Here is a 72089-nt window from a genome sequence, read left to right on the forward strand (position 1 = left end):
AAGCCGCTTTCGCTGCCTGGATAAGACCGGAGGGGCCCTCCCATATGACCCTGCAAAGGTGTGAAAAATTATCCTTGTATGCTGCATGCTACAAAACATGGCAGTGCGGAAGAAGGTGCCTCTCATCCAGCATGATGATGACCGACCTCCGCCACCTGTGGAGGATCCCGGACTGGGCCAAGATGCCAGTGATGATGAAGATGAGGGTGACATCTGCACACAGCTCATCAACAACCTCTTATCCTGAATGTGAGTTTACAGGGTTGTTATGTCAATGTATGGAGTTAGCCTGAAATGTGTTGTGGCTGCTCGGTTGCTGTCTGAGAGTGTCTGTGTGCCACTTTACTGGATATGTGCAGTGATGTGTCCATTCAGGTGGTCTCTACTCCACAATAGGGTAGTACTGCTAACTTGTTTCTGTGTAGGTTTCTTGTGACATGTTTTGTGCATGTGTATTGCATCTCTCTCCTGTTCTGCTGTGCTTTTGACTGTATCTTGTGTCTGTCCTTCCCAGGGTACTTTGCCTGTTGTTTGGTCAACACTGACCCCCAAAACCCAGAATCCAACACCAGTGTGGGAGTAGTCAATTGCCATCAAGTGATGTGCCACACACCCCTGGACTTAATTCTCGGACACTCTGTGACCGTGTGTCCACCGTAATGTACATTTGCCTTGCAACTATTTTAGAATAAACATGTTGCTGATGTGTGATGAACCTGTGCTATGCTTTGTTAGGTGCGTTGTCTGTCTTCCCTCATCTGAGTGACATTTGCTTACCTCACCTGTGGACTTGTTACCACTGACTGTGGATAGGTGTTGTGTCTGCGCATACCAATGTGTTTCAGTTCAACATCATTGTGTGGGATGAGTAACATGGCCATGGTGAGTATGTGTTGTGTTGACATAGTGGTGTGTCTCCCTCACATGTGTCACATCACCATGACTCACCTAACGGTGGTCACATTGTTGTAGTATTTTGCATGCACTGTGTTGTTTAGCAGATCAACATCTCCATGACACATGACAAGTTGGAATCACAACAGAGGCAAGTATGGTGTACTGGTGAGTTTATTTTCGAACATGTGTGAGGAAAGTGCACAGGATGGTGGGTGCTGTACATTGGGTTTTGAATCCAAAGTTCACAGTTGAGTTGGGAGTGTTGATAGATGAAATGTCCAGAGTAAAGTCCACAGTCATCCGCTACATTGGACCAACATGAACCCTCCATGTCATGTGGGCGAGTTGTGTTCGATTGGACAAGGTGAACGGGTTGCACACAAAGAACATTGTCCAGAACAGGTTTAGAGGCCCTGGGGGATGTGCAGGGACATCTGCGTCTCACATGTCCTTCTCCGGATGACCTCTCTTCTTCTTGGGTGGGGGACCCTCAGGTGCAGGCCTCTGCGGTGCAGGGGACTCTCCGCCAGAGTCCTCCTCCCTCCCTGTGGCACTGGCAGATGGTGTGCCAACATATGTTGTGGCCACACAGGGAGGTGCGGACATGTTTGTGGTGATCTGGCGGAGGCATTGGAGTTTGTCCCGATGCACCGCAGTAAGGGCATCACACTTTGCCTCCATGCGGGCATGGTGGGCAGCCTGCTCCTGTTGTATGTCCTTGAGGATCCCCACTACCTGGCCAAATCCTCCGGTGCTATCCTGGTACGCATCTATGATGCGTGCCAGTTGGGGGTTATCATGCAGTCCAGACCCCTCTGCATGGCGCGCCCTCTGCCTCCCACCCCTCCCAGCACCCCTATCCACACGTGCAGGACCTGTGGAGGCACGCACAGGGGACACTGGGACCCCTTGGGTGGTGTTGCTGGTGGTTTTGGCTGCAGCTTCCGGGGGGTCCTGTGTCCCTGTGCTGTGGGTGTTCTGTGACCTTGGTCTGTTCGTGTTGGCGGGGGTGCCCTGTCTGTTTCCAGATGCTGGAGGCATGGGTATGGGGGGTGCAGATGTTGGTGCTGCTGGTGCTGCATGATGACTCACACCGGAGGTGCTAGGTTGTTCTCCATCATCCGAAGAGGACAGAGCCAGAGTCAAACCAGAGAGCTGAGTGTCCACCAGAGTCTGGGACTGGGAGTCCTCTTCATTTGGTGCTGTGTCCCCAGCACCACCTGTGTTTGGAAGTGACACACAATGTAAGTTATGTTTCTACAGGCATCAATGGTTCACAAACATGACATTTTCTACTGTACGAACGGATGCCTGCCTGTACACTGCTTTGTTTCGGGTTGTCAAGGACAGAGATTGATATTGTTGTTGTCCAGTTCCCAGCATGGCCTTGTGCTCCCCACAACAGACCCCATTGTCAGACATCTTGTCAGTCCCTTCCCACTCCCTGTGAGGCGAGCATGGTTCAGTGTGAGCGTGCTGGGCCATGTGGGTGGCTGGGGATTGTCTGTGACTGCAACTCCCATCATGCTCTTGGCTACACCCCCCTTCCCAGCATGCCCATACTTCCTTCCTCTTGATTCTGCTTCCCTGTGATGGAGTGTGACAGCAATGACAAGATGGCTGACTGTGAAATCCTGGTGTTTGTTTGGCTACAAGTCCAAAGAGTGCCCCTTTGACTTCACACAGCAGCACCCAGTACGGGGTATCTTTTGCTGATATTTCACTGAGGTGTGGGTCAATGCATTCTACCCGGTGAGTTGTGTGGAGTTTGTGTTGAGGGGGGGTTTCTCCACATGCTGGTAAGTATGGTCAGAGCTGTCAGTCCTCCATCCCACCCGGCCAGACATCCCACCATGAAACGTGCTTCCATTGGTGGGCTTGCAAGTTGTCTTTCAGGATGTCAGTCAGTGGTGGCATGTCAGTCAGTGGCGGCCTGCTTCTGATTTGCACACAACCCCTACAAGGGCCTTGTGCTCCCCACAGCAGGACCCTGTCAGTGTCAGCTATCTTGTCAGTCATTTTCCACTCCCTGTGATGTGGGCATGTTTCAGAGAGGTCTTAATGGGCCAATTTTGAGGGGGAGCATTATCTGTGACTACAAACCCCATCATGCTTTTGGAAACACTCACTTCACATGCATACCCACTATTCCTTCCTGTCAGTCAGCTGCACTGTGAGGTAGTGTGTTGGCAAACTGTCTGACAGTGTTTATTTGGCTTTGTGCCACTGGCTTGCTCTATTTGTTGTTAGGTTTGTACAAGTCACTATGAGATAGCAGGTATTGTGTTTGTCTGACTAGCATACACATCTTGGGATGATTATCTATTGGTTACTGTGGCTTTGCTTACGGTGCATGGTTTCACTGTCCCCTTGCCACACAATATTGAGTATGTTGGTTGTGTACTCACCAGGCTCTGGAATGTCTGTTAGACCATGGACGCTCTCTGGTGGTAGGATGTCCCACACCTTCTCCTCCCAGGTCCTTAAGTAGACTGGGTTGGCAGGAGGGTCACCGCCAGTGCGCTGACTCAAGGCGTGATCTTTCTCGATGAGTTTCTTGATCCTCCTGCGCACGTCATACCACCTGTTCTGGATATCGTCCTTTGTGCGCAACGTTGGTGCTTGTGCGTTCGCCTTGTCCACAATCCTCGCCCACATCTTTGTTTTCTGTGACATGGGTGTACCAAACAAATGTGGCTCTACTCTGATGATCCCGTCTACCAGCACTTCTAACTCATCATATGTGAACTTTGGATTCTTCTTTGGGGGCATGGTGATGGGTGGTGCTGGTGAGTGATGTGTGTGTGAGGGTGCAAGTGAGGGTGGGTTAGTGTTGGTTTAGCTACCTGTATGTGTGAGTGATTTTGGTGAGGTGCTATTGGTTTGTGAGTTGTGTGATGGGTGAGTTGTGAGTGTGTCTGTGGTTGCTGTGTGATGGTGTTTGCTGCTGGGTGTGTCTCCTATTTGCAAAGGACCATGGTAGTGATTGATGTCCTTTATATAGGTGCAGTTGTATGTATGTCTTTGTCCCAGTTTTTTTGGGGGGATATTTATTGGCTTTGTCATTGCTTGTTTGTTCCTTTTTTTGTTTTTTTTCCTTTGGGTTTTCTGGGCATGAAGGAGACGTTCTTCCGACCGAGACGGACGCTGATGTTGGCTCGTGCGGGCTTCTCCGCCTCGTTCACGCTGACTTTCTTCTGTGTTTCAATCCAATCCAAACCAGCTTTATTCGGCACATCGTCATAAAAGCACATAAAAATTATAACATTTACAATAAAAGTGTAATTCAATTATATATAAAAGCCTATTTGGACAATGGTTACACTTTATATGTCCCCATGGTTCATACTATCCTAAACAAAACTCTGTATTCACAGTTTGTCTGACTTAACACAATCATTTCATAGCGTAAAATAATTTATAAAAAAAGTTCATAAAATTCATAATAAACAGTATTAAAAAAGAATGTGATTAGACAAGTTAGCTTAAACCCAATGAATATAAAAAACACTGTTTGACAGGACATATTTTTAAAACTCATGATGATAAAAATATATTAACACAGTTTAACACAGTTTAGCAAGGCACATTTTTAAATACTAATGGACTTTGCCCTAATTGTCCACATCCATCCTAGGTATTTGGCAACTGCTACGAATATGGGGGATGAGATATTCGTATGCAATATTCTTTCAGCTGCCAGAGTACATCTTGTCCCCAAAAGCTTATTTACGGGCCTTGGCCAAACTCTACGAGGATTTTCGTATGCTGGGTAGGCAAATAACATATGCGCAACAGATTTGTTGGGGGCCGAGCAGCAAGGACACTTACTCTCACCAAGTTTAGTCCACCTCGAAGTAAAAGACCTTAGTGGCAACGAACCCGCTCTCAGCTGAAAATAAAGCTTCCTGTCTAAAGGTTTAGTGACAGTATCCCAATATGGTTCATAGGTGGAGATGGGTTTAAATTCCAAGAATTTACCTGTTAAGGAGGATGCTTCACTGGCACTAAAGACACTTATAGTAACCATCTCCCAATATTTCTCTTTTAAAACCTTATTAGTTGGAAAGCAGGCTGAAGTGGGTTCGTCCCAAAGTGTTGACATTCCAATTTTAACTAAGATTTTTTTCACACCACGCAACCAACTAATTTTATGAAAGGTATCAGCTTTTATAATATCCATTAAACCTTCAGCATAATCTTTCAATTCCGGTGTTGTCCACAATCTACGCCAGTATAACACAGTGCGTAGCTTTGCAATATCCTGGAGAGGTTTCCTCCCAAGATCATGGAACAGCGGACAGAGTGGTGTACTTTGTGGGAGATTGGTAATGCCTCTCAGGAACTTATTTTCAGATAAACTTCGTTTCGACAAGTTCTCTAACCCCCAAAGTTCTACGCCATACAATGCAGAGCTTACCACTTTAGCGTCGTAAACTTGGAGCACTGGTTTAATAGGTTTCGTCAAAGACCTAGGTGCCGATCACGATCCGGTAAAAAATTACCCCGTGCGACTCGTATCCGGTCTTTTTACCGTACGAATCGTACAAGTGCCGTACGAACTGGCAATCACGATTCGCATGGTAAAAAGTCCATACGAACCGCATTGGGAATCATTCCCCACACGTCCTCGGGTCGGAAAATGTGTCCGACACGTCCTCGGACGATTTACCTTACAAACGTGAAAAGTCAAGTCCGACCGAGGAATCACGATCCATCCCGTGCGTCCGAGGTTACAACCGTATGGAAAAAACACCGTCCGCACCGAACTCCTATAGCAACCATGGAGACATGTGCCCGCATACGCGCCCAACACTCCCCCCAGCCCCCGTACGTCCGACACGTACCCCCCGTGTATGTATACCCCCACCCGTCTAGGTACACCCCAGTACGTTCGAGTCCTACCCCCACCCCTGTACGTGTCGCACCACCGTGTACCCACACCCCAGTACGTTCCAGTCGTACCCCCACCCCTGTACGTGTCATACCCCCATGTACCTACACCCCAGTACGTTCCAGTCGTACCCCCACCCCAGTACGTGTCGTACCACCGTCTATGTACACCCCAGTACGTTCGAGTCCTACCCCCACCCCTGTACGTGTCGCACCACCGTCTATGTACACCCCAGTACGTTCGAGTCGTACCCCCACCCCAGTACGTGTCGTACCACCGTCTATGTACACCCCAGTACGTTCGAGTCCTACCCCCACCCCTGTACGTTCGAGTCGTACCCCCACCCCAGTACGTGTCGTACCACCGTCTATGTACACCCCAGTACGTTCGAGTCCTACCCCCACCCCTGTACGTGTCGCACCACCGTGTACCCAGTACGTTCCAGTCGTACCCCCACCCCTGTACGTGTCATACCCCCGTGTACCTACACCCCAGTTCGTTCCAGTCGTACCCCCACCCCAGTACGTGTCATACCCCCGTGTACCTACACCCCAGTACGTTCCAGTCATACCCCCACCCCAGTACGTGTCATACCCCCGTGTACCTACACCCCAGTACGTTCCAGTCGTACCCCCACCCCAGTACGTGTCGTACCACCGTCTATGTACACCCCAGTACGTTCGAGTCGTACCCCCACCCCAGTACGTGTCATACCCCCGTGTACCTACACCCCAGTACGTTCCAGTCATACCCCCACCCCAGTACGTGTCGTACCACTGTCTATGTACACCCCAGTACGTTCGAGTCCTACCCCCACCCCTGTACGTGTCGCACCACCGTGTACCCAGTACGTTCCAGTCGTACCCCCACCCCTGTACGTGTCATACCCCGTGTACCTACACCCCAGTACGTTCCAGTCGTACCCCCACCCCAGTACGTGTCATACCCCCGTGTACCTACACCCCAGTACGTTCCAGTCGTACCCCCACCCCAGTACGTGTCATACCCCGTGTACCTACACCCCAGTACGTTCCAGTCGTACCCCCACCCCAGTACGTGTCGCACCACCGTGTACCCAGTACGTTCCAGTCGTACCCCTACCCCAGTACGTGTCGTACCACCGTCTATGTACACCCCAGTACGTTCGAGTCGTACCCCCACCCCAGTACGTGTCGCACCACCGTGTACCCAGTACGTTCCAGTCGTACCCCCACCCCTGTACGTGTCATACCCCCGTGTACCTACACCCCAGTACGTTCCAGTCGTACCCCCATCCCAGTACGTGTCATACCACCGTCTATGTACACCCCAGTACGTTCGAGTCCTACCCCCACCCCTGTACGTTCGAGTCGTACCCCCACCCCAGTACGTGTCATACCCCCGTGTACCTACACCCCAGTACGTTCCAGTCGTACCCCCACCCCAGTACGTGTCATACCCCCGTGTACCTACACCCCAGTACGTTCCAGTCGTACCCCCACCCCAGTACGTGTCATACCCCCGTGTACCTACACCCCAGTACGTTCCAGTCGTACCCCCACCCCAGTACGTGTCGTACCACCGTCTATGTACACCCCAGTACGTTCGAGTCCTACCCCCACCCCTGTACGTTCGAGTCGTACCCCCACCCCAGTACGTGTCATACCCCCGTGTACCTACACCCCAGTACGTTCCAGTCCTACCCCCACCCCTGTACGTGTCGCACCACCGTGTACCCAGTACGTTCCAGTCGTACCCCCACCCCTGTACGTGTCATACCCCCGTGTACCTACACCCCAGTACGTTCCAGTCATACCCCCACCCCAGTACGTGTTGTACCACCGTCTATGTACACCCCAGTACGTTACGGTCCTACCCCCAACACAACCTCCTAAGTACGGAGCGCACCCCAGGCCCCAACATCACAACCGCATGTACGAGTCGTACCAACCCACACACAAGGACAGCACCGTACAACCAAATGGCCCATGTACACACCGTACACACGCTCAAAACGCACGTACACAACCAGGACAAAACAAAACAACACAAGAATACACTATTCGAATGGCACAAAGCCACTAAACATGGCCAACAAACACTACAAATACACCTTCACTGACCTGCAACTGCCAAAGACAAACAGAGGGCCAAAACACCACCACTACTTATAACACACCCACCCAAACTTCAAACACTGCCACACCCAGCCATGGACCAATAAAAAGGGCCCACACACACAAACCATGAGCCTTTGCAACAGTCTCACTGCTGCCAGACACCACAGAACCATACTACAAGCTACACCACACCTTACACTTGCACACCTTCACACAACCACCCTCACAAACACCCCCTCATCACATTCACACACACACACACACAACCATCCACACACCCCCCCCAACATCCACACCCCCCCCCCACCACCATCCCCACCCACACCCCTCACCATGCCCACTACCAAGAATCCAAAGTTCAGTAACCTTGTTGATCAAATCCTCAGAGTCGAGCCACAGATCTTTGGAACATTGGTCAGAAACACCAGCCTGGCAGCAAAAACAGCCATGTGGCAGACCATCGTCGATGCCGTGAATGCTGTTGCGGACACCAGAAGGACCAGGCAGGAATGCCAGAACAGGTGGTACGATCTGCGGAGGAGGGTCAGAGCCAAGAGGCAGGAGGAACACGACCAGGCCAACGCCACCGGAGGAGGGCCCTCCCGCAGACCCGTACAGTACCATCCCTGGGAGGAGAGGGTGATGGCCATACTGCCGGTGGAGGCAGTCGAAGGATTAGAAGGACTCCGAGACCCGGGTGAGTACACAAACAACGCACCTCACATGGGGGGAACGGCATCCACAACCAAAATCACTAACAGGCACGCAACCACCCCAAGCCATCGCATGACTCAACCACACTCCATGAGCACGCACATGCCACTGCTGCCACCATGCCCCATGCACCCAGCTGGACAATGTCAAGTCACAGGCCACAGAAGACAACAACACATGACACGGTAACCCGGATGGCGGGAGGCTGGGCCCCAAAAATCACATAGTGCGACTCCGAAGCAGACAACAATGCACTCTGCCCATATGGCCTAGGTCACAGCCAGACAAACAGTGTGTCCCAACACAGGAATGACTTGCCAGCAAATGGCGGACGCCTTGCATCAACACATGGGGGTGAAGGCACTGTTTTGCACATGACAGCAGCTAATGAACAGCCAACATTGTGAAAGAGTGGCAGCACACACCACCACAGCAGCAGCGCAGAGACACACATCACACCCAATGGGTGCCTGGAGATCAGAAACAAACTCACATCAACAATCCAAGGGCCATTCAAAGATCTGCTAACAGTCTGTGCCCAGGAAGCTGGGCTGAGGTGACAGAGGGTGACACACAGAGGGAGGGAGAGGGGGACAGAGAGGGAGGGAGAGGGGGACAGAGAGGGAGGGAGAGGGGGACAGAGAGGGAGGGAGACACAGGGAGACGGACAGAGGGAGGAGGCTGACACACAGAGGGAGGGAGAGGGTGACAGAGAGGGAGGGAGAGGGGGACAGAGAGGGAGGGAGAGGGGGACAGAGAGGGAGGGAGACACAGGGAGAGCAAATCAGCCGTGTGGTGTGTGGGAATGTCTGCTCGTCAGCAGGTAGACTGCGTGCATGTAGCCAAGGGTGGCCCGTGCCAGAACCCCCCCTCTTCTCCATGGCAAAACACAGGGCCATGTCACAACCTGTGCACGAGCACAATGACAGCTACCTGCATCACATAAGTGTGTGGAACAACTCCATGTGCACATGTACAGTGCTACACGGAAGGCGCCAATGCATGGCTCGCAACACCTGCCCACTCCACTGCTGACTGCAGTCACACTTGACGCAGCAAGTAAGACTGTGCCACACATAGTTAAAGGGGCCAAAGTGGTGCCCAAGGGACACACCCATGCACAAGTGCACTGTGAGTGGAATGCAAGACAGATCCTAATTCCAAGAGGAAATGTGCCAACTTTGAAAATGATGAAACATGGATGTTGCATGGACCAAAATTAACATTGTCTCTCTCACACACAGGTCAACGTCGTGGTGCACCCCCCAACACTGGGGGGGAAGACTCACAGGACCCGGATCTGCAGGAGCCCGATCCCACCGGCAGCGACCACTCTCACCACTCTGTGGACGACCCCGACCGACCTGGCCCCTCTGGTGTCCAACCACCTGCAGCACCTGCGTCAGGTACAACTGTGCCAACCACAACCCCCACTCCTGCCACATCCCAGGAGACACCTAGGATCCCTGCCCCAACACCACAATGCAGCCAGGCTCGCCAGGAGGGACACGGTGTCCCGGGCACCCAGGAGGAGGCAGGCGACAACGCCAATGCCACCCCTCAGGGGTCCCGGAGACCCGATGTGCCCACAAGGGCAGGCCAGGCGCAAGTGGGCAGGGGTGGTGGGAGTGGAGGACGGCGGAGGCGCGAGCCTGACCAGTTGGCTGGGGATCCGGTATTTTCCCATGTCCGTAACATCCTGGACTCATACCGGCAGGACACCACGTGCATGGCCCAGGTTGTGTCCGTCCTCGAGGGGATCAAGGCCCAGCAGGCCCAGCAACATGCGGAGCTACATGCCTGTCTACTGGTACACCAACGGAGGATGGAGGACAGACAGGCTGAGCAAGTGACGGCATTCATGGGGATTCACGCTACACTCCGTCGGATGGCCGACAACATGGCCGACCCTCCCTGTGCCAGAAGGCGGAGAACATCACCACCCACAGGAATCAGGAGGAGGAGGAGGAGGAAACATCCGACGGAGCATCCCAGATGTCGTCACGGCCTGCTGCTGAGGTTCCCCGCAGGAGGCCGGGTCGTCCACGGAAAGGACCGTGAGGGTCGGCGCTACATCACCATCTCCCAGGACACCTGGCCTGGCACCTGGCCCACTGGAGCAACAGCATCACAGCATCAAGAGACATTCTCTGCCACATGGCCCTGCTGGTCACTGGCTGACCAATGTTGACAAAGACTGTGGCATGGACTCTGAGGATATCCAATGGCAAGGACACCAACTCCCCTACTGAACTTTGGATTCCAAATTCCCGGAAAGACACTCACTTTGTTGCCCCCCCCCCCCCCCCCCAATAATAAATCACACTATGAAGAGTAGATGCCTGCTGGTAGCATTATTACCTAACATGTGTCTTGTAAAGTCAAAACATGCCTGAGTCATCTTTTGTCTTCAACCACCCACACCCTGGGGCCTGAGTCTGGCACAGGACACATGGGTCACAGTGTATTAGGCAAGACAGACATGGAGCACCATACACACCCGTGATGGGCCCAACCAGCTGAGGGGGTTACCGAACAACCGTGCTGACACACACATTGAGTACAGCAACAGTCATGCGCAGAGGTCAGGGATCCAGTCCAGTGTCCTGGGGGGCACCCAGGTATGTGTAGACAGGTGGCAGAAACATGTCCTGCAAGCTTGAGTCCGGTGGATGCAGAGAATGGGGGCCTGGCCAACGTTGGATGCATGGGGATGGCACATGTCACAATACCCACACAGTCATGGACATCATGCCCAATACACAGTCTCAGCCCACACAGACAGCTTGCATCTTGCCACTCGACACATTGACACATAGCCACAATCAGGGAATACCATGCCAGACAAGCAGGATGCACCGTGGCAACACACCAGCATTGACTGAGAAGAGGCACCTTGGAGGCATAGGGACACCTTTATTAGTCATGTATTCGGGATTGCAGAGGCAACTCGAAGTACACATGAACACATCATGTGGAGTAACATGTGGGTCCAACACTGGCACCCCCCTTCAGCAGCACACATGCGTGTTCGCCATGGAACTGGCACACAAGCGTCGGCTAACAGCTAAATACCCACAGCTGCACATGGAGAGCCTGCCATACACCATAGATCCGCGGATGTCGAAGTCCCACACCATGTCAAGCCAATGCTAACCGAATGTGTCCGAGGGCAGTGTCACACACATTGATGCCATCATCACAATTAGGGGTGGGCGGAATTTGCGGAATTGCGTTACGCAAATCTCCGCGAAACGGTAAAAAATCTCCGCGAACATGCAGAAATTTCGCGAGCACGCGGAATTGCTTGTTCGCGATGCTTTTTTCCTGTTCACAATTGCTGTTTGCGTGCTCGGGGAGAAATATCTCGTGAACACGCATTTTGAGAACGCGAACAAGCAAAAATTTCGCAAAATCGCGGAAAGCAGACTTTTGAGCAATTTCGCGTTCTCCGCGGAACGCGAAATTACGCAAATTTCGCAAATTCCGCGAGCGGAACGGAATTTACCACCCAGGCCTAATCACAATCCCCTATCCCATCACTGATGACTGTCAACCAGGCAGACCATCTATTCAGGTGTACACAGCTGCATGTCGTGTCCCATGGGGATGCGACATGGCTGCAGAGGAACCAAACACCGACAGGGGCAGTGTGCACACATCGTGAACAACTGCCACACCCAATACACCCCAGATGCATCCCTTACCCCATGGAGACTTCCAAACGTGTCCGTGCCTGTAACGCTGAGTCAGCCCACGATGTCATGTCCATGAGGAATAGCAGTGCCACAACAATGCAACCAGCAGACGGCATGCGCAGGTACCTGGGGAAGAGAGACACACAAGAAGTCAGCCACAAAAAGCACAGCCACTTGCATGTGCATTTACTCGACACATGTATGGATGACAACATGCTAGGTCACAATTATGACTGGGGAAGTACAACCATCACTGGCACCATCACTCCAGTGACACACCCACACACACCTCTGACTCACGTGCCATACATGCAGGTGGAGACACACATCACAACGCATGCCACATGGGGACCAATGCGTGCACACTCAGACACTGGTACTCACCACTATGCAAAGAAGTCGCGTATGAGCCGAGTCCGGATGTCCTCTTGCGGCTCCACATCCTCCACATCACTAGCCCCATTGCCAAGCCCTTCGTCCTCCACGGGTGGATGGTCCTCGTCATGTTGATTCAGGATGAGTGGCACTGCTCTTTCAACTGTCATGTTGTGCAGCATGCAGCAGACCATGAAGATCTTGCAGACCTTCGCCGGGGCATATGGGAGTGCGCCGCCGGTCTTGTGGAGGCACCTGAATCGGCTCTTCAGCATGCCAAACGTCCTCTCTATCACTCGCCTTGTCCGGCCATGGGCGGTGTTGTAGCGGAGCTGGGCCGGCGTGATGGGGTTGCGGAGAGGTGTGAGCAGCCAAGGCATGTTGGGATAGCCAGCGTCCCCTACATGGAAAGCACATGGTCATCGTTAGAAGTGGTGAAGCGGTCGTGCTGGTAGGCTATACTGAATACAGGACAGACAGACTGTACCCACCAACAACACATGCCCGTTCGTTGCGCAGCTGCATCATCATATCAGGCATCCCGCTACGCCTCATGATGTAGGCATCGTGTGCTGATCCTGGAAAACGAGCACAGACATGTGAAATCACCATGTTGGACAGACACACCACAAGGGCATTGATGGAGTGGTAGTGCTTCCGATTGCGGTACGCCACCTCCCGTGCGTGTGGTGGTACCAAAGCTACATGTGTCCCATCTATGGACCCAATGACATGGGGCATCCCTCCCAGGGCATAGAATCCACGCTTGACCTCAGTCATCTGTTCAGGGGTTGGGAACTTGATGAAGTCATCCAGGTGAATCAACATGGCCTCTAAGAAATCATGCAGCACACCACTGAACGTGCTCTGGGACATGCCACCAACATGAGCTATGGTATTTTGAAAGGTACCCGTGGCAAGAAAATGTAGGGCAGCCATTACCTTCAGCTGGGGTGTCAGTGCCGTGGGATGCCTGTGCTGCGGTTGCAGGTGTGGTGCCAGTCTCGCCGTCAACTCCAGAATCAACGGTTGGGTGAAGCGGTAGAGCCGGATGCTGTCATTCTCCTGCATGGCAGCCAAGTCTGGAATTCTTCGGGCAAGAGGCGGCGCTCTGCAGTAATTTGGAAGTGACAAGGAAGAGTGAGTGCACTACGACAACAACTCATGTGTACTGAGCACATGTTAATCTGTCAATACACACATGCTACATAGGGAGTCAGGTATGTGCTACATGGCCAGGACACGTATGGATGCAAGGTGACACTCCTTCAAAGACCCAGCTACACACGGAGATTGAGAACCTCCCCATGCCACACCATGGGAATAGCTGTGTCCCAGTGCAAGTGAACAGCCAGACGCAACACAGGAGTGACATACGCCCACACATCAGCAGCAGTAGGATGCCGATTGCAGAGATTGGTAGCGGAACACTGGAGCCACAGGTCACATGACATTACACTAGGCCAGCCCACACACCTTGCCATGAAGGTGCAGATGTCATGACTCACCACACATACCTTGTGAGGATGCTGACATGTCCTTGTCACGCTACTCCGTGTCCCATGCATACATGTGCACCTCACATCCGATACCACATGTGGCATGGTGTGCGGAACAGTGTGCAATGACAATCTACACACAGACACATGTTGGTTGCTGCAACGGCTGCAGCTTTTGAGGGTGCTCCAACATCAACCTGATGGGAAGCCCCCACACATACATGACATAGTCACATTGTGCACCGTGGGTAGTGACAAGTCAGGTGTCATAACCCCTGTACCGGGCATCAGGGGACACTTCCGTGTGTTGGTGTCCGTGCCATGCCAGTGACGCTCACCCCAAGTGCGCAGTACGACATGCACACATGTCAAAGGAGTCAAGGGCATGCCTGGCACACATCGCACCATCACACAGTACATCTGTAGACATCTCATCATACATCTGGTGCCTTCTCGACTCAGGAGTAATGTTCCACATCACAGGCCGTCACACCTGTGCCCCACACATGTAGTGATGCACAGACGATGCCTCGATGTCAATTAATGGACAAGTATGTCCATCCATGGACAAGTATGTCCGCCCTATCCCTACCTGTGTGCCGCCTGTCACCACTGTGATGTGTGAAAACCGCTGTACTGCTGCCAAGAGGGCCTGTGTACGTTCCCATATCACTATGGGAGTGCTGCCGTATGTGTACCCATCGTGATGGCGAGCGTACAGGCATGTGTACGGCCCGTACCACTACGAGTACGCATACGCGAGGCCACCCATACTGATAGGGAGCGTACAGGCGTGTGTACGGCCCGTACCACTACGAGTACGCATACGCGAGGCCACCCATACTGATAGGGAGCGTACAGGCGTGTGTACGGCCCGTACCACTACGAGTACGCATACGCGAGGCCACCCATACTGATAGGGAGCGTACAGGCGTGTGTACGGCCCGTACCACTATGGGTGGCCTCGCGTATGCGTACTCGTTGTGGTACGGGCCGTACACACGCCTGTACGCTCCCTATCAGTATGGGTGGCCTCGCGTATGCGTACTCGTAGTGGTATGGGCCGTACACACGCCTGTACGCTCCCTATCACTACGAGTACGCATACGCGAGGCCACCCATAGTGATAGTGAACGTAGTCACGCGTGTACGGGCCGTTGCAATGCCTTTGGGGTGCCCTAGGGCCCCGGAACGCACCGTACCTGTGTGTGAAGCTCAAAATTACATAGGGGACACATGAGGGACAAGTATTAATGCCTACATGCATGCTGGTTGTCATGGAGACCAAGTTCAAAATTCGATTTTCTTCTGGAAGGTGAACAGCAGAAGTCAGTTGGAATTAAAATACTTTGTTGCAATGTGTTTGTGGAGCTGACATCATGCAGGAGAATGAAACAGATAGAGTACACACAGACTGCTAGGTTTGAAGGGATTGGTGGAAACATAGGATGCAAATGTGAGTGACCAATCACTCTGTACTCCTGTGCATGAGACAGGGCAGAAAGGCACATATAAGGCAGCCAGGTCCCATGAGGGAGTACTTGCCTGCACATCTTTGAATTCGTCGACCCAGCTGCTGCTACTGATTCCCTGGAACCATGTCAACGGCTGTGGAGAGGTCACAGCCATTCACCCTGGAGGAGAACATGGCATTGCTGGATGTGATCCTCCCACAGTACCCCATGCTGTATGGGCGACCAGGGTATCAGGTGAGTGCATAGGCCATTGGCACAGACTGTCCCTATGTTGTGACTGTGACTTCTGGCATTATATCCTGGTGTGACACACATGCCATGTACTGTTGGGGGGGTCCCAGGGGGGGGATGCCTGATGTCTCCCAGCAGTGCCCTGAGACAGGAGGGGTGTGTGTGGAGTCCTCACAGCAGTGCCCTGAGACTGGAGGGGTGTGTGCCTATCACTAACAGCAGTGCCCTGAGACAGGAGGGGTGTGTGCCTATCACTAACAGCAGTGCCCTGAGACAGGAGGGGTGTGTGCCTATCACTAACAGCAGTGCCCTGAGACAGGAGGGGTGTGTGTGGAGTCCTCACAGCAGTGCCCTGAGACTGGAGGGGTGTGTGCCTATCACTAACAGCAGTGCCCTGAGACAGGAGGGGTGTGTGCCTATCACTAACAGCAGTGCCCTGAGACAGGAGGGGTGTGTGCCTATCACTAACAGCAGTGCCCTGAGACAGGAGGGGTGTGTGCCTATCACTAACAGCAGTGCCCTGAGACAGGAGGGGTGTGTGCCTATCACTAACAGTAGTGCCCTGAGACAGGAGGGGTGTGTGTGGAGTCCTCACAGCAGTGCCCTGAGACTGGAGGGGTGTGTGCCTATCACTAACAGCAGTGCCCTGAGACAGGAGGGGTGTGTGCCTATCACTAACAGCAGTGCCCTGAGACAGGAGGGGTGTGTGCCTATCACTAACAGCAGTGCCCTGAGACAGGAGGGGTGTGTGTGGAGTCCTCACAGCAGTGCCCTGAGACTGGAGGGGTGTGTGCCTATCACTAACAGCAGTGCCCTGAGACAGGAGGGGTGTGTGCCTATCACTAACAGCAGTGCCCTGAGACAGGAGGGGTGGGTGTGATGCACAGTGTGAGCCTTGATAATTGATTGTGACATTGCCATCATTCCACCTGTGTACCCACTATGGCACGTACTGCTTTTTCCCTCACCAGAGGATCATATCCCTATGACAAAGGTGCAATGCGTTGGCTGCATGACATGCCTTGTTGTTACCAGCTAATTTGTTATCAAATGTCTCTCTGTGACATGTGGCTGGTGTATTGATGTGGTGTCACTTGTTCTTCCTCACAGGTAGGCGCCACTGCCAAGGAGCAGATCTGGCTGACCGCCGTCAGTGCCGTGAGGGGTGTGGATGGTCGGAGGCGGAGCCTGTCCCAGGTGAGGAAACGCTGGCAGGATATCCGGTGCTGGACGCGGAGGATTGCACGGGTCCTGCTGGGGGACTCACCTGTGAGCCACAAGAACCGCGGCCGCCGCCGTCTGAACCACCTCCACAGGCGTGTGCTGCCGGTGGTCTTTCCAGACTTGGATAGGCGCTTACAGGCGATGCAGCAGCCGGAAGGGGGTAGGTACATGTGTGTTTGTTGTGTGTCACCGGCATTTGTAAGGGCACAGTAGCATGAATTCACTGCCAGGGTTTAAAGGTGCTGTGCAGATCCAGTTTGCCCCAGTATAGCGCTGCGCCCCTGCCACCCTTCCCCTCCTTGCAATGTGTTCCCTGGTCTGTGTGTAGTCACTCCTTCACAAGGTAATGTAGGCTGGCGCTTTGTCCACGAGAACTATGCCTGTAGCATCATGTGTGGGGGTGGTGTGTAACAGGTTTTGGGACCTTGGCTGTGCCCTGTCAAGTTCACTGCATGTGGGTTCCATGTCAGTTGGCACTGATGCTGAGTCCAGACATGGGAGTTGGTCTCTCATGTGTTATGCCTTACAGCGCGCATGTCCTATGTAGTGGCCTGTGACATGATGTGCATGAGTGTGCGATACGCATAGTGCAGGGATGGTGGCGTGTGTTGCAGTCATTACCATTCAGGAGCATGGAGTTGCGTGGCCACTACTGTCCCCTGGGGCACCTTTTCCTCAGTGTTGTATGTGTTATCACAAAACGTGGACACTCTCAGTGTCTACAGCGTAGGTTGTGCTCTGTGCCATTGTCCCCTGGCACCATGTATATAGACGTGCAAATTTGTACAGGTGTCCACTGTGCAGCCTGACCTGAATGTCCTTCTTCATACTCACAGTTGCCAGTGCCTGTGTGTCTTGTTATACTCATCTGAGGATGGGCACTGGTACCTCATTATTTGTACAGGCGCACCTTGGGTGTTTTGCGTCCAATCTTGCATTTTGCCTGCCCCTGTGTTTATCACCCAGACTATGAGATGTTGGTGCCACCTGTGTCTCAACAATTTGCCTCGTGTAGGGGGTGGTTGGGGCGGGCAAAGCCTATATGTCAAATCCTGATTTCTACTTGCTGGGTCTGGGCAGTGTGTGATGTTTGTCTGGACACACACGCAAGGTGCAGTGACCCAGTCATGTTGGGCATGTTTTCAGCATTACCTATGCAGCATGTGTCTCAAGTTCATGGATATGGTCCCTGGTCATCCGTATTTTCGCCAACGCTGTGTGGTGCAGATGCAGTGCTGGATTGTCCCCAGGGCCTGGGTGCTATGTCAGACTCCGTTTCCTGTATTTTGCTATTGTCTCATGCTCTCCATGGTATTTCAGTGGCATGGTGGCTCAACCAACTGTGTGTTTCATGCCCTACATCGGTACCTTGTTTAGTAGATGTTAGGGATCTTCCTTTTCAGGCTATGCAATGTTACCTATGTAGATTGGACTGATGTGACAGATGTGTACAGCTGTCTGATTAATTTCTGTCTCTCCACCCTGCCCACAGCATCGTCGGGGGACACAGAGGGAGACATGGACACAGACCAGGCGGAGGGACCGAGCACCAGTGCCAGCCGTGACATCGGGGCTGGCACATCGAGTGGGACAGAGGCGGAGGATAGTGCGGCCGAGGACCTGTCGACTGGCACATCAGAATACGAAGCTGACAGGTCCGAGGAGGATGTCTCCGAGTGGGCGGAGGCTGCACCAGCAGCTGACAGCGGAACAACACCTCGCACCGCCCCCTCAGTTCCCATCAGCCGTCTCCCACTTGCTCGTGTCCCTTCCCAGCGTGCCCGGTCACCGCATGTCTCCTTCATGCCAGGCACCGCACCCCCTGCCCCTGTCTCCACTGCTGCCGCCAATGCCGAGTCTGTGGACATCCAGCGGCAGCTGCAGGTTGGTCAGGCTGCGATCCTTAATGTCCTCCATGCCCACGGCCAAACCCTCACCAACATCGAGGCATACTTGGAGGGCATTCATTCATCGCAGGCTGACCAACGCAACTTGCTGAGGTCCATAGACTCCACACTGACTGCAGCAGTGGGTCTCCTGCATCGCGACCTCCCCCCACCTACCCCTGCCCCATCCACACTTCCCACTCCCATGCCTGTCCCACGTACACCCAGACGTCGGCATGCACCCACATCAACAGACACAGGCACCACACCAGCAGGGAAGGTCCACCGCACTCCTCCTGACACGCACACACAGGGTGAGGTAGGCACACCCACTGGGTCGGGGGGCAAACGTGTGACACGCAGCCATAGTGGGAGTCCGCATTCCACCCAGTCCACTCCCTCCAAATCCCCTCCCCTCAGCTCTCCTGGCCCCATCTCCCCCAAGGACTCCTTCATGGCCGCTCTGTCCCTGAGCCCCACAGTGACACCACCACGCAAGCGGTCAAGGAAGTCCTCGGTCAGGGTGGTTGATTCTCCCCCCCTGTCTACACCCTCCCCCGGTGGCGCTGCGACCCATCCCTCTGACCCCCCCCCTCCTTGGGGCCTGTTGATCCTTCGGGTGCAGGGGAATCCCTGGAGGACCTTGCAAAGGTGTGTAGTGCCATCCTGGCCTCCGCCTTTGGCCCTGCCCCACCCCCTGTGGTGGAGTCCTCCATCCCTGCACCCACAACGCCTCCCCTTTGCCCTGATGTCCCTGCGGTGCCTGTTGCTTCCCCCCCCCATGATGCCCTCACCCCTGTGGAAGACGAAGGCATGTAACTGTGCAGGCAAGGTAGGGGACACGCATCCCACTGTGTCCCCCATCCAGCTGAGACTAATTGACTGCCCTATGGCCTTTGTGAATATTGAACTGCCTGCGATCCACGGACATTGTGCTCATGCTGAATAAAGCTTCATTTTTTTTTCATTATAACACTACTGCTATGCTGGTATTGGTGTTGGTGGGGCTGCTACATGGTTTTGGGTGGTGTTTATGTGTTGGGTGTGTGGGATATGTAGTAGTGTGCTGCTCATTGGGGGGACCCTGGGATCTGTGTGCCATCACAAGGTGTTAGCTAACTTTCTTTGTTCATGTAAGCAGTTACTGCATGGTGCAATTGTCCCAGGGTGTATTCCTTCCTCTGTGTACCCTGATATCTTCCCTGCAGGGTGTTCCCAATGTTTAGCGCAGAGCTGTGTCTACATGAGCTGTGTGTGTGACGGAGCCCTTCTACTTTGGCCATGCATGCAGGGCCATGTCTCCACCTGCAACATTTGTGGCATCCTTGGTGATCACTGTACTTGTGTGTGGAGTCTGTTGACATGAGTTCATGGGGACATGTTCCCTTGTAGGCAGTATGCATGTGTGTACTTCCAGCCTCACACACATGTGTTACACCCCTCCTGTCTCAGGGCACTGCTGTGAGGACTCAACACCCACCCCTCCTGTCTCATGGTACTGCTGTGAGGACTCCACACCCACCCCTCCTGTCTCAGGGCACTGCTGTGAGGACTCCACACCCACCCCTCCTGTCTCAGGGCACTGGTGGGAGTGATAGGCACACACCCCTCCAGTCTCAGGGCACTGCTGGGAGTGATAGGCACACACCCCTCCTGTCTCAGGGCACTGCTGGGAGGACTCCACACCCACCCCTCCTGTCTCAGGGCACTGCTGTGAGGACTCCACACCCACCCCTCCTGTCTCAGGGCACTGCTGGGAGTGATAGGCACACACCCCTCCTGTCTCAGGGCACTGCTGGGAGGACTCCACACCCACCCCTCCTGTCTCAGGGCACTGCTGTGAGGACTCCACACCCACCCCTCCTGTCTCAGGGCACTGCTGGGAGTGATAGGCACACACCCCTCCAGTCTCAGGGCACTGCTGGGAGTGATAGGCACACACCCCTCCTGTCTCAGGGCACTGCTGGGAGGACTCCACACCCACCCCTCCTGTCTCAGGGCACTGCTGTGAGGACTCCACACCCACCCCTCCTGTCTCAGGGCACTGCTGGGAGTGATAGGCACACACCCCTCCTGTCTCAGGGCACTGCTGGGAGGACTCCACACCCACCCCTCCTGTCTCAGGGCACTGCTGGGAGGACTCTGCACACACACCTCCTATTTCTGGATATGTACGCTTGGAACATACACGGTGGGGGTAGGCTCCATGCATACGCGGGTGAGGGTACGAGTCGTACTTACACTGTTGGGGTGGGGGTAGGCTCCATGCATACGCGGGTGAGGGTACGAGCCGTACTTACACTGGTGTGGTGGGGGTACGGTCCGTATGTCCGCGGGTGAGGGTACGAGTCGTACTTACAATGTTGGGGTGGGGGTACGCTCCATGCATACGCGGGTGAGGGTACGAGTCGTACTTACACTGTTGGGGTGGGGGTAGGCTCCATGCATACGCGGGTGAGGGTGCGAGTCGTACTTACACTGTTGGGGTGGGGGTAGGCTCCATGCATACGCGGGTGAGGGTACGAGTCGTACTTACACTGGTGTGGTGGGGGTACGGTCCGTACGTCCGCGGGTGAGGGTACGAGTCGTACTTACAATGTTGGGGTGGGGGTAGGCTCCATGCATACGCGGGTGAGGGTACGAGTCGTACTTACACTGTTGGGGTGGGGGTAGGCTCCATGCATACGCGGGTGAGGGTACGAGTCGTACTTACAATGTTGGGGTGGGGGTACGCTCCATGCATACGCGGGTGAGGGTACGAGTCGTACTTACACTGTTGGGGTGGGGGTAGGCTCCATGCATACGCGGGTGAGGGTACGAGTCGTACTTACACTGTTGGGGTGGGGGTAGGCTCCATGCATACACGGGTGAGGGTACGAGTCGTACTTACACTGGTGTGGTGGGGGTACGGTCCGTACGTCCGCGGGTGAGGGTACGAGTCGTACTTACAATGTTGGGGTGGGGGTAGGCTCCATGGATACGCGGGTGAGGGTACGAGTCGCACTTACACTGTTGGGGTGGGGGTAGGCTCCATGCATACGCGGGTGAGGGTACGAGTCGTACTTACACTGGTGTGGTGGGGGTACGGTCCGTACGTCCGCGGGTGAGGGTACGAGTCGTACTTACTATGTTGGGGTGGGGGTAGGCTCCATGCATACGCGGGTGAGGGTACGAGTCGTACTTACACTGTTGGGGTGGGGGTAGGCTCCATGCATACGCGGGTGAGGGTACGAGTCGTACTTACACTGGTGTGGTGGGGGTACGGTCCGTACGTCCGCGGGTGAGGGTACGAGTCGTACTTACAATGTTGGGGTGGGGGTACGCTCCATGCATACGCGGGTGAGGGTACGAGTCGTACTTACAATGTTGGGGTGGGGGTACGCTCCATGCATACGCGGGTGAGGGTACGAGTCGTACTTACACTGTTGGGGTAGGCTCCATGCATACGCGGGTGAGGGTACGAGCCGTACTTACACTGGTGTGGTGGGGGTGCGGTCCGTACGTCCGCGGGTGAGGGTACGAGTCGTACTTACACTGGTGGGGTGGGTGTACGCTCCATACATACGCGGGTGGGGGTAGGGTCCGTACATATCCGTCCCCACGCTATGTGATGCTTGTGCGGGCCTTACCCAGGCCTTTGCCACGTGGGTACGATCCGTCCCGCCATTGTTGGGGTGACGTGGGTGTGGGCGTGGTACGTCTCGTACCCACGCTCTTGAGGCGTGGGTACGGGACGTACCGGTCTGGTTGTGTTGCCGGTTCGCGTGGTGACGGACTTCCGTTGTGGCGGTCGCTGGCTTAGCTGGACACGCCCCCACCCCCTCGTAGTGACCAGGGCATGGGTGTCAGGTATGTCCTGGGCATGTGTGGTGTGTGACTTTGGTGGGGGTTTTGTGGCCTGCCCTGGTCCTGCCACCCCCACCCCCCCCACTTTCCCCCCTCCCTTAGTTGTTCTGACCTTCTGCGGCGTCTGCGTCGGAACCTGTAGAGGAGGTGGACTGCTATGAGGGCCGGGATGACACTTAGGTTCGGGTCCATGTCTGTCCGTCGCGTACGGGTCCTCCTTGTTTGCGTCGTCCTGTGTGTCCGTCGCGTACTGGTCCTCCTTGATCGCGTCGTCCTGTGTGTCCGTCGCGTACTGGTACTCCTTGATCGCGTCGTCCTGTCGCGTACTGGTCCTCCTTGTTCGCGGCGTCCTGTCTGTCCGTCGCGTACTGGTGGTCCTTGTTCGCGTCGTCCTGATTTCCCGGCAGTTTTTGGCAGCCGGAAAATATTCACCGTGCGGGATGACGTCGGTGCGAATCGTGATTCCTGGTTCGTGAATGGCAGGCTGCGAGCGTCCCGACGTCAGGTCGGCCCTTTCCCGGATCGCATTGGTAGGTTTATTTTGTTCGGTCGGGCTTTTTTACGAATCGTACGGAAATGGTCTTCCGTGCGAATCGTAATTCCTTGTTTGTAAATTTTGACGACCGGGTACGCGTCGGACGGAGAATATGCTCCGTCCGACGGTTCGTACCCGGTTTTTACCGGATCGTGATAGGCACCCTATTGTGCTCAAGGCATAGAGCCCCTGACAACTGCCGATGTTTCAAAGTGGCCATGTCAATCTGGTGGTTCTACTTTAAATCATTCTGAATATTCACCCCTAGGTATCTAAAGTCCCTAACTTGTTCCAGGGGACGACTGTTCATTAAGATGCCACCTTTAACCCCTTGGGTGCGGGTTTATTTCCCGCGCTGTGCGGGAGAAATAAACGGTGGGCAGGATTACGACGGCTTCCGGCTGTCGTGCACACACGCCCACCGTGATGCATGACGGCCGGGAGACGTCGTGCGCATACAAGGGGTTAAAAACTTTATGTTGATTTAATATCATGAGTTTCGTTTTTGACACTTTGACTTCGAGTCCCCGAGCGGAGCAAAACTCTTCAAATACTCTCAGAGCTCTTTGGAGCCCACTCGGGGTCTTCGAAATTATCAGAGTGTCATTGGCAAACATTAAAATTGGGATTTTAATCCCTGCCAAAACCGGAGCATCTGTATTGACTCTTGCCGTACAATCAACTATCCCATTTATGAACACAGTAAATAATGTCGGGCCATGACACATCCCGGACGCACCCCACGCTCAACCAGGAAAGAATCAGTCACCTGGCCCTGTGAGGCCCAGCGTATTGTTGCATAGTTGCCCTCATGCAATCTCTTTAGGAGCGTCAAAAGTTCAGTGGCTAGACCTAAATCTTGAAGGGTCGTCCTTAGCCTAGAGCGTGGGACGAGATCGAAGGCCGATTTTAGGTCCAGAAAGGCAGCATACATGCTGCCTTTGCCCAAAACCACCACCTTTCAGTATAATAAAACAAAACAAAACACCTGATCAATAGTGCTTGTATTGGCGCGAAAACCAGCTTGCAGAGGTGATAATATACTGTGCTCGTCAACCCAGTCATGGATCTTATTAAGAATTAATCTCCCCAATATTTTTTGTAGTGAGTCAATCAAACTAATGGGACGATAGTTCCCCGGTAAGGATTTATCAACTTTCTTATACACTGGGATTATTTCAGCCTGTTGGACCTGGCCCTTTTTGCAGGGTCATCCCTAAACTTTTTGCCTTCCTCCTATATTTTTTCTGACCTGTTGTTGGCTGTTTTATGACTCTGGGCACCTTACCACTGCTGATCAGTGCTAAGATGCATATGCTCTCCCTTAGGAAAAGTGTATACATTGATTGGTGTCTATGTTTGGTTTATTTGGTTTACTATCAGCCCCTAGTAAAGTGCAGCAGGAGTGCCAGGGCTTGTAAATACAACTGCTGCTGGTGGGCTTGCAGCGCTGGTTGTGCCACCCACAGAAGCGGCCTAGTAAAATGTGTCTAGGGTCTGCCACTGCAGAACCTGCGCGCGGTCTGGTACTGTTGCGCTGATTGCGCAAGTGCACCTACTTGCCAGTCCCCAAACCTTCACTTAACTACATATTAGTCACCCCTCTGGTAGGCCCAAGGGCAGGGTGCATTGTAGGTATAAGGTAGGACATGCCCTGATGTGTGTGGCATGTCCTAATAGTGAATTACAGCCATTTTCGTTTTTCACTATTGAAGGCTACCTGCTCTCCATAGGCCAGAATGGGCTGCTGGAATTACTACACGCTGTAATCCCAGTGGACTCAGAGAACATGGTAGAAAGTCAAGTTTAGTATGCCTAAACTCAGAATAATAAAATACTTCTTTTACTAAAGTTTATTTTAATATCCTGTGTTTGTAAATACTACTTTTAGAAAGTTAGTATTTACTGACCTGGCCATTTCAGTCCACCTCTGCTGTGTGTGTGTGTTCTACCTAGTAACAGTAAAGGAGCAGGGCTGGGGAATTCCAGGAGACAGGCTGGCTGCCAGGTGGTGGGTAGAGAGAGTACACCAGGATGGGTGGGAGGAGTACACCTTTGACTCTGAATAGACCTGTGCTCTGCCACCACAATGCCGGCTCCGCCCCCTGTGGAGCGGCTGATGTCTCTGCCCTGCTTCTGAAAGGAAAGAGTCACCACAACAAAGTGCTCCAAAACTGGACTGAGCCAGGCCCAGGCCCCCTGGCGCCAAAGAACAAAAGAATTGTGCTAGAAAAGAAGGAGCCCTGCTCCTAAGAAATCAGATCCTGTTTACGCCAAGAAGAAACTCTGCCTGAAGAGAAGGACCTGGGAAAGCTGCATGGAGGACTACTGTCTCTGACCTGTGAGACTGGCCTGTGGTGGGTGCCTTGCTGCAAGAAGGAGAGGAGGAAAAGACTTGAGAAGAAAAGACTTTTACATCAACTTGTGATTTGAACAATCTCCAAGGGCTTGCTGGTGAACTTGCCCCCTGATCTGCGCCCCAGGAACAGTGGGCGCTACCTTTCCCCAAGAAGAGGAGAAGCTGGTGGAGGCGATCCTGTGACGCTGACCCCTGAGGACCTGTGTGCCCCTCATCTGAGCACCGCGACATCTGCCACCGGGGCTACTGCGAGCACCGCAAAGACCTGTCTACCTGGTCCAAGCACCGCAAGCATCTGCCCCCCGAGCCGTAGCTCGCACCACAAAGAAAAGACTGGTTAGGCTCTGAGCGCCGAGCCTCTGCGACCCCCCTGGCCGTGGAAGCCCCTGCAAGGACCTACGACGCACTGTGTGTCCTCCCCGTGAAGCCGCCAGCGCGACGCGCTGAAGAAATTGCCCCCGAGCTGCCCCTCCTGCTTCTAACCTCTGGTGCGTGTCCGGAAGCCTAGATGTGCCCCACGAAGCACCGCCATCCTCTGACCTCCAGGGACAACAACGCGACGTGGGACACCCCTCACCGACTTCTGGAGCCGCCAGGACCTTTGCCCTTCAAGAAATTTCAGGTACTGTGTGCAGCGCGCTTCTGTACGACCCGTCCGTTGCTTTGTTCGGACCGTACTGGCACTTTAGACCCGCTACGCTGTTCACGCGTGAAGCGTGAGCTTCGGCAACCCTCGTAGCGGCCGTGCGAAGCGATCCGGAAAGGTACGAATCGTCCCCCATTGAAAGTATAGTGCGTTGCTCACGCGAGAAGCGTGAGGTTTGGGAAGAGGCGTATCGAACGTGTACGACACGTACCTACGAGGGTACGGTCCGTACGGTTCACGTCCCGAGTACGCGTGCTCACGCGAGAAACGGCAAGAGACATCCAAAACTTAGTACGAAGCGTACCGAAGGCGCTACGAAGCGCACAGAACCCCAAAGAAGCTTGTTTTGAATAGAAAATTGCCATTTTAAGAACTGTGGACTGCCTAAAAGCATTTAAAGTAACTGGAACCTTATTTAAGTGAAAGAACTGTATTTTGACATCCTACTTGAAGAAATTTTTTATATAAAGAACTTTATTTTGATATAAATACAGCCTTGTGTCTTTGTGTGGTGGGGTGGTGATTATTGTGTAAGATATCTTGAACGCTTAACCTAATGCCCTCTGGAAATCAAGCCTGACAGCTCGCGTCACGTTACCTAGAGGGTGAGCAGGGGTTATTTTTAAAGACGTAATCCTATGCCCTGACTTAGAGGAAAGGGTCCCTGCTTGTCGCAAGTGCATACCTGCGCCAACCAGAGACCCCGGATTCTAACACAGCCCCTTTCCAGGAGTCCGGTATGGGAGCTCCTCTCGCAATTGCGTTAACCAGTAGTAAGATGTATTTTCCCCATCTGACTTTGTCGTATAAAAACACGTCAGCGGGGATACCATCTTGGCCGGGGGCTCTCCCTCCAACGACTGCACAAAGGGCTACCTCAACATCATTAATAGTGAAAGCCTCATCTACAAACAATACACAGTTTATCTCACCCACTGTAGACTCCAAAGAGCTACATGCGTATTGTGGTCCAAAGTGTGTTACCCACTCTTCCTGGGAAACGTGATTAATTGGGGAGTCAGGAATGCAATCTCTGTCCCACTTAATAATGGCCCAGAAGTTCTTGCTATCCTTCTTATTACTGGCCTCTTTCAGATCCTGCCATCTCTTTTCATCCCAGGAACATTTTGCTTTATCCATGGAGTTTTTGCATGTCTGTCGAGCAACACGTACTGTGGCTTGGTCCCCTCCTTTAACGGCCTTCCCTAGGAGGGCTCTTGTCTGCCGGCAGTCACTATTGTACCACCGACAGGTATTCTGACGAGTTGTCGTCTTTATCTTGTGTGCTTTAAAAAAATAAGATCTCAAGTGTAGAAAAAGGCTATCATGGTACTGGGTGACATTCTTCAGACTGATATTATTGGGATTTGTGCTATTCAGCATTACTAAAGCATGGTCAACCTCCTTAGCTATTTTGTCCAAGGCCTGTGGGTCTTCAACTACACTCGACCACTTAAGTCTTCTCATATTATTCGTAGGGAACACATCGTGGGAGTGTAATTCAGCCTCTCTGGCAATCGCTTGTTCAGGTAACCACCATTTAAAAGCAACACATAGAGGATTAGGATCACTTTCCAGTCGATCCCTCACTTCCATGTCGTCCACAATGTGCCAGAGATTCAGGCTGACGAGTATATAGTCAATCCAGCTTTTACTAAGCCCGTTGTAGAATGTATTAAGCCCTGACTTATCTAGAGGAGTCCTACCGTTTAATGCTCTAAGCCCTTTCTCTAAACAGACAGAGTTTATCTGAACTACCAGCTCAGTCCATTTCTTAAAGGAAGCAAGCTCTAGCTTTGGGACTCCCCACTCGGCATCTTCCTCTTCAGTGAGAGGCCATTCCTCCCCGACAAGTGGTTCAAATGTTGTATTAAAATCACCTACTATGACTATTTTACTTTCTGAGGAATGGAAATAGAGGAGTTCATCTAAAGCCGCTATAACTTGCGACCTACCCCCTCTTGTTCCCCTCGCATAGATATTAAAAATATCAACTTTACCTAAAGAACCCAAATTTAATCTTAATGCCTGGATATCATTGTTATTAGTAGGAAGTTCCTTAACCCCTTCAGCGCGGCGCGGATTACCGCGCTGTGCTGAAGGATCCGTGCGCGGGCGGGGCCATGACGGAGCGGTTCCATCATGCGCACAGCGCGACCGACGCGCATGACGGAACCGCTCCGTCATACGCATCGAAGGGGTTAATACTAATGTCTAAAGATTGCCGGACCCATATGGTTAGGCCACCCGAGGGGCGCCCCTTTGCCCCTTTGACTGCCGGTACATGATAAGTTAAAAAGCCTTCCCGATGTTGCGCAGTTAACAGCCACGTTTCTTGGAAGCAGCAGATATCAAAGAGGTCAATAAAGGCAACCCAGTCTGGAGAAAGTATTTTAGAGCCAATTCCTGCAATGTTCCATGATAACAGAGTGTCCCTTTTAGTGTCATTATTGTTGGGTATAGGGTCCAGGCAAAACTCTAGACGAGGGTTGCTGGACCTTTTACCAGCCACACTTACTAATGCATTTGGAATTAGAATTTGGACAACCTCAATCAACCCGCCTTGGGTACTACAGGACCACGTCAATTTGAGATCACTCTCCCCAGACGAGGATTGGTCTACTCCACAGTCAGCACATGTTACGAGTAGGGGTGGGCGGAATTTGCGTAATCGCGTTACGCAAATCTCCGCGAAACGGTAAAAAATCTCCGCGAACACGCAGAAATTTCGCGAACACGCGGAATTGCTTGTTCGCGATGCTTTTTTCCTGTTCACAATCGCTGTTTGCGTGCTCGGGGAGAAATATCTCGCAAACACGCATTTTGAGAACGCGAACAAGAAAAAATTTCGCGAAGTCGCGGAAAGCGGAATTTTGGGCAATTTCGCGTTCTCCGCAGAACGCGAAATTACCCAAATTCCGCAAATTCCGCGAACGGAACGGAATTTACCGCCCAGGCCTAGTTATGAGCACCCCAGGCAGTCAATCAATACATTCAAGAGTAGAACTGCCTATTATGCTTACCTGTCGTGTGTCATTACGTTCAAAAGTAGAATTACCTATTCTAGTTACCTGCCGTGCATGAAGATTATTAAAATTATCAGCAGGGGGAGAGTGCCTAAAATGAATAGTCGAATGGTCAGGGGAGCAGGTTCTAAATTTGAGTGTCAAAAGATTTTCAACTAAAGCTTCACTCTGCATAGTTAGCTCAATGCAATCCAGTGGATTAGTAGGAGAAATAAGCCTACTCACTTTCAGAATGTCCTCCCTTATTACTGAGCGACAGCCCCTTACATGCCGCATCCAGTGTATCACCTTGTTAGTCAATGAGTCTGGACTTTCTGTTTTGTTTTGGCCCAATTTCGGGACATTTACCATGAAACTTCTTCCACTATTAACAGACTTAATAAATGTACCAGCCCCCCTCACTTCATAATTTGGACTCAGCCTAGTTGATGGCATGCTGGTACTAAGGGTCCTACCCAGCTGTAACTGCCCCTGCTTACTTGTTGTACTATTAAGCATGGAACTACTTATGGTTCTAGTAGTAGTTGCTACAGTGTTTCCAGCAGGGATCGTTATGGAAGAGATACTCTGCTTGGCCACTGCACTACGTAGGGGGACTATTTTACTCAATGTTTCGATAGCTCGAGTGGTAGATGGCTTTACCTGGGCTGGTGGCAACGTGCAGGTAGTGTTTGATCTATAGTTTGGGCAGTCAGTGCTGACTGTCCTTCCCTGCATCAAAAGTTTAACCATAGAAATTAGATTTGTCATCATGGTTTTCAGGGACCCCAATTCAGTCTGTAACGAGTGGACTGCCCGAATAACCTCATGGGTATCTGAGGTATGTGTCACTACCTGGTTTCCAACCTGATCTATATTTGTAGACACTAGCCCTTCAATACTCTGGGCGCTGCCCACCTCCTGGGAATCAGACAAAATATCAAATCTATTAGTGCAATTAATGATAGGGCCAATTATTATAGGCTGGATACTGTCAGTTTCCAATGAATTTGTAATAATATCGGTGGAATGTAATGCCCTAATTGGGCTTGTTTGATACTTACCCTTGCTCTCCTTAGGACCCTTTTTAGACTTAAGAAACATGTTAGGGATCACGGGACAACTATCTGGGCTCTTTCTAACAGGTTGATCCATACGTGTCAGGGGATTGTCCCTCATAAGCTTTTTTGGCTCACTCACCAATAAATCCTCACATTTCTCTATGAGTGTATCAATGCGATCTAAAACACAATTACTTGTTGCATTTTTGAGTTTCTTCCTAGCCTTTATCCCCTTTCGAATTTTACAGCCCTCACCCCCCCTACCCCCCCTTCCATCATCTTTCTTTTCCCCATCACTTGTTGATAGAAGAAACAAAAAGAGAAAAATCTGCACAATAAGTCTATGACAGCTTTTAGGCCAGAAAATCAATTATTACCACAATACGTGGAATGCGGGAACTAAATGTCAATTGACACTAGTCAGTACCTTATTAGACTTGTAATCCTCCGGATTGGCATATACTAGACAAAAAACGAAAGAAGGGGGGCCCTGCCCTGTCTCCTCCTGGCGAGGACGGGCCCACCCTTGCCCCGGGCTTCGCCCGCGCGCGTCCCACGCTGCGGGAGGCTGCTGATTGTTTTAGCGCCTCTAGGTGCGCTCTACCGCGTCACAGCGGTCGTCAGGCAGGGGCATCTGGGAGGTGGAGTTCAGCACTGGCCATTGCCCTCACGGCGGTGATGTCGGAATAATCCCCCCTCTGCTGCCGGTTACGATGTCCAGCGCTGCGTGAGGCTGCTGATTGTTTTAGCGCCTCCAGGCGAGCTCTACCACGTCACAGCGGTCGTCAGGCAGGGGCGTCTGGGAGGTGGTGTTCAGCGCTGGCCGTTGCCCTCTCGGCGGCGATGTCGGAATAATCCCCCCTCTGCTGCCGGTTACGATGTCCCGTGCTGCGGGAGGCTGCTGATTGTTTTAGCGCCTCCAGGCACGCTCTACCGCGTCACAGCGGTCGTCAGGCAATGGCGTCTGGGAGGTGGAGTTCAGCGCTGGCCGTTGCCCTCACGGTGGCGATGTCGGAATAATCCCTCCTCTGCTGCCGGTTACGATGTCCCGCACTGCGGTAGGCTGCTGATTGTTTTAGCGCCTCCAGACACGCTCTACCGCGTCACAGCGGTGGTCAGGCAGGGGCGTCTGGGAGGTGGAGTAAAGCGCTGGCCGTTGCCCTCACGGCGGCGATGTCGAAATAATCCCCCCTCTGCTACCAGTTACGATGTCCGGCGCTACGGGAGGCTGCTGATTGTTTTAGCGCTTCCAGGCACGCTCTACCGCGTCACAGCGGTCGTCAGGCAGGGGCATCTGGGAGGTGGAGTTCAGTGCTGGCCATTGCCCTCACGGCGGCGATGTCGGAATAATCCCCCCTCTGCTGCTGGTTACGATGTCCCACTCTGCGGGAGGCTGCTGATTGTTTTAGCGCCTCCAGGCGCGCTCTACCGCGTCACAGCGGTCATCAGGCAGGGGCGTCTGGGAGGTGAAGTTCAGCGCTGGCCGTTGCCCTCACGGCAGCGATGTTGGAATAATCCCCCCTCTGCTGCCGGTTACGATGTCCCGTGCTGTGGAAGGCTGCTGATTGTTTTAGCGCCTCCAGGCACGCTCTACCGCGTCACAGCGGTCGTCAGGCAATGGCGTCTGGGAGGTGGAGTTCAGCGCTGGCCGTTGCCCCCACGGCTGCGATGTCGAAATAATCCCCCCTCTGCTGCCGGTTACGATGTCCGGCGCTGCGGGAGGCTGCTGATTGTTTTAGCGCCTCCAGGCACGCTCTACCGCGTCACAGCGGTCGTCAGGCAATGGCGTCTGGGAGGTGGAGTTCAGCGCTGGCCGTTGCCCCCACGGCTGCGATGTCGGAATAATCCCCCCTCTGCTGCCGGTTACGATGTCCCGTGCTGCGGGAGGCTGCTGATTGTTTTAGCGCCTCCATGCGCGCTCTACTGCGTCACAGTGGTCGTCAGGCAGGGGCGTCTGGGAGGTGGAGTTCAGCGCTGGCCGTTGCCCTCACAGCGGCGATGTCGGAATAATCCCCCCTCTGCTGCCGGTTACGATGTTATTACAGTTGAGTGGCTAAGTCATTTCTTTACAACAGGAGACTAGGTTTGTCACAAGTTGCCTGAACTTGTTACTCCCAGATTCAGACCCACCTCTTCGTACCTATAAGGCCAGGTCTCTCAATTTTTCTACCCTCGACTGGCCAGCTTTTGCACTGTCCAGCTTCTATTGGTGCGGTCCTTCCAGTGTTCTTCTTTAATAAAAAATGTTCACGCTGTTTTGGCGAGTGGTCTCAAATACACCCAGCCTAGAGGGGTACTTTGGGTGAGCGGGTTCCAGGTGACTTGTGTCTTTTCAGTAGGTTTGATGGAGTCTACACCAGCAGTGTGACAGACACATCACCGGGAACAAGTTTGTAATATTCCAGTCATGAGGTTACTTGGAAAAGAGGTGGTGCCTCTCTGTAGAGAATTATCTAGTGTGCCCTGTTGCACTTCAAATTGCATGGAATGGCTGGCAAGTTTACCCGGGATCAAGGCCCCTTGAGCTGAAAAGCTGGTGTTCCTGTCAAGCGTCAAAGTAGGGGGTGCTGCTTGGAGTTTCTGAACACGCTCAAACTTCCACGGGGCTCGCTTTCGCTTTTTAATTTCACTCTCTTGTACGCATCTGCATCGTGTCGGTCGCAGAGATCTCTATTACTTGTGGGCCCTGTTTTCTGTGCGTATCGGTCATGCGGCTTGGGCTCCGTGTGAGTGGGTCTGTGTTTACACGCATTGCATCGTACTGCGCGGATCGGACATCGCGGGTACGTGTCAGTCGGGTCGGGTTCATTCCGGGTTCGTGTCAGTCGGTGCAACTCGTGTCGGTTTTCCGGCCGGATCACTATTTTCCCTACGGCTCGGTCGTACGGTTTGTATTCTGTGCGTGTCGGTTGTAATTCACACGTGTTGCATCGTACTGCATGGGTTGTACGGCGCCGGTCCTTGTCGGTCGGTCTCCGGGCCGGGTCCGTGTCGGTCGGTACGTTTTGTGGCCGAAATCGGACCCAAATTATTAAAAAATATATATAAATTATAAATACATCTATACACATAAACCAATAATATAAATACAAATTAAATAAATATATGTAACAAATTAAAAAATTTAAAATAATTTGTAATCTTTTTTAAATTAATTATATACTACATTAGCAAAAATAATTTAAAAAATATTAGATAGTGGAGGGAATAAAATTACTATTCCAATTCCAAACAGTGCAACAGTAGGGTGAATGTTGGATAGCGTAGGGGTTAAAATTACTATTCCCAATCAAATGAGTGCAACAGTAGGGAAGGCGTTGGATAGCGTAGGGGCAAAAATTACTTCTCCCAATCCAGGGAGTAAAACTGTAGGGAAAGTGTGGGTTAGCGTAGGGGTAAAAATTACTATTCCCACTCCAGAGAGTGCAACAGTAGAGAAAGTGCTAGATAGCGTAGGGGTACAAATTACTATTCCCACTCAAATGAGTGCAACAGTAGGAAAAGTGTGGGATAGCGTAGCGTTAAAAATTACTATTCCCACTCCAGAGAGTGCAACAGTAGGGAAAGTGTGGGATAGCGTAGGGGTAAAAATTACTATTCCCACTCCAGTGAGTGCAACAGTAGGAAAAGTGTTTGATAGTGTAGATGTAAAAATTACTATTCCAACTCCAGAGAGTGCAATGGTAGGAAAAGTGTGGGTTAGCGTAGGGGTAAAAATTACTATTCCCAATCCAGTGGGTGCAACAGTAGGGAAAGTGTTGGATAGCGTTGGGGTAAAATTTACTATTCCCACTCCAGTGAGTGCAACGGTAGGGAAAGTGTTGGATAGCGTAGGGGTTATAATTACTATTCCAACTCCAGTGAGTGCAACATTCGGGAGAGTGTGGGATAGCGTAGGGGGTAAAAATTACTATTCCCACTCCAGAGAGTGCAACATTAGGCAAGGTGTTGGATAGCGTAGTGGTAAAAATGACTATTCCCACTTCAGTGAGTGCAGCAGTAGGGAAAGTGTTGGATAGCGTAGGGGTTACAAATAACATACTTATAATTAAAATAATTTTAAAAATAAAAAATAATGATGTAATTATTAAATAACAATAAATTAATTGTCAATACCAATAAATAATTAATAAAACATGATTACCAATTAATAATTAATTAACAACAAATTAATTATAAATACCAATAAATAATAATTAATACAAATTAATTACCAAATAAAAATTAATTAACAAATAATTTCCTATCCCAAAAAATAATAACTATTAAAAAGTAATCACCAATTAATAATTAATTAACAATAAATTAATGATAAATACCAATAAATAATAATTAAGAAAAAGTAATTACCAATTAATAATTAACAAACAATAAAATAATTTCCAATAGCAAAAATAATTATCATTCAAAATTAATAACCAATTAATTAACAATACATTAATTATCAATACCCAACAATAAAATTAATAATTACTTAATTAGAATTAAATTACTTCCCACCCTATTCCCCTATAAACCCACATCCTGCTCCTATAAAAAATTCATGCACTTAATATAATTACCAATTAATCAGTTAATAAAAATTAATTACCAATTAATGAAAATTAATTACCAATTAATAATTATTTACCAATACATTAATTATCAATACCAATAAATAAAAATAAATAATTACTTAATTACAATTAAATTATTCCCCACCCTATTTCCCTATAAACCCACAACCCGCTACAGAACTAAAATGCAAAATTGAATTAAAAATAATTAATAATTAATACAAATAATTAATTAATTTGCTGTAATAAATTACTTCGCACCCTATTTCCCTATAAACCCACAACCCACTATGGTACTGAAACGCATAATTTACTTAAAAAAACATTACTAACTTCTAAAAATGTTATATATACATTTAAAAACCAGTACAATACTTAACAAAAAATATATAACACATACATATAAAATCCATAATAAAACACATAACACTAATATAAATATCGATATTAGTAACATCAATATTTTTGCTATCGATGTTACTAACTTCGATATTAACAAAAAAGATATTTCTTACCTTCAGGTCAATATTCTGGTCGTCGATATTCTTGATTTCGATATTCTATCCCTATGATATTTAAAAATCGATATTACTGTAGGTCGATATTTAAAACTCGATATTTAGACTGTGCACCATGTTGGATATGTAGCATGTGACAAAGTGGACATGCCCTAATGATGGACATACGTTTGCCATGTTGCACTGTTTCAGATAATATCAGGCAAATCACGTATCAGGTCCACAGAGAGCAGATAAAGTACCAAACCAGCTTACCTTGATAGATGGTGCAAGGGTGCCTGGCTTTGATGGCTGTGTGAACAGACCAATTTGACTGACCACACTCTGAAAGGTATGACTGTTTTATGGGGCTTTCTCAAGTCAATACGTGTTTTGAACAATGCTATACACTTTGGATAGTACCCATAGTTGTTTTGTTTCTTCACTTAGCTAATTACAGGTTACTAGTTCACATTAAGGGGCCGATTCCGATGTCAGACAGACTCAGGTCCATCCGACATCGGTCAGGAGCTGTAACCGACTGACCTTCTGTCGTTGGTTACGGCCCTGCAAGTACGATACGACCGAACAGGGTTCGGTCGCACTCATATACTTCACAATGCAAGCATGCATTCCGAGCGAAATTCATACTTGCATTGTGAAAAGCAGGGGTGCAGTTCATCCCTGCACCCTGTGGCCAGCACCCCAAGGTGCCTGACACCGGGTGCAGGGATCCACAGAGGGGCACCATAGGTGTCCCCAGGCCGCCATTTGGCAGCCTTGCACCCATGGGGGCCCTACTGGGGGCCCCCAAAGACAGTTTCTGACTGCCTTTTCGTGCCGGAAAGACCGTCACGAAAAGGCAGTGAAAAACTGCCATCGTACTCCCTCGGTCGCAAAGAGACTGCCGGGGGAGTACTGAGGGATTTCCGGATGGCGGACAGACTCTCCGAGCCTGTCGTCCACAATCCAGAACTGTGAGTCGGATTCCTTTCTGACCGAGCCCATCATAATGGCTCGGTCGGAAAGGAATCTGACCGACACATTGCGATTCATGGATCGATTCTGATACCGGGTCGGACAGCTCTCCGAGAGCTGTCTGTAGCCTTACCATGCGACCGACACGTACCCGTAACCGGTCCGTCCTACAGAGGAAGTACGATGCGCATACCTGCCAAAAACACGAGCGACACGTAGGCTGTGATTCAAGCTCCATTCACCGTCCGAGCCGTAACTCTTAATGCTGAACCGAGTCGCCCGGAAGCAGTGTCCATAGCAGTTTCGGGCATGACAAGTACGATGCGTACTTCCTACGCGCCGGACGGGTGGCCACGTACGGGACGTCACAGCATCCGGAAAACAAGCATATCAGCTACGATTCGCGCCACAACTCAATCCACGGCTACGAGACGGAGCAACAAGCAACGTGTACGACACAAACACATCATGAATCCCATAGCGCAGGTCATACCAGTACTCTACATCTATGACCGGCTCAGGAACCGACGGCGCAGGCGGTAAGTCAGAAACCTACAACATAAACAAATGACACATACCCGCAAAATGGTACACACACAGGGGATCCACATCCTGGCCACTAACAACAGGCCACCATAGGGGTTGTATGGCCAGTACCACTACCACCCCCACTCATAGGGCTTAAATTGCCCATCACCCCTGCCACCCCCACTCATAGGGTTTATGTTGCCCATCACCCCTGCCACCCCCACTCATAAGGGACCTGTTGCCCATCACTACTGCCACCCCCACTCACAGGGAACCTGTTGCCCATCACCCATGCCACCCCCAGCCATAGGGCTAATGTTCCCCATCACCCCTGCCACCCCCACTCATGGGGGACCTGTTGCCCATCACCCCTGCCACCCCCACTCATAGGGGACCTGTTGCCCATCACTACTGCCACCCCCACTCATAGGGGACCTATTGCCCATCACCCCTGCAACCCCCAGCCATAGGGCTAATGTTGGCCATCACCCCTGCCACCCCCACTCATAGGGTTTATGTTGCCCATCACCCCTGCCACCCCCAGCCATAGGGCTAATGTTGCCCATCACCCCTGCCACCCCCAGCCATAGGGCTAATGTTGCCCATCACCCCTACCACCCCCATTCATAGGGGACCTGTTGCCCATCACTACTGCCACCCCCACTCATAGGGGACCTGTTGCCCATCACCCCTACCACCCCCACTCATAGGGGACCTGTTGCCCATCACTACTGCCACCCCCACTCATAGGGGACCTGTTGCCCATCACCCCTGCCACCCCCAGCCATAGGGCTAATGTAGGCCATCACACCTGCCAGCCCCACTCATAGGGCTTATGTTGCCCATCACCCCTGCCACCCCCAGCCATAGGGCAAATGTTGCCCATCACCCCTGCCACCCCCAGCCATAGGGCTAATGTTGCCCATCACCCCTGCCACCCCCAATCATAGGGCTTATATTGCCCTTCACCCCTTCCACCCCCAGCCATAGGGCTAATGTTGCCCATCACCCCTGCCACCCCCACTCACAGGGGACCTGTTGCCCATCGCCCCTGCCACCCCCAGCCATAGGGCTAATGTTGCCCATCACCCCTGCCACCCCAACTCATAGGTGACCTGTTGCCCATCACTACTGCCACCCCCACTCATAGGGGACCTGTTGCCCATCACCCCTGCCCCCCCACCCATAGGGGACCTGTTGCCCATCACTACTCCCACCCCCACTCATAGGGGACCTGTTGCCCATCACCTCTGCCACCCCCAGCCATAGGGCTAATGCTGCCCATCACCCCTGCCACCCCCAGCCATAGGGCTAATGTTGGCCATCACCCCTTCCACCCCCAGCCATAGGGCTTATGTTGCCCTTCACCCCTGACACCCCAAGCCATAGGGCTAATGTTGCCCATCACCCCTGCCACGCCCACTCATAAGGGATCTGTTGCCCATCACTACTGCCACCCCCACTCATAGGGGACCTGTTGCTCATCACCCCTGCCACCCCCACTCATAGGGGACCTGTTGCCCATCACTACTGCCACCCCCACTCATAGGGGACCTGTTGCCCATAACCCCTGCCGCCCCCACTCATTGGGGACCTGTTGCCCATCACTACTGCCACCCCCACTCATAGGGGGCCTGTTGCCCATCACCCCTGCCACCCCCAGCCATAGGGCTAATATTGGCCATCACCCCTGCCACCCCCAATCATAGGGCTTATGTTGCCCATCACCCCTGCCACCCCCAGCCATAGGGCTAATGTTGCCCATCATCCCTGCCACCCCCAGCCATAGGGCTAATGTTGCCCATCACCCCTGCCACCCCCACTCATAGGGGACCTGTTGCCCATCACCCATGCCACCCCCACTCATAGGGGACTTGTTGCCCATCACTACTGCCACCCCCACTCATAGGGGACCTGTTGCCCATCACCCCTGCCACCCCAGCCATAGGGCTAATGTTGGCCATCACCCCTGCCACCCCCACTCATAGGGCTTATGCTGCCCATCACCCCTGCCACCCCCAGCCATAGGGCTAATGTTGCCCCTCACCCCTGCCACCCCCACTCATAGGGCTTATGTTGCCCTTCACCCCTGCCACCCCCAGCCATAGGCCTAATGTTGCCCATCACCCCTACCACCCCCACTCATAGAGGACCTGTTGCCCATCACTACTGCCACCCCCACTCATAGGGGACCTGTTGCCCATCACTACTGCCACCCCCACTCCTAGGGGACCTGTTGCCCATCACCCCTGCCACCCCCAGCCGTAGGGCTAATGTTGGCCATCACCCCTGCCACCCCCACTCATAGGGGACCTGTTGCCCATCACCCTTGCCACCCCAGCCATAGGGCAAATGTTGCCAATCACCCCTGCCACCCCCAGCCATAGGCCTAATGTTGCCCATCACCCCTGCCACCCCACTCATAGGGCTTATGTTGCCCTTCACCCCTGCCACCCCCAGCCATAGGGCTAATGTTGCCCATCACCCCTGCCACCCCCACCCCTAGGGGACCTGTTGCCCATCACCCCTGCCACCCCCACTCATAGGATGGGTGATGCGCCACACATCCATCATACTCCAAGATTAGGTATGTCAGCAAAATACATCCTCCCCAACATCGTGACAACAGTGTGTAGTCGGTGACAAATGCCCACAACAGTGATTATGACTTCGAACTAACAGCAAATGTGTGACCAACAAATGAGTGTGCCCTACACAAGGCAAGCTTCACCATAGCACTGTGGCAATGTAAAAAGAACACCCCCTCACTGAGTAGAACAGAAGTTAAGTGTGGTCTTCCAAACTGCAGCAGATGTTGAGCAATGTGGTGATGGGGTCTAAACCCCCCTCATCACAGTGACCAAAAGGTAAGTGTCATCATGGTCAAAGCTGCAAATAACAAACAGCATGTATGATCCCTGCTCCCAACACATTAAACACATCTGTGGCAAACTAGTTGTTGTGTCCCATTCCCACAGAGATGTGGTGAGGCTAACAGTGTTGTGAAAACCTAACACACTCTCTGCCATGTGCAGACAAGCACCACCCATGGGGGCTGACAATGCATACAGTGTACAATGACACAAGAGCAGAAGTGACCATCACCAAGCATACACACACATCTCGAAAATAGACACACCAATCAAAATAACCTGTGTAGACTGTAGGTGTCAGCTCACAAACTCCCATTCCATGCCAGCAATGGCACCTAACAACCAGGATGAATGTGCACAATGACGTGATATGACTCACAGGAACAGCAGGGAAAATCACAGAAACAGCATCCAGACAAAGGCCCAAAACAGCAATACCAATGCACTGATGCAGGTGCACAAACACAAACAGGCAACCTCACACTGCACATCTGACACAGCATGTGTGTGTGTGTCACAGTATCCCCAGGCAACTACACAACACATGAGGGGGGCTGAACCACAGTGACACAGATGTGGACACAGTGCCATACAAAAGTAAACCATCATTGGGACACCCCTAGTGGGCAATCAGGCATTGTGAGATGAGAGGGAGCACAAAAGACACATGTGACACAAGCTGGAATGAACACCAACTAACACAGCAAGAGAGTGACACACAACAGCACTACCCCCAGGGACCAGACATTGGGGTGACACAAGCATGCATGACACCTCCACTGTGATGACAAAGGCAGATGTCGTACAAACTGGGAAACCCAGACATGTGTCCTGTTCCACAAACGTACATCACACATCCACAAACACAAATCACTCAGCATGGCCCCTCATCCATGAACAAACGGGAGCTAGGGTACCATCCATGCAAACATTTACATCAGTCCAGCCTCAACACCACACACCCTGAACTGCAACAATGTGCATCTGTGAAGCCCACATGGACAGGTGACATTGCACATGCACCCATGACAAACACAGAAATGTTGGGAGGAACTAAGGTGCACAGACACATCACACAAGGACAGTTTACAACCCTGGTGAATGACAGACATACTGCACAGTATGCGGTACATGGCCATGACTTCAAAGCTCACGTAACCTTCAGAATACCTGCCACAGTCCCAGGACAATGCAGAAGCCAAGGAGAACCACAAGGCACACATGCTGACACCTGCCAACATTGCAGCCATGAACCCGACAAGTGGGAGCAGTCACACACACATACAAATGTGTCAATCCCTGAAAGGTACCACCTAGGGACAACTACATGATTTTGCAAATAAACAAGTGCCTTGGGGAACCCTGACTGTGTCCCATATGTGTCTGACAACATCATCACCACTCAGAACTGACAAATCCCAATGATGATACACCAATTAACAGTAGTGTGTTATGCACCCACACATCTGGTAGCCCATGGCAAAGTAGTGGGATGAACCCATTACCACTCAGCAAGCATCAACAACAGGAACATATCAAGGGAACACTGCCTGTGTATGAACAGGGATGTGGACACACACACATGCTCATACAACACACACCATGGGCCCAGGCTATGTCACGAGACAACACACTTATTCGAGGGGACCCAACTCCTGTGGAAGTCCAGCTGTGCCAAACATATTCACAGCACCTCTCACTCATGTCTGCAGAACACTTGGTCCGTCAGCCATCAGTTACCACACAATGAAGGCTCTGGTCACAACAGCCTGGGTACGTGAGTCTCCCTTAAGTCATTTGCACATACTCAAAACATATGTCTAGCAAGTTGCACAGAGGACCCAGTTGCTCCTATACCAATGATGCCCACACCTGTAGGTCCAGTGGTGATGCGCACAAAGTTTGTAGAATTGACCAATTGGACAATGGGAAGCACATCATATGTGCATGGGTGCAAGCCAGAGATGTGACCATGCAAATGAAATGTTCACAGAGATGTCCACAAATAGCTGATCATGACACACCCATGTAGCTGCAAAGGATGACACGGATACCCACCAGAATAGGATAAATATCTCATGGACCACATGGATTACCTCACAGCAACACATCAGTATTCAACATTGGAAACCAAGCATTACAGGTGCAAGGGCATGTTAAACATCATCAACATAATGTACAGCTAAATCAAGTTCACAGGGATAAAGAAAAAAGCTTTATTCAGCATATTAAAAGTTAAACGTCCGTTCAAACAAAAGGCCAATGGCCAGTCCATATCCAAATGCCAAGGAGTGAACTAGAGTGACAACGTTGCTTGCCTGCACTGCTAAGGACCGGGGTCATCCCCTCGGAGGGGCATACATGGGGGCAGGCCATGCACCGCAGGGACAGGATCAGGGTGCAGCAGAAGGAGGCAGTGAAGAGGTGGTGGATGCAGGCGAGACACTTGTAACTGCAGTGCAACTGCAGTGGAGCTGACTGAAGTGGGGGGTGCTGTCACAACTGTGGGGCACAAGTCAGATGGGGTGGGTGCCGGCAAAACTCCAGTGGGCAGGTCAGATGGAGTGGATTGGGTCCCCACTGCAGTGCCTACATCCATGGGAGCGGAATGAGGGGGCAGGTGAGGTCGGCAGGACAGGGGGGACACGGTCCCCACATCAGTGGCACTAACCCTCTGACCAGGTGTGGAGGAGCAAGTGGTAGGGGTGATGGCCTTAGCATTTTGGGGATGGTGTATCTGTGGGTGGGGAAACCTGGGGCAGGGAGTGGCGTGGAAACCTCTGGAGTGGTGGCCTGGGGGATGGAGGATGGAGACTTTGCCTTGGAGCTGCATGGTGGTGGGGGGTCTTGCTCTTCCGGCTCCGGGGGGACTTGCGGGTGGGGGTCTCAGTCTGACTATGCCTGGGGAAGGGTGTCCGGGTGTGAGGGGCACTCCCCTCTGTGTGTGGGGACTTCCTCTTCCCCTTGTAATCAGGATCTGCTGGGTCGGTGGGGAAGAGGCCAAGGTCTCAGAGGAAGAGCTTCTGGGGAGATGGGGTTGCAGGTGATGCAAGGGAAGGGGGCTGGGAGGGAGAGGTCTTGAAGGACTGCGGAGTGGTTGTGGATGACTGTGTGTGTGTCTGCAAACCAGCCCCTGTGAGTGTGATATCAGTCACCTGCACCTGCTTGTGTGCACGTCTAGACCTTGGTCTGGGTGTTTGTGTGCTTGGGACAGGTACGCTGCTAGGAATCAGGGGTGGTGCAGGGGTAGGAGGGGTGCGGCACTGTTGGAGGAGGGACACTGCTGCCGTCAGGGAGGAGGCCATGGACTGATTGGTCCTCTGTAGGGCAGACATGCCCGAGGAAATGCCCTCCATGAACGACACCAGTTGTGTCAACAGACTTGTGTGTGCATGGAGGACCTTCAGCATCGACGTCCGCCCTACATGGATCTGTCTAAGTAAGTCCACAGACTCCTCACTCGGTGCAGCAGGGGACACAGGGGCAGGGGGTGTGGTGTCTGGCACAAAGGAGACATGCTCACGAACACGGGAGCCTACAGGGACCTCTGGGATGAGAGCCCATGGGAGAGTGGTGGTGGTGGTGGCGGGGACAGCCTCACTAGCTAGGGTTTGGTGGCTGCTGACACCCGCCTCCACAAGGGAGTCATCCTCAGAGCTGCTGTGGCCCTCAGCTGCGGGTGATGGTGCTGACGACTCTGTGTGGCTCCACTCGAGCTCCGTGCCACTGGGTCTCACTGACTCCTCTCCTTCTGTCCCAGTCAGGCTCTGTGGCTCCTCCTGGTCTGTGGAGCTGTCCCCTCCTGTGGCCGTGGATGTATCTGGATAGGAATAGGAAGTAAGAGAACAACATCAGTCACCTGCACCGACTGCACACACCACAGTGAGTTCATCACATCACAGGGCAAGCCCTGGCATCATCAGCTGAACACAGCTCAAAGTGCCAACACTGTTTAGAATAAGCCAATTGTCATTCTCAACATCAACCATAGCACACATATCCCTCCTTGACTTGCACACATATGTCTGTTGCATGTTGGATGCTAACACCCCAATGTGCCGACATGCACCACCCACACCTCATTTGGACATGCAAGTGAACATGTAGGAGTATGTCACTATACACACAGAACATCTCTTGCTACTGACTCGGTACAGGTGTCCGGATGAAGGGATGGGCAGAGACTCATTTCACATGCTTGTGATGCATGCCAGCAACACACACTATGATGTTCTCATGACCTGATGGGCAATGCCACAATGGGGTGCATGGTGTACACTTGAACACAATGCAGGATCACTCATAGCAAGTTTGATGCCATGGCACTGGGATGCCCAGAAATTCAGTCAACACTGTCTCCTGTCACAGGGGCAGGGCATCCAGACAACAATAATATGCACTGACTCACAATCCTAGCTCAGGGGTAAAGCTAACTCTGCAGATGACCGGCGCACTTGCCCATCCCCTGCAAACAACATATACAGGACCCAGAAGACCCCACATCATGCAAATCAGACATGAGTCTCTGCAAACACAACTCCCTGTACATTAACACAGCACAGTCTGCCATGCATGTAACCCAGCTGCATGAGGGACACAGTTGCATACACCATTGTGCGCTGTCATATGATCACACACCTATATGTCACACAGGTCTTGTCTCTCACAGTCAAATCTCAGATGTCATGCTGACCCTCTGAATCATGGACACCCCGGTTGTACGTAATAACAAGCCACACCCTAATGACACAGAGGCAGACACCTGAGGGCACATGTCACTAAGCAAAACCTGTAATTTGATACACAGGAGTGGGATTACAGAGTGTTTCTAAATGCCCTTGAGGAGCCATGACTGGTCAGGTCTACATGAAACAGTGTTTGGCCCTGGACAGTAGTCAGGTGGCTAAGCAAGTGTGACATACTTGATATACATACTCCTGAGGCCCCAAAATTGGAGTCCCCCGCTGCATGGGTTTGTTTGAAATACCCCAGCCACATGTGGCGAGTCAGACCAGCAATTGGAACACATCTGAAGGGCACACACAGATCACATGTCAGATCTCAGGCATTGGGTAAACAATTGACCCACCCATGAAACACACACCAGAGTCACAGGAACAGATGCTGTCTGGTAGATGAAGCATAGCTGACTGCAGGGACACAGTGCTCCAGTGACACAAGCAACAGACTTTAGGGGCCACACCTGTGGAACAGATGAGGAGGGTGCATCACACAATTGAGGGATCTGAGTATTGGACTGCAAGACCTACGTAATGTGGAAATGTGACCAGGCCAAAAGACTGCAATTGACATGTAAGACTTAGTACACAGATTAGGCATGGACTTACCCCCTTCCTGCTGCTGTCTGGCCTTCAGCTGCCTAGCCTGGTCTGGGAAGACCACCGCCAGGATCCGGAGCATGTGGGGGGGTCAGGGTCCAGTGTCCGCCCCTCATGCACGGAGGTGACAGCTTCAGCTGGACTCTAGCTATCCTCCGGGTCCAGCCCCGACGGTCCTGCCACCTCTTCTGGCAGTTGCGGATCCGGCGCTTGTAGACCCCCACCGAACGAACATCCCGGGCGATAGTCAGCCAGATCTCCTGCTTCTGGTGGGCATCAACCTGTGAAGATGACAAAGTGAAAAGTACATTAACACACATGCCCCAGTTTTGTGCAGCACACATTTGGATATATATGTCATCATCACAAATGGAAATGAGTTACACAGGTAGTGCAACCATGGGGCAAGAAAAAACACCTGCATGTCTGACATGTTAACAATGCCTGGATAGTTTATACTTGCACCAATGCACTTTAGCAGCTGGACATGTGTTCATTACATGTACCTACACAATTTGGGTCATGAAAGTAGTCAGTGAGAATGCTTGCCACTGCTGTACACACTGCTAGTCCTGCTAGTCAGACAACATGCATAATTAGGAAGGCAGTGGACTGCACACTCACCTGCTCCCCTGGTTTCCCATAGAGCTTGCTGTACTGTGGAAGGAGCCCGTCCAGCAGGGCCTGGTTCTCCTGCTCAGTGAAGGCTGGGGCCCTCTCCAGAGTACGTGCCATAGCAGGAGCCAGAGGATGCAGAGACAGCAGCAGTGAGAGCAGGGATGTGGTCCAGTAGCATGTAGAGCAGGCAAGTGAGCTCCCTGGGGGCCAGCCAGCCTTATATCTGTGCTGCAGAGGCAGAATCTGTGCCATGTGTCCAACACGGTTGCATTCTATGAATCTGGCCTATCCATTTAAATGTAAGACTCGTACACGCCTTCCGTATCGTTCAAATCTTCACCTTCATGAAACATTTGAATTTGCAACATTGTTGTAGGCATCCAGCTGAATTTCCAGTGCACAACTCGTACAAGTTTTTAATCCGCATCCGTCTCCATGACAGTCCAGAGCCAATGGGTGCGCCCGGCTCGTTCAACTGACTGTACAACGCGTATTTTGAAAATACACACGCACCCGTCTCCATGCGATTCAATGGCCAAGGCTTACGCCTGTATCGGACCATGCCTGCCCGACGCGTATGCATGACAGTCACCCGCGTGGGACCTCATTGCATTCAATGACAAAGCGTACGCACGGCTCGGTCATGAACCGTGCAATGCGTACGCATTGTCACCTGCGTCGGACCTCATTGGTGAGACTATTCTACGGATGCAACACACATTTACTGGCCAGGGACACCTGTGCACACCTACCACACTGCAGCATTGGCCACACAGTGTCCCATGGCATGTAAGGCTGCATTCCCTGGGTGTTTGGGGGTGAGGTTCTGTAGCGATCCGAACCCATAAATTCGGTATCGTAGTACTGACACAATTTTGGTACCAATGAACCGCAAATGATCCATTATATACATGACGGTGTTTTCGCTACGCCACTAGCATGAATTCACTGAGAAATAGGGCATTCTGTTGTAAAGTCATGGCATCCATTTTAGTTACGGCATCCACTTTGTTTCTTGCCCTCACATAGTCAATGAACAGACGATGACCCCGGCAGAGTCACCTTGTTAAGGACACGTAGCTCAAGCCCCGAGAAAGGCTGACGCTGCATGACTAGGCAGAATCAAGCTGCGTCCCTTGCCTGAGGCCAGTCCTGCTATACTGGTTCTCGTGTCCGTTGTCCTTACTGAAAGGCCGAAGACGGTAGCCATGCCCGTTTATGATCCATAAACATCTCTTATCCTACTTTTCAATCCTTTGCACCTGGCACTGCTCCTCTCCTTCTGGGCTTTTACAATGGGGAGGTTACGATTTTTATGATGGGGAAGATCGGGTAAAGAATGGAAATCTGACAAGGGGATCTGATTGAATACCGAAAACCCACGACAAATTATTGTTTGATGTCTATTTTACTGTTTGTTTGGGATACCGGGTTGGGCATGAGAAATATTCGTGTAATGTTGCCTAAAGACATTTTGCGTGTATTTAAAGAATAACCCACTTAATGCAAATCGAACAGTCTCGTAGATTCTGCCTCTGTGTGGTTCCTATGACTTCTGTGTCCCTGCAGTAAATAAACCTTGGTCTTTGACGCCACCATCGAGAAGCCCGTGTCTCTGTTTATTTGTGCACCGAGACAGGAGGAACTCAGAGGTCTTTGGGTGTTGTTTCCCTGACACCTCTGGACTCTTAAAAAGTCCAGAACCTCAAATTGGCGCCCAACGTGGGGCGACGTCATTCGGTACCGGTCCAAAGCCTGAAAAGTTCGAGAAGTTTCGTGTGAAGATTCCGGAGGGAGGTACCCCGCTTCATCGATCCCTGCATGTCGTAAAAGTGGCCCGACGATCTCTTCCACGAGGGTTCCCGTTCCCAGACGGCTACAGAGGACCGCTGCCTTGACTGTCGCCCTGTCTTGGACCCGAGGTGCAGACCTTAGTACGGCGAGACGCAGACGGGTTCTCCTTGGTGACGTCTTCTATATTTCAGTTAAGTATTAAGTGGGTTATGCTCAGTTTGGTTGTTCTTTGTTGCTCTGGTTTGATTCGTAGATTATCATTGGTTGCTCTTGTTTAGATAATCTTTGTTTTGGTAATAGTTCATTTTGGTAGGCCTAAGTTCTTTGCGCATTTTGGTTGGAATTTGTCTTTGTTAGTCATGACTGCCAGTAATAATTGTTTCCTATCCTGGTTACGTTGCAACGGGGATTCCCGGTTGGAGGATTCGTGTTCGGTTCCTCCGATTGGAACTCCTTCATATGAGCTCTATTGTAAACATGGTGTTGGTCCTATTACGTATAATGAAGTATGGGTCCGTTATACTAGAAAAGATGGTGTCCTTAGTTGGCCACCGCATGGTAGCTTTGAAACCGAAATACTAGATAATCTAGAAATGAAGTTGTTTAAGAGAAAAGCCCGGCCGGCAATGTTTGATTCTTTCCGCGTATGGCGCAAAGAAGCCAAACAGAGAGAAATTAGGAAGACGAAGAAAGAACAGAAAGAGAAAGGGTTGACTTTAATGGAGTCTGCTAGGCAGCTGCATGTCAACGAGACTGAGAAAGCAATGGAGATGGCGAATAGAAAATATAATTTGGCAATTGACAAATGTTACCCTGTATTGCCATCTTGTCCTACTAAGCCGATAGAGGATCATGAAAAGGATCCTCTGTTGTCTTACCTGTTGAATTCACCTCCACCGTATGCACATGGTATTACAGTACCACAGTTATTACCTGTTGTACAGCCAGCTGCTGGTCAGCCTGGAATAGTTGCTCCACTCCCTTTGATTCCAGCACCTGTCACTCCCGTAGTTAATGTTCCTTCGGCACCCCCTCTTCCTGGGACGCCTGCTCCGCCTTTACCTGTCGTTTCGCAAACTGCTTTATCTACTACTCCCACCCTTACTATTTCATCTGCTCCAGCTGCCCTGTTCCCGAACCCTGTAAATTCTCTGACTCCGCTTTCCGTTCGTCGGAAAATAACCGACTCTGTAACTAATGTCTTAACTCCTCTCTACAGGTCCTTAATTGGGACCCCCGTTTCTGACTCTATACAGAGACGTAGCCAGCTTCCTGGTCCTCAGGAACGAGAAATGTTAGATTCGACAGCTCTTAGGTGGATGTCGAAAGCTGTGAAGTATGATGCACAAAGAGTATTAGATACCTTTATGCAATGGAATGAACCTACTCAACGTTATGTCTTTGACGTGATGTGTTCTCTTGTGCGTGAAGAATGGGAAGATGATGACTTAGATTCCGTCCCCTCTGATTTGATAAATGTTCAGCAAAAATTTGCCGCAGGAATGGTGATAGGTTCAAAAGTAAGAGGAGCGATAGAATTGATTTTAGCTTGTAGGGATGATTCCCCTCGTCGAGCGACAAGGGACCCTGATGGTTCACCGATTACCACTAGGAAAAGAGGAGGTCAATATCCGATGAGGGAAGTTCCGCCGATATGGCACGATGCAGTTCAAGCTGATGCAGTTAATGGTATTGCAGCTGCTCCGGCACAATTCCAGAGAGTGTGGATACACATCCCTTGGAAGCGGGCTGAAGTATTAGCAGTAAAACAAGCGTTGCCGGACCCGCGTAAAAATCCTGCTGGTTATTACAAAGAGTTAACGCAGACAGTTCAAGCGTGTGTCATGAATTTGGCAGACATTGAAATGCTATTTGGTAATGTAGTCCCACAGCCTATATGGGCCAAGATTCGGCAAGAGAACCACCCAGTCGCCTTAGGAGGTGATTGGCCAGCTATTGTAGCAGCAGATGCGCAACAAGTTGGCGGTGCTAAACCTGAACCTCTGATTGCTGCCTTGCCTGGCAGAATAATTAATCTGATGAAAATGCTGATGCCAGCGTTACGAGTTAATTGGGATAAACTATCGGCATGCAAGCAAAAGAAGGACGAAAGCGTCTCTGACTTTTTCACTAGATTTGAAGAGACCTTCGTAGACCACAGTGGGCAAGATATGAGTACTGAGGGAGGCCAAAGATTGTTTGTCGACAAGTTCGTGTTTAATTTACTGCCTGAGCTTAGTAACAAGTTAAAGGATTCTGAGAGTGCATGGGCAGTATCGACAACAGCACAGATACTTGCAACTGCTCAGTATTACGAGAACAGAGAGAAAGAAGAGAAGGAAAAGTCAGAAAAGAAAACGAAAGATTTAAAGACTAAGGTTCTTTTGCAACAGGCGTATCCGCCTCGCTCAGTTCAGTCAGATTCACAGCAGCGACCCCAGTTTCAGCAACAGTCACAATTCCAGCAAGGGACGTCCCAAAGATTTAATTATGGTTTCTCCCGACAACAGTTAGCATGGAATCAGTGTGCCTATTGTAAAAAGCAGGGTCACTATAAGAATGAGTGTCCGGTACTGCACGCACAGACTAGTGGTGTCCCGGCTCAGAGAGGAAATGCTGGGTTTATGCAAACTCCTAGAGGTAGAGGACGTGGTACAATGACACCACAGACAGATCGCCAATCGAATTATTTCGATCAGCGAAATGCACAATCTGCGCAAGCAGGTAGATCTCCACAGTATCATGTTGAAGATTATTATGATCATAATGAGGAGATTCAGAGAAGCGAGCACTAGGACAGCCACAGGCAAAGAGAGGGAGTAGTATCAGTTCCAGTTGATCAGAGTGGACCTTATGTCGCAGTAGTTACCTCAGGCGTGGTCGAACCGTTTCTGTTGGATACTGGTGCGGCAAAAAGTTCAATTATGCATGCGAAACTCCCTGGCGCATCTTTGTCTGACTTAACGAACACTTCAGTAGGTTTCTCAGGCGCCCCTGTTCACAATCCTGTTTCTAGTCCTTTGTCAATTTCTGTTGGGCCATGCGAACTAGAAGCACCACTCATTCTAACAACCGGTTGTAATGAGAATCTGCTTGGTTTAGATCTGTTGAAACGCCTGCATGCGACACTGTACTGTTCTCCTTCGGGAGTACAGCTCACATTAGGCAAAAGAGTCATCTCTCCAAGGTACATGTCGATGGATAAGCTCCCACCGGAGCTGCGTTCTCTCCCTGATACTCTTTGGGCAACTGGTCCTAACGATGTAGGCCTCTTGGAAATTCCCCCTTATGTGGTAAGTCTGAAAGCAAATGTTAAATTTCCACAAATCCCACAGTATCGGATTTCGAATGAAGGGGAACGTGCACTCTTGCTGATTGTGAAAGACTTAATACAGAAAGATGTGATAGAGGAAACTAGAGGAAATGTCTGCAATAGTCCTGTTCTGCCGATTTTGAAACGTACTGACCCTTCAAAACCTCCAATCTACAGATTTGTGATTGACCTCAGAGAAGTTAACAAAATAGTGATTCCGCAGTTTCCTGTGGTACCAGATATCACTGCATTATTGACGTTGATTCCAGCCTCGGCTTCATGGTTTACAGTGATCGATTTGAAAAATGCATTTTTCAGCATTCCGATAGCCGAGGAAAGTAGAGACATTTTTGGTTTCTCCTTAGGAGGTCGCAGTTTCAGATTTAAACGCGCTCCACAAGGTTATTGTGAAAGCCCTTCAATTTATAGCCAAGCATTAAAAAGTCAATTAGATGCTCTTGTACTTCCTCCTGGTGTTGCCCTGATCCAATACGTAGATGATCTTTTACTGGCTGCTGATGACAAGAAAACTTGCAAAGCAGCTACAATTTCTTTATTACGTCATTTGTCAGACTTACATCACAAGGTATCACCTTCTAAACTGCAATATTGTTGCCAAGAAGTGACCTACTTAGGTCATCTCTTGTCAAAGGAGGGAAGAAGGTTGACCCCAGAGAGAATCAAAGTAATTTCGCAGATGACTGTACCAAGCACACAGAGAGAAGTGCGTGCGTTTTTGGGTATTACGTCATACTGCAGGCAATGGATCCCAAATTTTTCTCTCATGGCAAAACCATTGGTAGCCCTGACTAGAAAAGGTGTTCCGAGCCCTTTGCCATGGTCTGACGAATGTCAACAGAGCTTCTCCGACTTACGTGATGCGCTGTGTTCAGCTCCTGTGTTGGGTACTCCTGACTACAGTAAGCCGTTTACTTTATATGTTCATGAGAGAGAAGGTTGTGCGTTGAGTGTTTTAACGCAACAATTTGGCGACAAACAGCGACCTTGTGCATATTTCTCATCCACATTAGATCCGGTAGCCAGAGCATTGCCAAGTTGTTTGAGAGCTACAGCAGCAGCTGCAGTGTCTATTCGACAGTCTGCTGGATTAGTCATGAACAACATGTTAGTAGTCATGGTTCCACATGCTGTGGATACACTCATGAATCGAACGAAAACTCAGCACCTCACCAGTGCTAGACTATCAGGCTATGAGCTGACGCTTTTGGCAAATCACATTCAGATCAAGCGATGCAACATATTGAATCCAGCAACGCTGTTGCCGACTACTCAAGAGTCGAGTGATTCAGAGCCCCATGACTGTTGTTTCAAAACTGAGGAAGAGACAAAAGGTAGGATTGATTTGAAAGATACCCCGTTACTAGACCCAGACGGCACTCTATATGTCGATGGGTCATGTTTTAAATTACAGAATGGTGATGTGACGGCCGCGTATGCAGTTACGACTTTGAGTACGATTGTTGAGACCGCAAGGGTGAGTCAGAATTCTGCCCAAGCTGCAGAATTAATTGCATTAACAAGAGCGTGTGTTTTAGCTGAGGGAAAGAGAGTGAATGTGTTTACTGATAGCCAATACGCCTTCGGCGTAGCACATAGCTTTGGACGTCTCTGGAAAGAAAGAGGTTTTCTCACGTCCCATGGGACTAAGATCCAACATGGACAGTTAGTCAGCGATCTATTGGAATCTCTGACCCTACCGAATGAAGTTGCGATTGTGAAGTGCAGTGCGCACCGGAAGATTACGGATGATGTTGGCCGTGGGAATGCGTTCGCTGATGAGGTCGCTAAAGAAACGGCCAAGAACATGACGAGCCGAATGTATGTTGCAACGTCTGCAAGATGGATTGCTGAATCAGGAATGTGTGAGAATACGATTGAAAGTGTGAAAGCAATCCAGAATGAAGCAACTGAAAATGAGAAGAATGAATGGAAAGAGAAAACGGGTAAAAAGGATTCGAGTGGATGTTGGGTTGATTTGACTGAACAACAGCGTTGGATGTTACCTGATGCGTATGTGCTTGCGGTAGTCACGATGGCGCATGGAGCGGCGCACATCAGCCCGAAAGGGATATGTAAGATGTTAGCTCCAGTATGGAAGAACGATGGAATTACTAAGTGTGCGGAAAGAGTGGTGAAAAACTGCATGATATGCCTGATGCATAATCCTGGCAAGGGAACCCCAACCCCAACTGGTCATTTTGCTCCCCCTTCTTGTCCCTTTGAAGTGATTCAGTTGGATTTTATCCACATGGACAGGTGTAACAATCTTAAATATGTCTTAGTGGTAGTCTGTGCCTTTTCAAGATGGATTGAGGCATATCCGTTAAAGGATAACACTGCTATGTCCACTGCCAAAATCCTCCTTAAAGAATACTTCCCCAGGTATGGTATGCCACGGATTGTATGGTCGGGCAATGGAAGTGAGTTTGTAGAGAAAGTTATGAAGAGTGTGTGTACGGGTCTGGGTATTACCCAGAAATTTCACAGTGCGAATCACCCACAGTCAGCGGGTTTGGTTGAAGGGTACAATGGCACCCTGAAGCTGAAACTTGCTAAAATTCAAGCTTCCACTGGTCTATCTTGGCCAGATGCACTGCCTTTAGCTCTATTGTCCACCAGAGCAACTGTACACTCTCGAGTAGGGCTTAGCCCATATGAGATTGTGTTCGGTCGTCCTGCTAATGTCTGGGAAATCCCTAGGCCAAAGGAATTCAAACAGATTGAATACCCAATGTTAATTGATTATCTTTATGATCTGACTGCTAAATTAAGTCTTATTCATCAACAGGTATTCGAATCCTTGCCTAAACTGCCAGAGAGTCCAGGCCACACGTTGAAACCAGGCGACCAGGTTGTAGTTCGGAACTTCGAACGAACTCAAAACCTCCAGCCAAGATTTGTGGGTCCGTTTCAAGTACTCCTAACAACGAGAACTGCTGTACGCCTGGCTGGAAGGAAGAATTGGGTGCACGCTAGCCATACGAAGCGTGTCCCTCTCCCACTCCCCTATGACAATTGGGTTAGACAGGGATTTGGTGTATCCGAGACAGAACCTGTTCCTAGGCACATCCCTTTCAGTGATGCAGAGTATATAACGGACCATCCACGAACTGGAACACAGAACTTTGACACCTCAGCAGGAACCGCTCTTTTGAATCCTGGACCGAGTATTGTACAAAGTGAACATTTGTCACCTGAGGAGTTGAACATTTCCACACCTGTAGACCAGCTATTTCAAGATCAGACAAGACCCGGAAAGTACAGATATAATCTACGTTCTCGTGTTATGAACTAATGACATTGCATAATTACCTTTTTGTTTGAAAACTGTTTTGATCTTACTGCATTCCATTCAGTCAGGAAGTTTGCTCAGAATTTTTATCCTTTTTGTTTTTATTGTTTCTCTCACCTTGCCATCTGGGTTACCGTAGGGTCGTAACGTGTGCCTTGTTTTGATTTGCAGGGAACCAGACACAAGGTTGGTTTCTTCTGTCTATCTTGGGAACTCCCAGGGTAAACAGAGGCAAGTTTTTAACAGGTACAAACCATCCGTTGCGAACGGTTGTAGAAGATGGAGCTTCCTGAACTACGACGGGTTAATGTCATAAATGTGCACAAGACAAAGCTATATGACATATTACATAGTAAATGGTTTCTAATGCAATGTACTCTGACACTTCTAATTGTTTTGATAACTTTGGTGGGCGGAATTATTTTTGGTATTCAGTTGATCTTTACACCTGTTACATCTACAGTATCTCCTCATGTTCCTGTTTCTCCAACTGTTGTTTCTCTTCATTCTTTCCACCCTTTTCCTGCCCACGAGCAAGCTCGACGCTCTGAGTTTATAAATAACACTTTCATTCAGCTCTTGCACCAACATCAACTAGTAGTTAACACAACAAACTGCTGGGTGTGTGGCTTGATACCACATACCATGGACAAGGGCATCCCTTATCTGGTTCTGCCTTTTAGTTATAATGGATCATTCTGGGCATTTCAGACCATGTTCGCCTATGCCCTAGAGACCTATCCTCCCCGACCTCCGCGTTCCACTCGGTATAACTCTGCTAATAGAGCCTTGGTAAAAAGAATCACTGACATGGTTAGAGATGTCAATAATACTCCGTTCATTCCCAAGGACGAATTGCGAGTTTACATGGGTTGGAATGTTACGGAATATGGCATTACTCTGGGTGAGAACAAACGTAAAAGCTCGACTCCGATCTGGGTCAGGTCTGTTTGCAAGGAAACGGGAGGAATCCGAAAGCTCGACTAGGGAAGAGTGACTGTATCGAAACATATGTTTTCCCGTCACAGTCTTCTCCTGCATTCTTAGCTGCTAAAGGTACCTATTTTGTTTGTCAAGACAGAGCATACACATGGCTGCCTGCTGACTTCTCAGGCTCATGTTATATCGCTCAACTGCTACCTCCGACATACACTGCTGCACCGGACTATCACAAAACTAGAGTTGTGAGAGGTGTTTTCAGTAAAGAGGATACTGCTGGCCAAGAGGCAGGAGACTTCTTCAAAGGATACCTTCCGTTCTGGGGGCCTATGGTTAACAGTAGAAACTTACGTCAACTAACACGGGTAGTTGAATCCACCATCACCGAAACCGCGGGTGCCCTTAGTAACCTGACAGCTGAGCTTCAAGCGGATCGCCTCATGACGTTACAGAACCGTATGGTTCTTGATGTGTTACTTGCAGATCGAGGTGGAGTATGTAAGATGATCCAATCGAGTTGTTGTGTTTTTATCCCAGATAACGCGCCAACGGTATACAAGGCCATCTCTAAGTTACATAAAATCTCTGACTCTATACATGTAGAGGAAGATGACTGGTCATTAATGGGATGGTTCTGGAGCATATTATCTGCGTGGGGATGGAAGGTTCTGATAGTCATTGGTGTTACGTTGGTATTATTATTTTCGTGCTGTCTCATTGTTCAGTGTGGTCCTGCCTTATGTAACCTCTGCATTTCAACATGCGTAAGAAGACCACTTGTTTTTAAAGATACGTCACGAGATAGAGTAATGCTCCAACAACATATCAGTGACCTGATGAACATAGAAATGGACTCTGACATAGAGTAAGTTATTGCCTATGTAAGGGCAAAAGGACGGTCTGAGGTTCTGTAGCGATCCGAACCCGTAAATTCGGTATCGTAGTACTGACACGATTTTGGTACCAATGAACCGCAAATGATCCATTATATACATGACGGTGTTTTCGCTACGCCACTAGCATGAATTCACTGAGAAATAGGGCATTCTGTTGTAAAGTCATGGCATCCATTTTAGTTACGGCATCCATTTTGTTTCTTGCCCTCACATAGTCAATGAACGGACGATGACCCCGGCAGAGTCACCTTGTTAAGGACACGTAGCTCAAGCCCCGAGAAAGGCTGACGCTGCATGACTAGGCAGAATCAAGCTGCCTCCCTTGCCTGAGGCCAGTCCTGCTATACTGGTTCTCGTGTCCGTTGTCCTTACTGAAAGGCCGAAGACGGTAGCCATGCCCGTTTATGATCCATAAACATCTCTTATCCTACTTTTCAATCCTTTGCACCTGGCACTGCTCCTCTCCTTCTGGGCTTTTACAATGGGGAGGTTACGATTTTTATGATGGGGAGGATCGGGTAAAGAATGGAAATCTGACAAGGGGATCTGATTGAATACCGAAAACCCACGACAAATTATTGTTTGATGTCTATTTTACTGTTTGTTTGGGATACCGGGTTGGGCATGAGAAATATTCGTGTAATGTTGCCTAAAGACATTTTGCGTGTATTTAAAGAATAACCCACTTAATGCAAATCAAACAGTCTCGTAGATTCTGCCTCTGTGTGGTTCCTATGACTTCTGTGTCCCTGCAGTAAATAAACCTTGGTCTTTGACACCACCATCGAGAAGCCCGTGTCTCTGTTTATTTGTGCACCGAGACAGGAGGAACTCAGAGGTCTTTGGGTGTTGTTTCCCTGACACCTCTGGACTCTTAAAAAGTCCAGAACCTCAGGGGGGGGGCACATCTTGTTTGTTGGGTGGCACTTTTGTGCAGCCACTCCCAGGCTGTGCACGTGTACATGGGGGCAGAATCCTTTGTGTGTTGTGCACATTACCACTGTGATGTGCAATTTTACAGTAATGGGCATGAGTCACGGGCACAGTTTCATGTTGGATATGTTTGGGGCATGTCACATACACTCTGAGTCCAGGGGCTGATGGCATGTACGTAACAGTGAGACCTTTCCACAATACTGATGTGCACCCACAGTCTGTGTGCATGTTGTGTCTCAGATGTGTCTGATCAAATGTGCCCGATGGGTGGCAGTCTCCACATCCATGTGGTATATGCATCAACCTTGATGGTGTGTGTGTGTCTAAGAGACATACATGTAGGGCCGGCAGGAACAACAGTGGCACTACCTGTGGGACTTACGCTTGCCTTGCGGTATGTACGTGATACGCTATGTCCATGCCAGTGTCGATGTGGCAATACAGGGACCCTGGGTTTCTGCATGGCAAAGATCTGTGATGCCTGGGAGACATCAGGCCTCACTAGTCACTGTGGTGTATGTTTGGAACGTTGCAGCAGTACATAGGTTGGGTGACACAGCCAGATGATTGGCCATTGCACTACATGGGACTCATGTGGACATATGGAATTGAGATGTGAGGTGGTGGTCATGTAGGTGACATATGTGTCCATGCACAACAGCACACACCTCAGTACATTGTGTAATGTCATGATCTATCATGTGCGATTGAGCCTGGTCATGGCCACATGGGTGGATGAACTGACAATCTTCCTTTGTGAATCTCTGTACTGCAGGGCACCAGCTGTCCATCGATCGTTCCCAGACCTTGCAACCATGCAGGAATGCGACTGCATCAGGCGGTATCGCTTCACCAGGCCACTGATTGAGAGGTTGGCGGAGCAGTTGGCGCCACATCTGCTACCAGGCCGGACATACCCTACAGCACTGACCCCAGAGGTGAAGGTGATGGCAGCCCTGCACTTCTTTGCTACTGGTACCTTCTAGTACACTGTGGCTACTGCTGGTGGTATATCGTAAACGATGTTTAGTCGGGTGCTACGCAATGTCTTGGAGGGGATGTTGCATTTCCTAGACCTTTACATCAAGTTCCCTAGCCCAGCTGAACTCCCGGAGCTAAAGCATGCCTTTTATACACCGGAGAGGATGCCGAACATCATTGGATCTATTGATGGGACACATGTGGCCCTGATACCACCACAGGCACATGAGCTGGCATACCGGAACAGGAAGCACTACCGCTTCATCAATGCTCTGGTGGTATGTCTTGCTGACATATCTATCACACATGTGTGTGCACGGTTCCCTGGTTCTGCGCACGATGCCTACATTATGAGGAGTAGTCGCATTGCAACGCTGATGTCACAGATGCCAGCTCAGCATGCCTGACTTGTCGGTGTGTACTGACTGTTTCTCATTGTGTGTGTTTGTCAATATTGCATTCCGCACTCCTACAAAACTCAGCTACTTGTTCATTTTTGTGTGTGTAGGTGACTCCGGATACCCCAACATGCCGTGGTTGCTGACACCCCTCAGGAACCCTGTGACACCAGCCGAGCTGCGCTACAATGAGGCACATGGTCGAAGCAGAAGGGTGATTGAGCGGACATTTGGCCTCCTTAAAAGCCGCTTTGGCTGCCTGGACAAGACCGGTGGGGCCCTCCCATATGAGCCTGCAAAGGTGTGCAAAGTAATCCTTGTATGGTGCATGCTACACAACATGGCAGTGCGTAAAGAGGTGCCTCTCATCCAGGATGACGATGACGATGACCAACCGCTGGCACCTGTGGAGGATCCCGGGCTGGGCCAAGTTGCCAGTGATGATGAGGATGAGGGTGACATCCGCTCACAGCTCATCAACAACTTCTTCAGCTGAATGTGAGTTTCAAGTGTTGTTATGTGAATGTATGGAGGTAGCCTGGAATGTGTTGTGGCAGCTTTGTTGCTGTCTGAGTGTGTCTGTGTGCCACTTGACTGGATTCGTGCAGTGATGTGTCCATTCAGGTGGTGTGTACTCCACAATAGGGTAGTACTGCTAACTTCTTTTTGAGTAGGTTTCTTGCGACATGTTTTGTGCATGCGTATTGCATTTCTCTCCTGTTCTGCTGTGCTTTTGACTGTGTCTTGTGTCTGTCCTTCCCAAGGTACTTTGCTTGTTGTTTGGTCAGCACTGACCCCCAACACCCAGAAGCCAACACCAGTGTGGAAGTTGCCAATTCCCATCAACTGATGTACCACACATCCCTGAACTTCAATTCTCCAACACTTTGTGAGTGTGTGTCCACTGTTTAGTGGAATTACCGTGCAACTATTGTGGAATATACGTGTTGCTGATGTGTAATGAACCTGTGCTACGCTTTGTTATGTGCGTTGTCTGTCTTCCCACATCTGAGTGACATCTGCTTACCTCACCTGTGGACTTGTTACCACTGACTGGGGTTGGTGTTGTGTCTGTGCATGCCAATGTGTTTCAGGGCAACATCATTGTGTGTGATGAGTAACATGGCATGGTGAGTATGTGTTGTGGTGCCATAGTGGTGTGTCGCCCTCACATGTGTCACATCAACATGACACACCTTACGTTGGCCACATTGTTGCAGTATTTGGCATGCACTGTGTTGTGTAGCAAATCGACATCTCCCTGAACATGACAAGTTGGAATCACAACAGAGGCAAGTATGGTGTACTGGTGAGTTTAATTTCAAACATGTGTGAGGGAAGTGCACAGGATAGTGGGTGCTGTACATTGATTTTGGAATCCAAAGTTGACATTAGAGTTGGAAGTGCGGGTAGATGAGATGTCCAGAGTAAAGTCCACAGTCATCTGCTACATTGGCTCAACATGAACCCTCCATGTCATGTGGGCGAGTTGTGTGCGATTGGACAAGGTGAACGGGTTGCGCACAAAGAACATTTTCCAGAACATGTTTAGAGTCTGTGGGGGATGTGCTGGGACATCTGCCTCTCACATGTCCTTCTTCGGATGACCCCTCTTCTTCCGGGGGGGAAATCCTCATGTGCAGGCCTCTGCGGTACAGGGGACTCTCCACCAGAGTCCTCCTCCCTCCCTGTGGCGCTGGCAGATGGTGTTGCGGCAGATGTTGTGGCCACCCAGGGAGGTGTGGACAGGTTGGTGTTGATCTGGTGGAGGCATTGGAGTATGTTCCGATGCAGCGCAGTAAGGCCATCCCACTTGGCCTCCATGCGGGCATGGCGGGCGACCTGCTTGTGTTGCGTGTCCTTGAGGATCCCCACTACCTGGCCAAATCATCCGGTGCTATCCTCTGCAAGGCACGCCCTCTGCCTCCCACCTCTCCCAGCACCCCTATCCGCACGGGCAGGACCAGCGGCGGGATGCACAGGTGACACTTGGACCCCTTGGGTGGTGTTGCTGGTGGTGTTTGCTGTAGCTTCCTGGGGGTCCTGTGTCCCTGTGCTGGGGGTGTTCATTGGCCTTGGTCTGTCCGTGTTGGCGGTGGTGCCCTGTCAGTGTACAGATGCTGGAGGTGTGGGTACAGGGGGTGCAGATATTGATGCTGCTGGTGTTGCATGATGGCTCACACCGGAGGTACCAGGTTGGTCGTCGTCATCCGAAGAGGACAGAGAGAGTCAGACCAGAGAGCTCAGTGTCCGCCAGAGTCTGGGCCGGGGAATCCTCATCATTTGGTGCTGGGTGCCCAGCACCACCTGTGTTTGCAAGAGACACACGATGTGAGTTATGTTTCAACATGCATTGATGGTTCACAAACATGACATTTTCTACTTTTCGAACAGATGCCTGCCTGTACACTGCTTTTTCCCAGCTTTTCACAGACAGAGTTTGATATTGTTGTTGGCCATTTCCCAGCATGACCTTGTGCTCCCCACAACAGAGCCCAGTGTCAGACATCTTGTCAGTCCCTTCCCACTCCCTGTGAGGTGAGTATGGTTCAGTGTGAGCTTGCTGGGCCATGTGGGTAGGTGTAGATTGTCTGTGACTGCGACTCGCATCATACTCTTGGCTACACCCCCCTTCCCAGCATGCCCATACTTCCTTCCTCTCGACTCTGCTTCCCTGTGAGGGGGTGTGACAGCAATGGCAAGATGGCTGACTGTGCAGTCCTGGTGTTTGTTGGTGCTCAGTTCCTAGCATGGCCTTGTGCTCCCCACAACAGATCCCAGTGTCAGACATCTTGTCAGTCCATTCCCACTCCCTGTGAGGTGAGCATGGTTCCTGCGTCGGACCTCATTGGTGAGACTATTCTACGGATGCAACACACATTTACTGGCCAGGGACACCTGTGCACACCTACCACACTGCAGCATTGGCCACACAGTGTCCCATGGCATGTAAGGCTGCATTCCCTGGGTGTTTGGGGGGGGGGGCACATCTTGTTTGTTGGGTGGCACTTTTGTGCAGCCACTCCCAGGCTGTGCACGTGTACATGGGGGCAGAATCCTTTGTGTGTTGTGCACATTACTACTTTGATGTGCACAACACAGTAATGGGCATGAGTCACGGGCACAGTTTCATGTTGGATATGTTTGGGGCATGTCACATACACCCTGAGTCCAGGGGCTGATGGCATGTACGTCACAGTGAGACCTTTCCACAATACTGATGTGCACCCACAGTCTGTGTGCATGTTGTGTCTCAGATGTGTCTGATCAAATGTGCCCGATGGGTGGTAGTCTCCACATCCATGTGGTATATGCATCAACCTTGATGGTGTGTGTGTGTCTAAGAGACATACATGTAGGGCCGGCAGGAACAAAAGTGGCCACTACCTGTGGGACTTACGCTTGCCTTGTGGTATGTACGTGATACGCTATGTCCATGCCAGTGTCGATGTGGCAATACAGGGACCCTGGGTTTCTGCATGGCAAAGATCTGTGATGCCTGGGAGACATCAGGCCTCACTAGTCACTGTGGTGTATGTTTGGAACGTTGCAGCAGTACATAGATTGGGTGACACAGCCAGATGATTGGCCATTGCACTACATGGGACTCATGTGGACATATGGAATTGAGATGTGAGGTGGTGGTCATGTAGGTGACATATGTGTCCATGCACAACAGCACACACCTCAGTACATTGTGTAATGTCATGATCTATCATGTGCGATTGAGCCTGGTCATGGCCACATGGGTGGATGAACTGACAATCTTCCTTTGTGCATCTCTGTACTGCAGGGCACCAGCTGTCCATCGACCGTTCCCAGACCTTGCAACCATGCAGGAATGCGACTGCATCAGACGGTATCGCTTCACCAGGCCACTGATTGAGGGGTTGGCGGAGCAGTTGGCGCCACATCTGCTACCAGGCCGGACATACCCTACAGCACTGACCCCAGAGGTGAAGGTGATGGCAGCCCTGCACTTCTTTGCTACTGGTACCTTCTAGTACACTGTGGCTACTGCTGGTGGTATATCGTAAACGATGTTTAGTCGGGTGCTACGCAATGTCTTGGAGGGGATGTTGCATTTCCTAGACCTTTACATCAAGTTCCCTAGCCCAGCTGAACTCCCGGAGATAAAGCATGCCTTTTATACACCGGAGAGGATGCCGAACATCATTGGATCTATTGATGGGACACATGTGGCCCTGATACCACCACAGGCACATGAGCTGGCATACCGGAACAGGAAGCACTACCACTTCATCAATGCTCTGGTGGTATGTCTTGCTGACATGTCTATCACACATGTGTGTGCACGGTTCACTGGTTCTGCGCACAATGCCTACATTATGAGGAGTAGTCGCATTGCAACGCTGATGTCACAGATGCCAGCTCAGCATGCCTGACTTGTCAGTGTGTACTGACTGTTTCTCATTGTGTGTGTTTGTCAATATTGCATTCCGCACTCCTACAAAACTCAGCTACTTGTTCATTTTTGTGTGTGTAGGTGACTCCGGATACCCCAACATGCCGTGGTTGCTGACACCCCTCAGGAACCCTGTGACACCAGCCGAGCTGCGCTACAATGAGGCACATGGTCGGAGCAGAAGGGTGATTGAGCAGACATTTGGCCTCCTTAAAAGCCGCTTTGGCTGCCTGGACAAGACCGGTGGGGCCCTCCCATATGAGCCTGCAAAGGTGTGCAAAGTAATCCTTGTATGCTGCATGCTACACAACATGGCAGTGCGTAAAGAGGTGCCTCTCATCCAGGATGACGATGACGATGACCAACCGCTGGCACCTGTGGAGGATCCCGGGCTGGGCCAAGGTTCCAGTGATGATGAGGATGAGGGTGACATCCGCTCACAGCTCATCAACAACTTCTTCAGCTGAATGTGAGTTTCAAGTGTTGTTATGTGAATGTATGGAGGTAGCCTGGAATGTGTTGTGCCAGCTCTGTTGCTGTCTGAGTGTGTCTGTGTGCCACTTGACTGGATGCGTGCAGTGATGTGTCCATTCAGGTGGTGTGTACTCCACAATAGGGTAGTACTGCTAACTTCTTTTTGAGTAGGTTTCTTGCGACATGTTTTGTGCATGTGTATTGCATTTCTCTCCTGTTCTGCTGTGCTTTTGACTGTGTCTTGTGTCTGTCCTTCCCAAGGTACTTTGCCTGTTGTTTGGTCAGCACTGACCCCCAACACCCAGAAGCCAACACCAGTGTGGAAGTTGTCAATTCCCATGAACTGATGTACCACACATCCCTGAACTTCAATTCTCCAACACTTTGTGAGTGTGTGTCCACTGTTAAGTGGAATTACCGTGCAACTATTGTGGAATATACGTGTTGCTGATATGTAATGAACCTGTGCTACGCTTTGTTATGTGCGTTGTCTGTCTTCCCACATCTGAGTGACATCTGCTTACCTCACCTGTGGACTTGTTACCACTGACTGGGGTTGGTGTTGTGTCTGTGCATGCCAATGTGTTTCAGGGCAACGTCATTGTGTGTGATGAGTAACATGGCATGGTGAGTATGTGTTGTGGTGCCATAGTGGTGTGTCGCCCTCACATGTGTCACATCACCATGACACACCTTACGTTGGCCACATTGTTGCAGTATTTGGCATGCACTGTGTTGTGTAGCAAATCGACATCTCCCTGAACATGACAAGTTGGAATCACAACAGAGGCAAGTATGGTGTACTGGTGAGTTTAATTTCAAATATGTGTGAGGGAAGTGCACAGGATAGTGGGTGCTGTACATTGATTTTGGAATCCAAAGTTGACATTAGAGTTGGAAGTGCGGGTAGATGAGATGTCCAGAGTAAAGTCCACAGTCATCTGCTACATTGGCTCAACATGAACCCTCCATGTCATGTGGGCGAGTTGTGTGCGATTGGACAAGGTGAACGGGTTGCGCACAAAGATAATTTTCCAGAACATGTTTAGAGTCTGTGGGGGATGTGCTGGGACATCTGCCTCTCACATGTCCTTCTTCGGATGACCCCTCTTCTTCCGGGGGGGGAATCCTCATGTGCAGGCCTCTGCTGTACAGGGGACTCTCCACCAGAGTCCTCCTCCCTCCCTGTGGCGCTGGCAGATGGTGTTGCGGCAGATGTTGTGGCCACCCAGGGAGGTGTGGACAGGTTGGTGTTGATCTGGTGGAGGCATTGGAGTATGTTCCGATGCAGCGCAGTAAGGCCATCCCACTTGGCCTCCATGCGGGCATGGTGGGCGACCTGCTCGTGTTGCATGTCCTTGAGGATCCCCACTACCTGGCCAAATCTTCCGGTGCTATCCTCTGCAAGGCACGCCCTCTGCCTCCCACCTCTCCCAGCACCCCTATCCGCACGGGCAGGACCAGCGGCGGGATGCACAGGTGACACTTGGACTCCTTGGGTGGTGTTGCTGGTGGTGTTTGCTGTAGCTTCCTGGGGGTCCTGTGTCCCTGTGCTGTGGGTGTTCATTGGCCTTGGTCTGTCCGTGTTGGCGGTGGTGCCCTGTCAGTGTACAGATGCTGGAGGTGTGGGTACAGGGGGTGCAGATGTTGATGCTGCTGGTGCTGCGTGATGGCTCACACCGGAGGTACCAGGTTGGTCGTCGTCATCCGAAGAGGACAGAGAGAGTCAGACCAGAGAGCTCAGTGTCCGCCAGAGTCTGGGCCGGGGAATCCTCATCATTTGGTGCTGGGTGCCCAGCACCACCTGTGTTTGGAAGAGACACACGATGTGAGTTATGTTTCCACATGCATTGATGGTTCACAAACATGACATTTTCTACTTTTTGAACAGATGCCTGCCTGTACACTGCTTTTTCCCAGTTTGTCACAGACAGAGTTTGATATTGTTGTTGTCCATTTCCCAGCATGGCCTTGTGCTCCCCACAACAGATCCCAGTGTCAGACATCTTGTCAGTCCATTCCCACTCCCTGTGAGGTGAGCATGGTTCAGTGTGAGGTTGCTGGGCCATGTGGGTCGGTGTAGACTGTCTGTGACTGTGACTCCCATCATACTCTTGGCTACACCTCCCTTCCCAGCATGCCCATACTTCCTTCCTCTTGACTCTGCTTCCCTGTGAGGGGGTGTGACAGCAATGGCAAGATGGCTGACTGTGCAGTCCTGGTGTTTGTTGGTGCTCAGTTCCCAGCATGGCCTTGTGCTCCCGACAACAGAGCCCAGTGTCAGACATCTTGTCAGTCCATTCCCACTCCCTGTGAGGTGAGCATGGTTCAGTGTGAGCTTGCTGGGCCATGTGGGTGGGTGTAGATTGTCTGTGACTGCGACTCCCATCATACTCTTGGCTACACCCCCCTTCTCAGCATGCCCATACTTCCTTCCTCTCGACTCTTCTTCCCTGTGAGGGGATGTGAGAGCAATGGCAAGATGGCTGACTGTGAAATCCTGGTGTTTGTTTGGCTACAAGTCCAAAGAGAGCCCCTGTGCTTCACACAGCAGCACCCAGTATGGGGTATCTTTTGCTGATATTTTAATGAGGTGTGTGTCAATGAATTCTACCTGGTGAGTTGTGTGGAGTTTGTGTTGGGGGGTGTCTCCACATGCTGGTAAGTATGGTCAGGGCCTTCAGTCCTCCTTCCCATCATGAAACGTGCTTCCATTGTAGGGTATGCAAGTTGTCTTTCAGGATGTGAGTCAGTGGTGTCCTGCTTCTGATTTGCACACAACCCCTAGCAGGGCCTTGTACTCCCCACAGCAGGAGCCAGTGTCAGCCATCTTGTCAGTCATTTTCCGCTCCCTGTGATGTGGGCATGTTTCAGTGAGGTCTTGATGGGCCAATCAGGAGGGGGAGCATTCTCTGTGACTACAGGCACCCATCATGCTTTTGCATACACTAACTTCACCTGCTTCCCCACAATTCCTTCCTGTCAGTCAGCTGCACTGTGAGGTAGTGTGTTTGTGATGGCAAAGTGTCTGACAGTGTCTATTTAGCTTTGTGCCACTGTCTTGCTCTATTTGTTTGTAGGTTGGTGCATGTCATGACACAGTTCCAAGTCACTATGAGATGGCAGGTATTGTGTTTGTCTGACTGGCATACACATCTTGGGATGATTATCTATTGGTTACTGTAGCTTTGCTTGCGGTGCATGGTTTCACTGTCCCCTTCCCACACAATCTTGGGTATGTTGTTTGTGTACTCACCAGGCTCTGGGACGTGTGTTAGGCCATGGACGCTCTCCGGTGGTAGGATGTCCCGCACCTTCTCCTCCCAGGTCCTGAAGTAGACTGGTTTGGCAGGAGGGACACCGCCGGTGCACTGACTCAGGGCATGATCTTTTTCGATTAGTTTCTTGACCCTCCTGCGCACGTCATACCACCTGTTCTGGATATCGTCCTTTGAGCGCCTTGCTGGTGCTTGGGCATTCACCTTGTCCACAATCCTCGCCCACATCTTTGTTTTCTGTGACATGGGGGTCCTTTGGACCAATGTACCAAACAAATGTGGCTCTACTCTGATGATCTCGTCTACCAGCACTTCTAACTCACTATCTGTGAACTTTGGATTCTTCTTTGGGGGCATGGTGATGGGTGGTGGTGGTGAGGGATGTGTGTGTGAGGGTGCAAGTGAGGGTGGGTTGGTGTTGGTTTTGCTGGCTGTATGTGTGTGTGCTTTTGGATGAGGTGCTGATGGTGTGTGGGTTGTGTGATGTGTGAGTTGTGAGTGTGTCTGTGTTTGCTGTGTAATGGTGTTTGCTGCTGGCTGTGTCTCCTGTTTGCAAAGGATGATGGTAGTGATTGTAGTCCTTTCTATAGTTGGAGTTGTGGGTGTGTCTTTGTCCCATGTTTTTTTATTTGGTATTTATTGGCTTTGTCATTGCTTGTTTGGTCCTTTTTTTTGTCTTTTTTCCTTTGGGTTTTGTAGGCATGAAGGAGACGTTCATGTGATGGAAACGGACGCTGCTGTTGTCTCGTGCGGGCTTCTCCTCCTCGTTCACGCTGCCTATCTTTTGTGTTTGATACGCGTCGGTCGCGAAGGTCTCTATTGCTTGTGTGCCCGGTTTTCTGTGCGTGTCGGTCGTGCGGCTTGGTCTCCATGCGAGTCGGTCTGGTTTTACACGTATTGCATCGTACTGCGCGTATCGGACATCGCGGGTACGGGTTGGTCGGGTTCATTCCGGGTTCATGTCGGTCAGTGAAATTCGCGGCGGTTTTCCGGCCGGATCACTATTTTCCTTACGGCTCGATCGTACGGCTTGTATTCCGTACATGTCGGTTGTAATTCAGTTGCGTTGCATCATACTGCACAGGTCGTACGGCGCTGGTCCGTGTCGGTCGGTATTGGGTCCGGGTCCCTGTCGGTCGGTATCGGAATCGGCCCCTCTGTCGGAAGGGCTCCGACTATCGTTCGGAGCCCTCCTGACCAAAATCGGAATCGGCCCCAAAATAGCCATTGATCATTCAAGCCCTGTACAGGTTCATTAAGGATTTGTAATCTTTTTTTCCAAAAATGCATGTATGTTAAATATTTAGGGGGAGAACCAAACACCCTGTCCAACATGTTGCTTGATGAAATGTGATTGTGCTCCCCTGCAACATACATTGCAGGTGGCATCCGACAGTTTAGAGTCAGTAATGACCTAGCAGGCCAAGTGAAAATACTCCCTCCATAGTTCTGGATAAGTCCCACAGCACCTTTGGGCCTCCTCTGCACTGCATGGTCTGTTTGGTGTATTGTAATGACATTGTGAACAGCCCCTGTGCTATGTTCCGTTCATTTGATGAAGTTAGCCTTTATCATGGCATACTAACCCAAAAACATATTTGGCCCTTCCTGTTGAAAAAGCAATTACCGATGTTGGCTAAAGCCACACAGCTACAAGCTTATGGAATATAGGGACTTACCAAGAGGCTCACCAACTTCAATCCCCAGATGCTTTAGGAGATCTGGCTCCCTGCTGACCACATCTGCCCATCGGTGTTTCAGTTGGTGGACAGTTTGCTGGACATTAAAGACTTGGCCAATGCAGTACCGAACCTTCTCCCACCACTGCTGCCTCTAATAGGTAGGGTAATCTTGGCTGACCCTACCACCACTCATGTGCATTTTTGGGAGATAGTGGACCACCAGCCACAGCAGGCCTCTAAACTCCTCTTCGGACTGTTTATTTGCCCTGCTCCTCCCCAACATCTCCATAGTCAATCTATCCACCCTGAAGTACTACACACCGGAAACTAACCTTTCCCCCTACCCCTAAAACTACAAACGTCTAAATAGACGGACACAATACAAAAAACAAATACAAGACACAAATACAATTTTTAAAACTCAACGGGGACAGCAGAGACACCAACAAGACGAAAGAACGCAATCTATCACCAAAGCACATGCCAAACACCTCCACCAGCCACCACAGACAAAAAGACCGTAAGTGAAAGTAAAAGGAACTTCACACTTTCTGGTTTGCAGCATGGCTGAGCCACTGATTCATTTCCTGGGTAGGAGTGTCACGTTTTCTACAAAATCGTCACTTCTCCTACTAAAGCGTCTTTTAATTTATTGATTGAGGAGCAGGCAATGCATGAATTAGGCACAACACATCTCTTGCACAATGCATTGTTTTTGATGCTTTGGCGTTGATGCGCGGCTTCCAACCGACGATCCAGGTGCAATCTGTCATGCAATAGGCCAATGCATGTGTTTTCATTGACACAACTATCCTATTGTGTGTAGTACAGTGCCTTGATTTGTGCAATGTAGGTACATACTTCGTGGGCTCACCTTTCTTGCTCAAATTATCTTTGCCGACATGCTTTATGACTTGCGATGTGTTGCATGTATGTGTCAACAGTGCGCATATGTGTGACTTCTTGCAATCATGATGCGGACCCAAGGACAGGCAATATATTTCATATATTGTGAAATACACAGAAATATTGTGAATTGTTGATACTTTGGCTTTAGCAATATGTATTACAGTTTGTATCATGCTTGGCTCAACGTAGGTAGCTGAATAGTAGGCATTTATATTTCACAGATATTGCACTCCTATACAAATGATATAAACATTGCCATACATAATTTTGGGCAAACTTGAAGATCATACTATCTGTCTGCAATCCATACAAAGGATGTGTTACAGATACAATGCACACTCAGGGAATGACATACACTGGCTGCTTCAGCCTGTCTACAGTGTATGTGGCATCCAGCTCAGGATTTACTGTCTAGATATGTAAGGTGTGTTGCCTGTCCAATAAGTCACATGTTCATGTTTGCAAGACAGCATTTAGCAAACTAAAATACCATACAACCACCATATAATGTAGTGGTGCACACACATATCCTGTCTGAGCTTGGTGTCTGGCACTATATCTGTGGCATATGCACATTACACCTGCACAAAAGTGTGAGCCAAAACTGTTAGCCTATATTGTGATAATCATGAGGCTTGCTGGAGTAGTCCAACCAAGTGTGATGATTTCCAACTAGGAATAAGTTTACATTTTCCATACATCACATTATGGAGCAACAGAGAGGGCTTACATGAACTTAGAATGTGGGTATGCAAGGGAGCACTTTCCTTTTTTGCCTTAACACAGGTGTGCCAGGCGCAAACAGGGAAAGTGCACCCTATTGCATGGAATCACTGCCCCCAGGGCAGCCATGAACTCGCTTTGCCCTGGGGGCAGCACATTCCAGTGATAAATGAAGCAGCGGCTTTGAAGCCGCTTCATGTTTTCACCGTGCAGGCAGCGATCTGCCTGCACTTTTAAAGGGGGTTAGAGATCCCCTTGCACGTGGGTGCAGTCAGTGACTGCACCCACCTGCAAGGGTATGTCTGACCCCCTTTCCCCCTCCAGAGGGCTCCCATCAGGGGGCGCACTGACAATGCGCCACCTTTTCGATGATGCATTGTCATTGCGCCTCCTGAGAGCATCTTTGCCTCTGCGCCCGCGTCTGTAACACAGCACGGGTGCAGAGGCAAAGGGATTCCCTCATTTACATGGGGCATGCCCCCATGCAAATAAGGGAATGCCTCCTGATGATAGCAATGAAGCTTTATGTGTGCAGTCACTATCGGTATTACAGAAGGGGCTGCACAAGCGTCTGCAGCCCCTTTTGTGATACCAAAGTACCCCATGGGCGCGCAAAGCGGGCACAAACGCCTGTTGCGCCCTCGGGACACTTATTTAATATGGCCCCTGATGGTCATATGTGCTTTTATTGACAAATTTTCCCACTCTGAACTTAGCAGGAGTGGAATCCCATGTAGTTATACTGTGACATCTATTTGTCTATTAGATTTGATGCGTGTCATGATCAAATTAGCACAGATAGATGGAGCTATAGAAGTCACAGCATTGTTTGTTTCAGAGTAAGACAGAGCTTAAAAGTCACATCAATTCCTGCATGTTGTAACAGTTGCATCCTTGCCTAGTGGGTCATGTATGCCTGCATTGGGGCTAAGTAGCCAAACCAGCACATGTAAGGACTCCACATGTCTATGTGTTATGTGAGACACCACAACGATTTAGCTATGTGCTTGCAAGTGTTTCTGTAGCTTATGGAGAATAACTGGGTTACACTTTGTGTCCATGCATATCATATCGGCCTCTGTTCAGAGTTATAGGACATTAAGTTCACTATACTTGCTTCCACAAGGGTAAGGTAGTAAAACATATCAAGACATACAACACACACACTCAGTCATTGCACACTTTACATTTACACTCCCTTTGGATTGTAGTAGGATGTCTGACAGTCAGTAGATGGTGGCAGCACACATACTCACGACATGTGCACACTGTTCCACATAGCTACCTTTGTTTGGTGTAAGGCTTCCCGATGCACATGTGTTTGGCACATTTTGGTAATATGCACACATATTTTGGTCCATATGATGTTATTCTAGGTTTAGTGGAACACCTAGCTACGCACCTGTGTGATCTTCCAAATTCAATTAGGTGAAATGTGAGTGTTTTAACGTTTACAGTGACTGTTCAATGAAAGTGCATACACAGAGGAAGTGTTCAATCCTTTATTCACATTTATGAAAACTGTTTGTAAACAAAAATTAGATTTATGGCCATCCAAAACAATTCAGTCTTCAGTGAAAAAGATCTGCACAATGAGTTCCTTGGCCGACTCCCCACAATTGTAGCTACATTTTCCCCTCTGTCCTCACCCTCTGCTTCCTGCTACTCATTGCACTTGTCCCATGGGGCATTTGTCTGCACACAGAGGATGTGCAATATACAACAAACTAGGATCATTTTGCAAGCCATAGGGTCAAGTATAGCAATTGGTCCCCAGACATGTCCAGGCAGTGGAAGCGAGACTTCAGTACCCCGAAGGTCCGCTTCACAATACTCCTGGTGTTGCCCAGTGTATTTTTGTAAGTGCACTCTGCCTCTGTGTGGGGATGTGCAGACAGGGTCATGATCCATGACTGCTGACCACATCCGTTGTTAGCTGAAAAGACAAAGGGAGAAAAGTCACTCAATGTACATGGTGATTGAACAACCCACATTCAAGTACATGTCTGTTATGTAAATTGAATGACTCTTACACATTTCTGCCACTATTAGACACTACTGGTTACATTTTTATTAGCAGCTTTAATTCCAAATGTCTAGTCCTGTTCTCTGTGTCAGACTGAAACATGTGCATGGCCTGCTACTTTTGACAGTGCCACAATTGGACAAACACATTAGGTCTGTAGCTTAGTGT

The sequence above is a fragment of the Triturus cristatus genome, chromosome 10 (assembly GCF_964204655.1).
Source record: "Triturus cristatus chromosome 10, aTriCri1.1, whole genome shotgun sequence".
NCBI lineage: Eukaryota > Metazoa > Chordata > Amphibia > Caudata > Salamandridae > Triturus > Triturus cristatus.